At 30.3% G+C, this 72,089-nt stretch overlaps 3 protein-coding genes and 1 long non-coding RNA gene across 5 annotated transcripts; 2 read left to right on the top strand and 2 right to left on the bottom strand.

Moving 5' to 3' along the window:
- Positions 1-34,660: 34,660 nt before the first annotated feature.
- LOC126266385 (uncharacterized) lies at positions 34,661-35,119 on the bottom strand. The gene has a single exon (XM_049970287.1). The coding sequence runs from the start codon at positions 35,117-35,119 to the stop codon at positions 34,661-34,663; it is 459 nt and encodes a 152-aa protein (XP_049826244.1).
- A 7,078-nt stretch (positions 35,120-42,197) lies between these two features.
- LOC126266409 (uncharacterized) lies at positions 42,198-46,808 on the top strand. Its single transcript, XR_007548794.1, has 5 exons — positions 42,198-42,375; positions 42,518-42,668; positions 45,787-45,891; positions 46,564-46,639; positions 46,702-46,808. It is a non-coding gene; the product is annotated as an uncharacterized LOC126266409 (long non-coding RNA).
- An 11,920-nt stretch (positions 46,809-58,728) lies between these two features.
- On the top strand, positions 58,729-61,714 carry LOC126266384 (uncharacterized). The gene is made up of 5 exons (XM_049970286.1): positions 58,729-58,790; positions 58,888-59,204; positions 59,281-59,465; positions 60,175-60,793; positions 60,840-61,714. Exons 1-5 carry the CDS (start codon positions 58,729-58,731, stop codon positions 61,712-61,714), a joined length of 2,058 nt encoding a protein of 685 aa, XP_049826243.1.
- Positions 61,715-67,373: 5,659 nt separating this feature from the next.
- LOC126266402 (actin-5C-like) lies at positions 67,374-69,100 on the bottom strand. 2 transcript variants are annotated; one of them, XM_049970308.1, is made up of 2 exons: positions 69,055-69,100; positions 67,374-68,712 (listed from the first exon to the last, which is right to left on the bottom strand). In XM_049970308.1, the coding sequence occupies exon 2, from the start codon at positions 68,691-68,693 to the stop codon at positions 67,563-67,565; it is 1,131 nt and encodes a 376-aa protein (XP_049826265.1). In that variant the 5' UTR covers positions 68,694-68,712; positions 69,055-69,100; the 3' UTR covers positions 67,374-67,562. The 2 variants fall into 2 exon arrangements, with proteins under 2 accessions (XP_049826265.1, XP_049826266.1); XM_049970309.1 differs by lacking the exon at positions 69,055-69,100 and adding an exon at positions 68,943-69,032.
- Between the last annotated feature and the right edge of the window lie 2,989 nt (positions 69,101-72,089).

Genomic DNA, 72,089 nt, shown 5'->3' with positions numbered 1-72,089 from the left:
AATCTAAAGAATCTAAAGAATCTAAAGAATCTAAAGGATCTAAAGAATCTAAAGAATCTAAAGAATCTAAAGAATCTAAAGAATCTAAAGAATCTAAAGAATCTAAAGAATCTAAAGAATCTAAAGAATCTAAAGAATCTAAAGAATCTAAAGAATCTAAAGAATCTAAAGAATCTAAAGATTCTAAAGAATCTAAAGAATCTAAAGAATCTAAAGAATCTAAAGAATCTAAAGAAACTAAAGAATCTAAAGAATCTAAAGAATCTAAAGAATCTAAAGAATCTAAAGAATCTAAAAAATCTAAAGAATCTAAAGAATCTAAAGAATCTAAAGAATCTAAAGAATCTAAAGAATCTAAAAAATCTAAAGAATCTAAAGAATCTAAAGAATCTAAAGAATCTAAAGAATCTAGAGAATCTAAAGAATCTAAAGAATCTAAAGAATCTAAAGAATCTAAAGAATCTAAAGAATCTAAAGTATCTAAAGAATCTAAAGAATCTAAAGAAGCTAAAGAATTTAAAGAACCTAAAGAATCTAAAGAATCTAAAGAATCTATAGAATCTAAAGAATCTAAAGCATCTAAAGGATCTAAAGAATCTAAAGAATCTAAAGAATCTAAAGAATCCAAAAAATCTAAAGAATCTAAAGAATCTAAAGAATCTAAAGAATCTAAAGAATCTAAAGAATCTAAAGAATCTAAAGAATCTAAAGAATCTAAAGAATCTAAAGAATCTAAAGAATCTAAAGAATCTAAAGAATCTAAAGAATCTAAAGAATCTAAAGAATCTAAAGAATCTAAAGAATCTAAAGAATCTAAAGAATCTAAAGAATCTAAAGAATCTAAAGAATCTAAAGAATCTATAGAATCTAAAGAATCTAAAGAATCTAAAAAATCTAAAGAATCTAAAAAATCCAAAGAATCTAAAGAATCTAAATAATCTAAAGGATCTAAAGAATCTAAAGGATCTAAAGAATCTAAAGAATATAAAGTTTCCAAAGAATCCAAATAATCTAAAATATCTAAAGAATCTAAAGGATCTAAAGAATTTAAAAATCTAAAGAATCTAAAGAATCAAAAGAAACTAAAGAATCTAAAGAATCTAAAGAATCTAAAGAATCTAAAGAATCTAAAGAATCTAAAGAATCTAAAGAATCTAAAGAATCTAAAGAATCTAAAGAATCTAAAGAATCTAAAGAATCTAAAGAATCTAAAGAATCTAATGAATCTAAAGAATCTAAAGAATCTAAAGAATCTAAAGAAACTAAAGAATCTAAAGAATCTAAAGAATCTAAAGAATCTAAAGAATCTAAAGAATCTAAAGAATCTAAAGAATCTAAAGAATCTAAAGAATCTAAAGAATCTAAAGAATCTAAAGAATCTAAAGAATCCAAAGAATCTAAAGTATCTAAAGAATCTAAATAATCTAAAGAAGCTAAAGAATCTAAAGAACCTAAAGAATCTAAAGAATCTAAAAAATCTATAGAATCTAAAGAATCTAAAGAATCTAAAGGATCTAAAGAATCTAAAGAATCTAAAGTATCTAAAGATTCTATAGAATCTAAAGAATCTAAAGAATCTAAAGAATCTAAAGAATCTAAAGAATCTAAAGATTCTAAAGTATTTAAAAATTCTAAAGAACCTAAAGAATCCAAATAATCCAAAGAATCTAAAGGATCTAAAGAATCTAAAGAATCTAAAGAATCCAAAAAATCTAAAGAATCTAAAGAATCTAAAGAATCTAAAGAATCTAAAGAATCTAAAGAATCTAAAGAATCTAAAGAATCTAAAGAATCTAAAGAATCTAAAGAATCTAAAGAATCTAAAGAATCTAAAGAATCTAAAGAATCTAAAGAATCTAAAGAATCTAAAGAATCTAAAGAATCTAAAGAATCTAAAGAATCTAAAGAATCTAAAGAATCTAAAGAATCTAAAGAATCTAAAGAATCTAAAGAATCTAAAGAATCTAAAGAATCTAAAGAATCTAAAGAATCTAAAGAATCTAAAGAATCTAAAGAATCTAAAGAATCTAAAGAATCTAAAGAAACTAAAGAATCTAAAGAATCTAAAGAATCTAAAGAATCTAAAGAATCTAAAGAATCTAAAGAATCTAAAGAATCTAAAGAATCTAAAGAATCTAAAGAATCTAAAGAATCTAAAGAATCTAAAGAATCTAAAGAATATAAAGAATCTAAAGAATCTAAAGAATCTAAAGAATCTAAAGAATCTAAAAAATCTAAAGAATCTAAAGAATCTAAAGAATCTAAAGAATCTAAAGAATCTAAAGTATCTAAAGAATCTAAAGAATCTAAAGAAGCTAAAGAATCTAAAGAACCTAAAGAATCTAAAGGATCTAAAGAATCTAAAGAATATAAAGTTTCCAAAGAATCCAAATAATCTAAAATATCTAAAGAATCTAAAGGATCTAAAGAATTTAAAAATCTAAAGAATCTAAAGAATCTAAAGAATCTAAAGATTCTAAAGTATTTAAAAATTCTAAAGAACCTAAAGAATCCAAAGAATCCAAAGAATCTAAAGGATCTAAAGAATCTAAAGGATCTAAAGAATCTAAAGAATCTAAAGAATCCAGAAAATCTAAAGAATCTAAAGAATCTAAAGAATCTAAAGAATCTAAAGTATCTAAAGAATCTAAAGAATCTAAAGAAGCTAAAGAATCTAAAGAACCTAAAGAATCTAAAGAATCTAAAGAATCTATAGAATCTAAAGAATCTAAAGAATCTAAAGGATCTTAAGAATCTAAAGAATCTAAAGAATCTAAAGAATCCAAAAAATCTAAAGAATCTAAAGAATCTAAAGAATCTAAAGAATCTAAAGAATCTAAAGAATCTAAAGAATCTAAAGAATCTAAAGAATCTAAAGAATCTAAAGAATCTAAAGAATCTAAAGAATCTAAAGAATCTAAAGAATCTAAAGAATCTAAAGAATCTAAAGAATCTAAAGAATCTAAAGAATCTAAAGAATCTAAAGAATCTAAAGAATCTAAAGAATCTAAAGAATCTAAAGAATCTAAAGAATCTAAAGAATCTAAAGAATCTAAAGAATCTAAAGAATCTAAAGAATCTAAAGAATCTAAAGAATCTAAAGAATCTAAAGAATCTAAAGAATCTAAAGAATCTAAAGAATCTAAAGAATCTAAAGAATCTAAAGAATCTAAAGAATCTAAAGAATCTAAAGAATCTAAAGAATCTAAAGAATCTAAAGAATCTAAAAAATCTAAAGAATCTAAAGAATCTAAAGAATCTAAAGAATCTAAAGAATCTAAAGAATCTAAAGAATCTAAAGAATCTAAAGAATCTAAAGAATCTAAAGAATCTAAAGTATCTAAAGAATCTAAAGAATCTAAAGAAGCTAAAGAATCTAAAGAACCTAAAGAATCTAAAGAATCTAAAGAATCTATAGAATCTAAAGAATCTAAAGAATCTAAAGGATCTAAAGAATCTAAAGAATCTAAAGAATCTAAAGAATCTAAAGAATCTAAAGAATCTAAAGAATCTAAAGAATCTAAATAATCTAAAGAATCTAAAGAATCTAAAGAATCTAAAGAATCTAAAGAATCTAAAGAATCTAAAGAATCTAAATAATCTAAAGGATCTAAAGAATCTAAAGTATCTATAGAATCTAAAGAATCTAAAGAATCTAAAGAATCTAAAGAATCTAAAGAATCTAAAGAATCTAAAGAATCTAAAGAATCTAAAGAATCTAAAGAATCTAAAGAATCTAAAGAATCTAAAGAATCTAAAGAATCTAAAGAATCTAAAGAATCTAAAGAATCTAAAGAATCTAAAGAATCTAAAGAATCTAAATAATCTAAAGTATCTAAAGAATCTAAAGTATCTATAGAATCTAAAGAATCTAAAGAATCTAAAGAATCTAAAGAATCTAAAGAATCTAAAGAATCAAAAGAATCTAAAGAATCTAAAGAATCTAAAGAATCTAATGAATCTAAAGAATCTAAAGTATCTAAAGATTCTATAGAATCTAAAGAATCTAAAGAATCTAAAGAATCTAAAGAATCTAAAGAATCTAAAGATTCTAAAGTATTTAAAAATTCTAAAGAACCTAAAGAATCCAAAGAATCCAAAGAATCTAAAGGATCTAAAGAATCTAAAGAATCTAAAGAATCCAAAAAATCTAAAGAATCTAAAGAATCTAAAGAATCTAAAGAATCTAAAGAATCTAAAGAATCTAAAGAATCTAAAGAATCTAAAGAATCTAAAGAATCTAAAGAATCTAAAGAATCTAAAGAATCTAAAGAATCTAAAGAATCTAAAGAATCTAAAGAATCTAAAGAATCTAAAGAATCTAAAGAATCTAAAGAATCTAAAGAATCTAAAGAATCTAAAGAATCTAAAGAATCTAAAGAATCTAAAGAATCTAAAGAATCTAAAGAATCTAAAGAAACTAAAGAATCTAAAGAATCTAAAGAATCTAAAGAATCTAAAGAATCTAAAGAATCTAAAGAATCTAAAGAATCTAAAGAATCTAAAGAATCTAAAGAATCTAAAGAATCTAAAGAATCTAAAGAATCTAAAAAATCTAAAGAATCTAAAGAATCTAAAGAATCTAAAGAATCTAAAGAATCTAAAGAATCTAAAGAATCTAAAGAATCTAAAGAATCTAAAGAATCTAAAGAATCTAAAGTATCTAAAGAATCTAAAGAATCTAAAGAAGCTAAAGAATCTAAAGAACCTAAAGAATCTAAAGAATCTAAAGAATCTATAGAATCTAAAGAATCTAAAGAATCTAAAGGATCTAAAGAATCTAAAGAATCTAAAGAATCTAAAGAATCCAAAAAATCTAAAGAATCTAAAGAATCTAAAGAATCTAAAGAATCTAAAGAATCTAAAGAATCTAAAGAATCTAAAGAATCTAAAGAATCTAAAGAATCTAAAGAATCTAAAGAATCTAAAGAATCTAAAGAATCTAAAGAATCTAAAGAATCTAAAGAATCTAAAGAATCTAAAGAATCTAAAGAATCTAAAGAATCTAAAGAATCTAAAGAATCTAAAGAATCTAAAGAATCTAAAGAATCTAAAGAATCTAAAGAATCTAAAGAATCTAAAGAATCTAAAGAATCTAAAGAATTTAAAGAATCTAAAGAATCTAAAGAATCTAAAGAATCTAAAGAATCTAAAGAATCTAAAGAATCTAAAAAACACAAAAGATCTAAAGAAACTAAAGAATCTAAAAAATCAAAAGATTCTAAAAAATCTAAAGATTCTAAAAAATATAAAGGATCTAAAGATACTAAAGAACCTAAAAAATCTAAAGAATCTAAAGGATCTAAAAAATCTAAAGAACACAAAGGATCTAAAAAACTAAAGAATCTAAAAAACCTAAAGAATCTAAAGAATCCAAAGATTCTAAAGAATCTAAAGAATCTAAAGAATCTAAAGAACCTAAAGAATCTAAAGAAACTAAAGAATCTAAAGAATCTAAAAAATTTAAAGAATCTAAAGAATCTAAAGAATCTAAAGAATCTAAAGAATCTAAAGAATCTAAAGAATCTAAAGAATCTAAAGAATCTAAAGAATCTAAAGAATCTAAAGAATCTAAAGAATCTAAAGAAACTATAGAATCAAAAGAATCTAAATAATCTAAAGGATCTAAAGAATCTGAAGGATCTAAAGAATCTAAAGAATATAAAGTTTCCAAAGAATCCAAAGCATCTAAAATATCTAAAGAATCTAAAGGATCTAAAGAATTTAAAAATCTAAAGAATCTAAAGAATCTAAAGAATCTAAAGAATCTAAAGAATCTAAAGAATCTAAAGAAACTATAGAATCAAAAGAATCTAAATAATCTAAAGGATCTAAAGAATCTAAAGTATCTAAAGAATCTAAAGTATCTATAGAATCTAAAGAATCTAAAGAATCTAAAGAATCTAAAGAATCTAAAGAATCTAAAGAATCTAAAGAATCAAAAGAATCTAAAGAATCTAAAGAATCTAAAGAATCTAATGAATCTAAAGAATCTAAAGTATCTAAAGATTCTATAGAATCTAAAGAATCTAAAGAATCTAAAGAATCTAAAGAATCTAAATAATCTAAAGAATCTAAAGAATCTAAAGAATCTAAAGAATCTAAAGAATCTAAAGAATCTAAAGAATCTAAAGAATCTAAAGAATCTAAAGTATCTAAAGATTCTATAGAATCTAAAGAATCTAAAGAATCTAAAGAATCTAAAGAATCTAAAGAATCTAAAGATTCTAAAGTATTTAAAAATTCTAAAGAACCTAAAGAATCCAAAGAATCCAAAGAATCTAAAGGATCTAAAGAATCTAAAGAATCTAAAGAATCCAAAAAATCTAAAGAATCTAAAGAATCTAAAGAATCTAAAGAATCTAAAGAATCTAAAGAATCTAAAGAATCTAAAGAATCTAAAGAATCTAAAGAATCTAAAGAATCTAAAGAATCTAAAGAATCTAAAGAATCTAAAGAATCTAAAGAATCTAAAGATTCTAAAGAATCTAAAGAATCTAAAGAATCTAAAGAATCTAAAGAATCTAAAGAATCTAAAGAATCTAAAGAATCTAAAGAATCTAAAGAATCTAAAGAATCTAAAGAATCTAAAGAATCTAAAGAATCTAAAGAATCTAAAGAATCTAAAGAATCTAAAGAATCTAAAGAATCTAAAGAAACTAAAGAATCTAAAGAATCTAAAGAATCTAAAGAATCTAAAGAATCTAAAGAATCTAAAGAATCTAAAGAATCTAAAGAATCTAAAGAATCTAAAGAATCTAAAGAATCTAAAGAATCTAAAGAATCTAAAGAATCTAAAGAATCTAAAGAATCTAAAGAATCTAAAAAATCTAAAGAATCTAAAGAATCTAAAGAATCTAAAGAATCTAAAAAATCTAAAGAATCTAAAGAATCTAAAGAATCTAAAGAATCTAAAGAATCTAAAGTATCTAAAGAATCTAAAGAATCTAAAGAAGCTAAAGAATCTAAAGAACCTAAAGAATCTAAAGAATCCAAAGAATCTATAGAATCTAAAGAATCTAAAGAATCTAAAGGATCTAAAGAATCTAAAGAATCTAAAGAATCTAAAGAATCCAAAAAATCTAAAGAATCTAAAGAATCTAAAGAATCTAAAGAATCTAAAGAATCTAAAGAATCTAAAGAATCTAAAGAATCTAAAGAATCTAAAGAATCTAAAGAATCTAAAGAATCTAAAAAATCTAAAGAATCTAAAGAATCTAAAGAATCTAAAGAATCTAAAGAATCTAAAGAATCTAAAGAATCTAAAGAATCTAAAGAATCTAAAGAATCTAAAGAATCTAAAGAATCTAAAGAATCTAAAGAATCTAAAGAATCTAAAGAATCTAAAGAATCTAAAGAATCTAAAGAATCTAAAGAATCTATAGAATCTAAAGAATCTAAAGAATCTAAAAAATCTAAAGAATCTAAAAAATCTAAAGAATCTAAAGAATCTAAATAATCTAAAGGATCTAAAGAATCTAAAGGATCTAAAGAATCTAAAGAATATAAAGTTTCCAAAGAATCCAAATAATCTAAAATATCTAAAGAATCTAAAGGATCTAAAGAATTTAAAAATCTAAAGAATCTAAAGAATCTAAAGAATCTAAAGATTCTAAAGTATTTAAAAATTCTAAAGAACCTAAAGAATCCAAAGAATCCAAAGAATCTAAAGGATCTAAAGAATCTAAAGAATCTAAAGAATCCAAAAAATCTAAAGAATCTAAAGAATCTAAAGAATCTAAAGAATCTAAAGTATCTAAAGAATCTAAAGAATCTAAAGAAGCTAAAGAATCTAAAGAACCTAAAGAATCTAAAGAATCTAAAGAATCTATAGAATCTAAAGAATCTAAAGAATCTAAAGGATCTAAAGAATCTAAAGAATCTAAAGAATCTAAAGAATCCAAAATATCTAAAGAATCTAAAGAATCTAAAGAATCTAAAGAATCTAAAGAATCTAAAGAATCTAAAGAATCTAAAGAATCTAAAGAATCTAAAGAATCTAAAGAATCTAAAGAATCTAAAGAATCTAAAGAATCTAAAGAATCTAAAGAATTTAAAGAATCTAAAGAATCTAAAGAATCTAAAGAATCTAAAGAATCTAAAGAATCTAAAGAATCTAAAGAATCTAAAGAATCTAAAGAATCTAAAGAATCTAAAGAATCTAAAGAATCTAAAGAATCTAAAAAATCTAAAGAATCTAAAGAATCTAAAGAATCTAAAGAATCTAAAGAATCTAAAGAATCTAAAGAATCTAAAGAATCTAAAGAATCTAAAGAATCTAAAGAATCTAAAGAATCTAAAGAATCTAAAGAATCTAAAGAATCTAAAGAATCTAAAGAAACTATAGAATCAAAAGAATCTAAATAATCTAAAGGATCTAAAGAATCTAAAGTATCTAAAGAATCTAAAGTATCTATAGAATCTAAAGAATCTAAAGAATCTAAAGAATCTAAAGAATCTAAAGAATCTAAAGAATCTAAAGAATCAAAAGAATCTAAAGAATCTAAAGAATCTAAAGAATCTAAAGAATCTAATGAATCTAAAGAATCTAAAGTATCTAAAGATTCTATAGAATCTAAAGAATCTAAAGAATCTAAAGAATCTAAAGAATCTAAAGAATCTAAAGAATCTAAAGAATCTAAAGAATCTAAAGAATCTAAAGGATTTAAAGAATCTAAAGAATCTAAAGAATCTAAAGTATCTAAAGATTCTATAGAATCTATAGAATCTAAAGAATCTAAAGAATCTAAAGAATCTAAAGATTCTAAAGTATTTAAAAATTCTAAAGAACCTAAAGAATCCAAAGAATCCAAAGAATCTAAAGGATCTAAAGAATCTAAAGAATCTAAAGAATCCAAAAAATCTAAAGAATCTAAAGAATCTAAAGAATCTAAAGAATCTAAAGAATCTAAAGAATCTAAAGAATCTAAAGAATCTAAAGAATCTAAAGAATCTAAAGAATCTAAAGAATCTAAAGAATCTAAAGAATCTAAAGAATCTAAAGAATCTAAAGAATCTAAAGATTCTAAAGAATCTAAAGAATCTAAAGAATCTAAAGAATCTAAAGAATCTAAAGAATCTAAAGAATCTAAAGAATCTAAAGAATCTAAAGAATCTAAAGAATCTAAAGAATCTAAAGAATCTAAAGAATCTAAAGAATCTAAAGAATCTAAAGAATCTAAAGAATCTAAAGAATCTAAAGAATCTAAAGAATCTAAAGAATCTAAAGAAACTAAAGAATCTAAAGAATCTAAAGAATCTAAAGAATCTAAAGAATCTAAAGAATCTAAAGAATCTAAAGAATCTAAAGAATCTAAAGAATCTAAAGAATCTAAAGAATCTAAAGAATCTAAAGAATCTAAAGAATCTAAAGAATCTAAAAAATCTAAAGAATCTAAAGAATCTAAAGAATATAAAGAATCTAAAGAATCTAAAGAATCTAAAAAATCTAAAGAATCTAAAGAATCTAAAGAATCTAAAGAATCTAAAGAATCTAAAGAATCTAAAGAATCTAAAGAATCTAAAGAATCTAAAGAATCTAAAGAATCTAAAGTATCTAAAGAATCTAAAGAATCTAAAGAAGCTAAAGAATCTAAAGAACCTAAAGAATCTAAAGAATCTAAAGAATCTATAGAATCTAAAGAATCTAAAGAATCTAAAGGATCTGAAGAATCTAAAGAATCTAAAGAATCTAAAGAATCCAAAAAATCTAAAGAATCTAAAGAATCTAAAGAATCTAAAGAATCTAAAGAATCTAAAGAATCTAAAGAATCTAAAGAATCTAAAGAATCTAAAGAATCTAAAGAATCTAAAGAATCTAAAGAATCTAAAGAATCTAAAGAATCTAAAGAATCTAAAGAATCTAAAGAATCTAAAGAATCTAAAGAATCTAAAGAATCTAAAGAATCTAAAGAATCTAAAGAATCTATAGAATCTAAAGAATCTAAATAATCTAAAGGATCTAAAGAATCTAAAGGATCTAAAGAATCTAAAGAATATAAAGTTTCCAAAGAATCCAAAGCATCTAAAATATCTAAAGAATCTAAAGGATCTAAAGAATTTAAAAATCTAAAGAATCTAAAGAATCAAAAGAAACTAAAGAATCTAAAGAATCTAAAGAATCTAAAGAATCTAAAGAATCTAAAGAATCTAAAGAATCTAAAGAATCTAAAGAATCTAAAGAATCTAAAGAATCTAAAGAATCTATAGAATCTAAAGAATCTAAATAATCTAAAGGATCTAAAGAATCTAAAGGATCTAAAGAATCTAAAGAATATAAAGTTTCCAAAGAATCCAAAGCATCTAAAATATCTAAAGAATCTAAAGGATCTAAAGAATTTAAAATTCTAAAGAATCTAAAGAATCAAAAGAATCAAAAGAATCTAAAGAATCTAAAGAATCTAAAGAATCTAAAGAATCTAAAGAATCTAAAGAATCTAAAGAATCTAAAGAATCTAAAGAATCTAAAGAATCTAAACAATCTAAAGAATCTAAAGAATCTGAAGAATCTAAAGAATTTAAAAAATCTAAAGAATCTAAAGAATCTAAAGAATCTAATGAATCTAAAGAATATAAAGGATCTAGAGAATATAAGGAATCTAAAGAATCTAAAGAATCTAAAGAATATAAAGAATCTAAAGAATCTAAAGAATTTAAAGAATTTAAAGAATCTAAAGAATCTAAAGTATCTAAAGAATCTAAAGAATCTAAAGGATCTAAAGAATCTAAAGAATCTAAAGAATCTAAAGAATCTAAAGAATCTAAAGAATGTAAAGAATCTAAAGAATCTAAAGAATCTAAAGAATCTAAAGAATCTAAAGAATCTAAAGAATCTAAAGAATCTAAAGAATCTAAAGAATATAAATAATCTAAAGAATCCAAAGATTCTAAAGAATCTAAAGAATCTAAAGAATCTAAAGAATCGAAAGAATCTAAAGAATCTAAAGAATCTAAAGAATCTAAAGAATCTAGAGAATCTAAAGAATCCAAAGAATCTAAAGAATCAAAAGAGTCTAAAGAATCTAAAGAATCTAAAGAATCTAAATAATCTAAAGGATCTAAAGAATCTAAAGTTTCTAAAGATTCTAAAGAATCTAAAGAATCTAATGAATCTAAAGATTCTAAGGAATCAAAAATTCTAAAGAACCTAAAGAATCCAAAGAATCTAAAGGATCTAAAGTATCTAAAGGATCTAAAGAATCTAAAGAATCTAAGGAATCTAAAGAATCCAAAGAATCTAAAGAATCTAAAGAATCTAAAGAATCTAAAGAATCTAAAGAATCTAAAGAAGCTAAAGAATCTAAAGAATCTAAAGAATCTAAAGAATCTAAAGAATCTAAAGAATCTAAAGAATCTAAAGAATCTAAAGAATCTAAAGAATCTAAAGAATCTAAAGAATCTAAAGAATCTAAAGAATCTAAAGAATCTAAAGAATCTAAAGAATCTAAAGAATCTAAAGAAACTAAAGAATCTAAAGAATCTAAAGAATCTAAAGAATCTAAAGAATCTAAAGAATCTAAAGAATCTAAAGAATCTAAAGAATCTAAAGAATCTAAAGAATCTAAAGAATCTAAAGAATCTAAAGAATCTAAAGAATCTAAAGAAACTAAAGAATCTAAAGAATCTAAAGAATCAAAGGAATCAAAAGAATCTAAAGAATCAAAAGAGTCTAAAGAATCTAAAGAATCTAAAAAATCTAAATAATCTAAAGAATCTAAAGAATCTAAAGAATCTAAAGAATCTAAAGAATCTAAAGAATCTAAAGAAACTAAAGAATCTAAAGAATCTAAAGAATCAAAGGAATCAAAAGAATCTAAAGAATCTAAAGAATCTAAAGAATCTAAAGAATCTAAAGAATCTAAAGAATCTAAAGAATCTAAAGAATCTAAAGAATCTAAAGAATCTAAAGAATCTAAAGAATCTAAATAATCTAAAGGATCTAAAGAATCTAAAGTTTCTAAAGATTCTAAAGAATCTAAAGAATCTAATGAATCTAAAGATTCTAAGGAATCAAAAATTCTAAAGAACCTAAAGAATCCAAAGAATCTAAAGGATCTAAAGTATCTAAAGGATCTAAAGAATCTAAAGAATCTAAGGAATCTAAAGAATCCAAAGAATCTAAAGAATCTAAAGAATCTAAAGAATCTAAAGAATCTAAAGAATCTAAAGAATCTAAAGAATCTAAAGAACACAAAGGATCTAAAGAAACTAAAGAATCTAAAAAATCAAAAGAATCTAAAAAATCTAATGATTCTAAAGAATCTAAAGGATCTAAAAATTCTAAATAATCTAAAGAATCTAAAGAATCTAAAAAATCTAAAGAACACAAAGGATCTAAAAAACTCAAGAATCTAAAAAATCTAAAGAATCTAAAGAATCCAAAGGTTCTAAAGAATCTAAAGAATCTAAAGAATCTAAAGAATCTAAAGAATCTAAAGAATCTAAAGAATCTAAAGAATCTAAAGAATCTAAAGAATCTAAAGAATCTAAAGAATCTAAAGAATCTAAAGAATCTAAATATTCTAAAGAATCTAAAGAATCCAAAGAATCTAAAAGATCTAAAGAATCTAAAAAATCTAAAGAATCTAAAGAATCTAAAGAATCTAAAGAATCTAAAGAATCTAAAGAATCTAAAGAATCTAAAGAATCTAAAGGATCTAAAGAATCTTAAGAATCTAAAGAAACTAAAAAATCTAAAGAATCTATAGAATCTAAAGGATATAAAAAATCTAAAGAATCTAAGGAATCTAAAGAATCTAAAGAATATAAAGAATCTAAAGAATCTAAAGAATCTAAAGAATCTAAACAATCAAAATTATCTAAAGAATCTAAAGTATCTAAAGAATCTAAAGAATCTAAAGAATCTAAAGAATCTATAGAATCTAAAGAATCTAAAGAATCTAAAGAATCTAAAGGATCTAAAGAATCTAAAGAATCTAAAGAATCTAAAGAATCTAAAAACCTAAAGAATCTAAAGAATCTAAAGGATCTAAAGAATCTAAAGGATCTAAAGAATCTAAAGAATCTAAAGAATCTAAAGAATCTAAATAATCTAAAGAATCTAAAGAATCTAAAGAATCTAAAGAATCTAAAGAATCTAAAGAATCTAAAAAATCTAATGAATTTAAAGAATCTAAAGAATCTAAAGAATCTAAAGAATCTAAAGAATCTAAAGAATCTAAAGAATCTAAAGAATCTAAAGAATCTAAAGAATCTAAAGAATCTAAAGAATCTAAAGAATCTAAAGAATCTAAAAAACCTAAAGAATCTAAATAATCTAAAGTATCTAAAGAATCTAAAGAATCTAAAGAATCTAAAGAATCTAAAGAATCTAAAGAATCTAAAGAATCTAAAGAATCTAAAGAATCTAAAGAATCTAAAGAATCTAAAGAATCTAAATAATCTAAAGGATCTAAAGAATCTAAAGAATCTAAAGAATCTAAAGAATCTAAAGAATCTAAAGAATCTAAAGAATCTAAAGAATCTAAAGAATCTAAAGAATCTAAAGAATCTAAAGAATCTAAAGAATCTAAAGATTCTAAAGAATCTAAAGAATCTAAAGAATCTAAAGGATCTAAAGAATCTAAAGGATCTAAAAAATCTAAAGAATATAAAGAATCTAAAGAATCTAAAGAATCTAAAGAATCTAAAGAATCTAAAGAATCTAAAGAATCTAAAGAATCTAAAGAATCTAAAGAATCTAAAGAATCTAAAGAATCTAAAGAATCTAAAGAATCTAAAGAATCTAAAGAATCTAAAGAATCTAAAGAATCTAAAGAATCTAAAAACCTAAAGAATCTAAAGAATCTAAAGGATCCAAAGAATCTAAAGAATCTAAAGAATCTAAAGAATCTAAAGAATCTAAAGAATCTAAAGAATCTAAAGAATCTAAAGAATCTAAAGAATCTAAAGAATCTAAAGAATCTAAAGAATCTAAAGAATCTAAAGAATCTAAAGAATCTAAAGAATCTAAAGAATCTAAAGAATCTAAAGAATCTAAAGAATCTAAAGAATCTAAAGAATCTAAAGAATCTAAAGAATCTAAAGAATCTAAAGAATCTAAAAAATCTAAAGAATCTAAAGAATCTAAAGATTCTAAAGATTCAAATGAATCTAAAGAATCTAAAGAATCTAAAGAATCTAAAGAATCTAAAGAATCTAAAAAATCTAAAGAATCTAAAGAATCTAAAGAATCCAAAGAATCTAAAGAATCTAAAGAATCTAATGAATCTAAAGAATCTAAATAATCTAAAGAATCTAAAGATTCAAAAAATCTAAAGAATCTATAGAATCTAAAGAAGCTAAAGAATCTAAAGAATCTAAAAAATCTAATGAATTTAAAGAATCTAAAGAATCTAAAGAATCTAAAGAATCTAAAGAAACTAAAGAATCTAAAGAATCTAAAGAATCTAAGGAATCAAAAGAATCTAAAGAATCTAAAGAATCTAAAGGATCTAAAGAATCTAAAGAATCTAAAGAATCTAAAGAATCTAAAGAATCTAAAGAATGTAAAGAATCTAAAGAATCTAAAGAATCTAAAGAATCTAAAGAATCTAAAGAATCTAAAGAATCTAAAGAATCTAAAGAATCTAAAGAATATAAATAATCTAAAGAATCCAAAGATTCTAAAGAATCTAAAGAATCTAAAGAATCTAAAGAATCGAAAGAATCTAAAGAATCTAAAGAATCTAAAGAATCTAAAGAATCTAGAGAATCTAAAGAATCCAAAGAATCTAAAGAATCAAAAGAGTCTAAAGAATCTAAAGAATCTAAAGAATCTAAATAATCTAAAGGATCTAAAGAATCTAAAGTTTCTAAAGATTCTAAAGAATCTAAAGAATCTAATGAATCTAAAGATTCTAAGGAATCAAAAATTCTAAAGAACCTAAAGAATCCAAAGAATCTAAAGGATCTAAAGTATCTAAAGGATCTAAAGAATCTAAAGAATCTAAGGAATCTAAAGAATCCAAAGAATCTAAAGAATCTAAAGAATCTAAAGAATCTAAAGAATCTAAAGAATCTAAAGAAGCTAAAGAATCTAAAGAATCTAAAGAATCTAAAGAATCTAAAGAATCTAAAGAATCTAAAGAATCTAAAGAATCTAAAGAATCTAAAGAATCTAAAGAATCTAAAGAATCTAAAGAATCTAAAGAATCTAAAGAATCTAAAGAATCTAAAGAATCTAAAGAATCTAAAGAATCTAAAGAAACTAAAGAATCTAAAGAATCTAAAGAATCTAAAGAATCTAAAGAATCTAAAGAATCTAAAGAATCTAAAGAATCTAAAGAATCTAAAGAATCTAAAGAATCTAAAGAATCTAAAGAATCTAAAGAATCTAAAGAATCTAAAGAAACTAAAGAATCTAAAGAATCTAAAGAATCAAAGGAATCAAAAGAATCTAAAGAATCAAAAGAGTCTAAAGAATCTAAAGAATCTAAAAAATCTAAATAATCTAAAGAATCTAAAGAATCTAAAGAATCTAAAGAATCTAAAGAATCTAAAGAATCTAAAGAAACTAAAGAATCTAAAGAATCTAAAGAATCAAAGGAATCAAAAGAATCTAAAGAATCTAAAGAATCTAAAGAATCTAAAGAATCTAAAGAATCTAAAGAATCTAAAGAATCTAAAGAATCTAAAGAATCTAAAGAATCTAAAGAATCTAAAGAATCTAAATAATCTAAAGGATCTAAAGAATCTAAAGTTTCTAAAGATTCTAAAGAATCTAAAGAATCTAATGAATCTAAAGATTCTAAGGAATCAAAAATTCTAAAGAACCTAAAGAATCCAAAGAATCTAAAGGATCTAAAGTATCTAAAGGATCTAAAGAATCTAAAGAATCTAAGGAATCTAAAGAATCCAAAGAATCTAAAGAATCTAAAGAATCTAAAGAATCTAAAGAATCTAAAGAATCTAAAGAATCTAAAGAATCTAAAGAACACAAAGGATCTAAAGAAACTAAAGAATCTAAAAAATCAAAAGAATCTAAAAAATCTAATGATTCTAAAGAATCTAAAGGATCTAAAAATTCTAAATAATCTAAAGAATCTAAAGAATCTAAAAAATCTAAAGAACACAAAGGATCTAAAAAACTCAAGAATCTAAAAAATCTAAAGAATCTAAAGAATCCAAAGGTTCTAAAGTATCTAAAGAATCTAAAGAATCTAAAGAATCTAAAGAATCTAAAGAATCTAAAGAATCTAAAGAATCTAAAGAATCTAAAGAATCTAAAGAATCTAAAGAATCTAAAGAATCTAAAGAATCTAAATATTCTAAAGAATCTAAAGAATCCAAAGAATCTAAAAGATCTAAAGAATCTAAAAAATCTAAAGAATCTAAAGAATCTAAAGAATCTAAAGAATCTAAAGAATCTAAAGAATCTAAAGAATCTAAAGAATCTAAAGGATCTAAAGAATCTTAAGAATCTAAAGAAACTAAAAAATCTAAAGAATCTATAGAATCTAAAGGATATAAAAAATCTAAAGAATCTAAGGAATCTAAAGAATCTAAAGAATATAAAGAATCTAAAGAATCTAAAGAATCTAAAGAATCTAAACAATCAAAATTATCTAAAGAATCTAAAGTATCTAAAGAATCTAAAGAATCTAAAGAATCTAAAGAATCTATAGAATCTAAAGAATCTAAAGAATCTAAAGAATCTAAAGGATCTAAAGAATCTAAAGAATCTAAAGAATCTAAAGAATCTAAAAACCTAAAGAATCTAAAGAATCTAAAGGATCTAAAGAATCTAAAGGATCTAAAGAATCTAAAGAATCTAAAGAATCTAAAGAATCTAAATAATCTAAAGAATCTAAAGAATCTAAAGAATCTAAAGAATCTAAAGAATCTAAAGAATCTAAAAAATCTAATGAATTTAAAGAATCTAAAGAATCTAAAGAATCTAAAGAATCTAAAGAATCTAAAGAATCTAAAGAATCTAAAGAATCTAAAGAATCTAAAGAATCTAAAGAATCTAAAGAATCTAAAGAATCTAAAAAACCTAAAGAATCTAAATAATCTAAAGTATCTAAAGAATCTAAAGAATCTAAAGAATCTAAAGAATCTAAAGAATCTAAAGAATCTAAAGAATCTAAAGAATCTAAAGAATCTAAAGAATCTAAAGAATCTAAAGAATCTAAATAATCTAAAGGATCTAAAGAATCTAAAGAATCTAAAGAATCTAAAGAATCTAAAGAATCTAAAGAATCTAAAGAATCTAAAGAATCTAAAGAATCTAAAGAATCTAAAGAATCTAAAGAATCTAAAGAATCTAAAGATTCTAAAGAATCTAAAGAATCTAAAGAATCTAAAGGATCTAAAGAATCTAAAGGATCTAAAAAATCTAAAGAATCTAAAGAATCTAAAGAATCTAAAGAATCTAAAGAATCTAAAGAATCTAAAGAATCTAAAGAATCTAAAGAATCTAAAGAATCTAAAGAATCTAAAGAATCTAAAGAATCTAAAGAATCTAAAGAATCTAAAGAATCTAAAGAATCTAAAGAATCTAAAGAATCTAAAGAATCTAAAAACCTAAAGAATCTAAAGAATCTAAAGGATCCAAAGAATCTAAAGAATCTAAAGAATCTAAAGAATCTAAAGAATCTAAAGAATCTAAAGAATCTAAAGAATCTAAAGAATCTAAAGAATCTAAAGAATCTAAAGAATCTAAAGAATCTAAAGAATCTAAAGAATCTAAAGAATCTAAAGAATCTAAAGAATCTAAAGAATCTAAAGAATCTAAAGAATCTAAAGAATCTAAAGAATCTAAAGAATCTAAAGAATCTAAAAAATCTAAAGAATCTAAAGAATCTAAAGATTCTAAAGATTCAAATGAATCTAAAGAATCTAAAGAATCTAAAGAATCTAAAGAATCTAAAGAATCTAAAAAATCTAAAGAATCTAAAGAATCTAAAGAATCCAAAGAATCTAAAGAATCTAAAGAATCTAATGAATCTAAAGAATCTAAATAATCTAAAGAATCTAAAGATTCAAAAAATCTAAAGAATCTATAGAATCTAAAGAAGCTAAAGAATCTAAAGAATCTAAAAAATCTAATGAATTTAAAGAATCTAAAGAATCTAAAGAATCTAAAGAATCTAAAGAAACTAAAGAATCTAAAGAATCTAAAGAATCTAAGGAATCAAAAGAATCTAAAGAATCAAAAGAGTCTAAAGAATCTAAAGAATCTAAAGAATCTAAATAATCTAAAGAATCTAAAGAACCTAAAGTATCTAAAGATTCTAAAGAATCTAAAGAATCTAAAGAATCTAAAGATTCTAAAGGATCTAAAAATTCTAAAGAACCTAAAGAATCCAAAGAATCTAAAGGATCTAAAGAATCTAAAGAATCTAAAAAATCTAAAGAATCTAAAGACTCTAAAGAATCTAAGGAATCTAAAGAATCTAAAAAATCTAAAGAATCTAAAGAATCCAAAGAATATAAAGAATCTAAGGAATCTAAAGAATCTAAAGAATCTAAAGAATCTAAAAAATCTAAAGAACCTAAAGAATCTAAAGAATCTAAAGAATCTAAAAAATCTAAAGAATCTAAAGAATCTAAAGAATCTAAAGAATCTAAAGAATCTAAAGAATCTAAAGATTCAAAAAATCTAAAGAATCTATAGAATCTAAAGAAGCTAAAGAATCTAAAGGATCTAAAAAATCTAATGAATTTAAAGAATCTAAAGAATCTAAAGAATCTAAAGAATCTAAAGAATCCAAAGAATCTAAAGAATCTAAAGAATCTAAAGAATCTAAAGAATCTAAAGAATCTAAATAAACTAAAGAATCTAAAGAATCTAAAGAATCTAAAAAATCTAAGGAATCAAAAGAATCTAAAAAATCTAATGAATTTAAAGAATCTAAAGAATCTAAAGAATCTAAAGAATCTAAAGAATCTAAAGAATCTAAAGAATCTAAAGAATCTAAAGAATCTAAAGAATCTAAAGAATCTAAAGAATCTAAAAAATCTAAAGAATCTAAAGAATCTAAAGTATCTAAAGAATCTAAAGAATCTAAAGAATCTAAAGAATCTAAAGAATCTAAAGAATCTAAAGAATCTAAAGAATCTAAAGAATCTAAAGAATCTAAAGAATCTAAAGAATCTAAAGAATCTAAATAAACTAAAGAATCTAAAGAATCTAAAGAATCTAAAGAATCTAAAGAATCTAAAGAATCTAAAGAATCTAAAGAATCTAAAGAATCTAAAAACCTAAAGAATCTAAAGAATCTAAAGGATCTAAAGAATCTAAAGGATCTAAAGAATCTAAAGAATCTAAAGAATCTAAAGAATCTAAATAATCTAAAGAATCTAAAGAATCTAAAGAATCTAAAGAATCTAAAGAATCTAAAAAATCTAATGAATTTAAAGAATCTAAAGAATCTAAAGAATCTAAAGAATCTAAAGAATCTAAAGAATCTAAAGAATCTAAAGAATCTAAAGAATCTAAAGAATCTAAAGAATCTAAAGAATCTAAAGAATCTAAAGAATCTAAAAAATCTAAAGAATCTAAAGAATCTAAAGAATCTAAAGAATCTAAAGAATCTAAAGAATCTAAAGAATCTAAAGAATCTAAATAATCTAAAGGATCTAAAGAATCTAAAGAATCTAAAGAATCTAAAGAATCTAAAGAATCTAAAGAATCTAAAGAATCTAAAGAATCTAAAGAATCTAAAGAATCTAAAGAATCTAAAGAATCTAAAGAATCTAAAGAATCTAAAGAATCTAAAGAATCTAAAGGATCTAAAGAATCTAAAGAATCTAAAGAATCTAAAGAATCTAAAGAATCTAAAGAATCTAAAGAATCTAAAGAATCTAAAGAATCTAAAGAATCTAAAGAATCTAAAGAATCTAAAGAATCTAAAGAATCTAAAAACCTAAAGAATCTAAAGAATCTAAAGAATCCAAAGAATCTAAAGAATCTAAAGAATCTAAAGAATCTAAAGAATCTAAAGAATCTAAAGAATCTAAAGAATCTAAAGAATCTAAAGAATCTAAAGAATCTAAAGAATCTAAAGAATCTAAAGAATCTAAAGAATCTAAAGAATCTAAAAAATCTAAAGAATCTAAAGAATCTAAAGATTCTAAAGATTCAAATGAATCTAAAGAATCTAAAGAATCTAAAGAATCTAAAGAATCTAAAGAATCTAAAAAATCTAAAGAATCTAAAGATTCTAAAGATTCAAATGAATCTAAAGAATCTAAAGAATCTAAAGAATCTAAAGAATCTAAAGAATCTAAAGAATCTAAAGAATCTAAAGAATCTAAAGAATCTAAAGAATCTAAAAAATCTAAAGAATCTAAAGAATCTAAAGAATCCAAAGAATCTAAAGAATCTAAAGAATCTAATGAATCTAAAGAATCTAAATAATCTAAAGAATCTAAAGATTCAAAAAATCTAAAGAATCTATAGAATCTAAAGAAGCTAAAGAATCTAAAGAATCTAAAAAATCTAATGAATTTAAGGAATCTAAAGAATCTAAAGAATCTAAAGAATCTAAAGAAACTAAAGAATCTAAAGAATCTAAAGAATCTAAGGAATCAAAAGAATCTAAAGAATCAAAAGAGTCTAAAGAATCTAAAGAATCTAAAGAATCTAAATAATCTAAAGAATCTAAAGAACCTAAAGTATCTAAAGATTCTAAAGAATCTAAAGAATCTAAAGATTCTAAAGGATCTAAAAATTCTAAAGAACCTAAAGAATCCAAAGAATCTAAAGGATCTAAAGAATCTAAAGAATCTAAAAAGCTTAAAGAATCTAAAGACTCTAAAGAAGCTAAAGAATCTAAAGGATCTAAAAAATCTAATGAATTTAAAGAATCTAAAGAATCTAAAGAATCTAAAAAATCTAAAGAACCTAAAGAATCTAAAGAATCTAAAGAATCTAAAAAATCTAAAGAATCTAAAGAATCTAAAGAATCTAAAGAATCTAAAGAATCTAAAGAATCTAAAGATTCAAAAAATCTAAAGAATCTATAGAATCTAAAGAAGCTAAAGAATCTAAAGGATCTAAAAAATCTAATGAATTTAAAGAATCCAAAGAATCTAAAGAATCTAAAGAATCTAAAGAATCCAAAGAATCTAAATAATCTAAAGAATCTAAAGAACCTAAAGTATCTAAAGACTCTAAAGAATCTAAAGAATCTAAAGAATCTAAAGATTCTAAAGAATCTAAAAATTCTAAAGAACCTAAAAAATACAAAGAGTCTAATGGATCTAAAGAATCTAAAAAATCTAAAGAACCTAAAGAATCTAAAGAATCTAAAGAATCTAAAGAATCTAAAGAATCTAAAGAATCTAAAGTACCTAGAGAATCTAAAGAATCAAAAGAATCTAAAGAATCTAAAAATTCTAAAGAATCTAAAGAATCTAAAGAATCTAAAGAATCTAAAAAATCTAAAGAACACAAAGGATCTAAAAAACTCAAGAATCTAAAAAATCTAAAGAAACTAAAGAATCCAAAGGTTCTAAAGAATCTAAAGAATCTAAAGAAACTAAAGAATCTAAAAATTCTAAGAAATCTAAAGAACACAAAGGATCTAAAAAACTCAAGAATCTAAAGAATCTAAAGAATCTAAAGATTCTAAAGAATCTAAAGAATCTTAAAAATCTAAAGAAACTAAAAAATCTAAAGAATCTATAGAATCTAAAGAATCTAAAGGATATAAAGAATCTAAAGAATCTAAAGAATCTAAAGAATCTAAAAAATCTAAAGAACACAAAGGATCTAAAAAACTCAAGAATCTAAAGAATCTAAAGAATCTAAAGAATCTAAAGAATCTAAAGAATCTTAAAAATCTAAAGAAACTAAAAAATCTAAAGAATCTAAAGAATCTAAAGAATCTAAAGAATCTAAAGAATCTATAGAATCTAAAGAATCTAAAGAATCTAAAGAATCTAAAGAATCTAAAGAATCTAAATAATCTAAAGAATCTAAAGATTCTAAAAAATCTAAAGAATCTAAAGAATCTAAAGTAGCTAAAGAATCTAAAGAATCTAAAAAATCTAATGAATTTAAAGAATCTAAAGAATCTAAAGAATCTAAAGAATCTAAAGAATCCAAAGAATCTAAAGAATCTAAAGAATCCAAAGAATCTAAAGAATCTAAAGAATCTAAAGAATCTAAAGAATCTAAAGAATCTAAAGAATCTAAAGAAGCTAAAGAATCTAAAGAATCTAAAGAATCTGAAGAATCTAAAGAATCTAAAGAATCTAAAGAATCTAAAGAATCTAAAGAAGCTAAAGAAGCTAAAGAATATAAAGAATCTAAAGAATCTAAAGAATCTAAAGAATCCAAAGAATCTAATGAATCTAAAGAATCTAAAGAATCTAAAAATTCTAAAGAACCTAAAGAATCCAAAGAATCTAAAAGAACTAAAGAATCTAAAGAATCTAACGAATCTAAAGTATCTAAAGAATCTAAAGAAACTAAAGAATCTAAAGAATCTAAAGAATCTAAAGAATTTAAAGAATCTAAAGAATCTAAAGAATCTAAAGAATCTGAAGAATCTAAAGAATTTAAAGAATCTAAAAAATCTAAAGAATCTAAAGAATCTAAAGAATCTAAAGAATCCAAAGAATCTAAAGAATCTAAAGAATCTAAAGAATCTAAAGAAGCTAAAGAATATAAAGAATCTAAAGAATGTAAAGAATCTAAAGAATCTAAAGAATCTAAAGAATCTAAAGAATCTAAAGAATCTAAAGAATCTAAAGAATCTAAAGAATCTAAAGAATCTAAAGAATCTAAAGAATCTAAAGAATCTAAAGAATCTAAAGAATCTAAAGAATCTAAAGAATCTAAAGTATCTAAAGAATCTAAAAAATTTAAAGTATATAAAAAATCTAACGAATCTATAGAATCTAAAGAATATAAAGGATCTAAAGAATATAAGGAATCTAAAGAATCTAAAGAATCTAAAAAATATAAAGAATCTAAAGAATCTACAGAATCTAAAGAATCCAAAGAATCTAAAGAATCTAAAGAATTTAAAGTATATAAAAAATTTAAAGAATCTGTAGAATCTAAAGAATATAAAGGATCTAAAGAATATAAGGAATCTAAAGAATCTAAAGAATCTAAAGAATCTAAAGAATCTAAAGAATCTAAAGAATATAAAAATCTAAAGAATCTAAAAAATCTAAAGTATCTAAAGAATCTAAAGAATCTAAAAAATCTAATGAATTTAAAGAATCTAAAGGATCTAAAGTATCTAAAGAATCTAGAAAATCTAAAGAATCTAAAGAATCTAAAGAAACTAAAGAAACTAAAGAATCTAAAGAATCTAAAGGATCTATAGAATGTAAAAAATCTAAAGGATATAAAGAGTCTAAAGAATCTAAGGAATCTAAAGAATCTAAAAAATCTAAAGAATCTAAAGAAACTAAAGAATGTAAAGAATCTAAAGAATCTAAAGAATCTAAAGAATCTAAAGAATCTAAAGAATCTAAAGAATCTAAAGAATCTAAAGAATCTAAAGAATCTAAAGAATCTAAAGAATCTAAAGAATCTAAAGAATCTAAAGAATCTAAAGAATCTAAAGAATCTAAAGAATCTAAAGAATCTAAAGAATTTAAAGAATCTAAAGAATATAAAGAATCTAAAGAATCTGAAGAATCTAAAAAATCTAAAGGATCTAAAGAATCTAAAGAATCTAAAGATTCTAAAGAATCTAAAGAATCTAAAGAATCTAAAGAATCTAATGAATCTAAAGAATCTAAAGAATCTAAAGAATCTAAAGAATCTATAGAATCTAAAGAATCCAAAGAATCTAAAGAATCTAAAGAATCTAAAGAATCTAATGATTCTAAAGAATAAAAAGAATCTAAAGAATCTAAAGAATCTAAAGAATCTAAAGAATTTAAAAATTCTAAAGAATCTAAAAAATCCAAAGAATCTAAATTATCTAAAGAATCTAAAGTATCTAAAGAATCTAAAGAATCTAAAGAATCTAAAGAATCTAAAGAATCTAAAGAATCTAAAGAATCTAAAGAATCTAAAGAATCTAAAGAATCTAAAGAATCTAAAGAATCTAAAGAATCTAAAGAATCTAAAGAATCTAAAGAATCTAAAGAATCTAAAGAATCTAAAGAATCTAAAGAATCTAAAGAATCTAAAGAATCTAAAGAATCTAAAGAATCTAAAGAATCTAAAGAATCTAAAGAATCTAAAGAATCTAAAGAATCTAAAGAATCTAAAGAATCTAAAGAATCTAAAGAATCTAAAGAATCTAAAGAATCTAAAGAATCTAAAGAATCTAAAGAATCTAAAGAATCTAAAGAATCTAAAGAATCTAAAGAATCTAAAGAATCTAAAGAATCTAACGAATCTAAAGAATCTAACGAATCTAAAGAATCTAAAGAATCTAAATAATCTAAAGAATCTAAAGAATCTAAAGAATCTAAAGAATCTAAAGAATCTAAAGAATCTAAAGAATCTAAAGAATCTAAAGAATACAAAGAATCTAAAGAATCTAAAGAATCTAAAGAATCTAAAGAATCTAAAGAATCTAAAGAATCTAAAGAATCTAAAGAATCTAAAGAATCTAAAGAATCTAAAGAATCTAAAGAATCTATAGAATCTAAAGAATCTAAAGAATCTAAAGAATCTAAATAATCTAAAGAATCTAAAAATTCTAAAAAATCTAAAGAATCTATAGAATCTAAAGAAGCTAAAGAATCTAAAGAATCTAAAAAATCTAATGAATTTAAAGAATCTAAAGAATCTAAAGAATCTAAAGAATCTTAAGAATTTAAAAAATCTAAAGAATCTAAAGAATCTAAAAAATCTAAAGAATCTAAGGAATCTAAAAATTCTAAAGAATCTAAAGAATCTAAAGAATCTAAAGAATCTAAAGAATCTAAAGAATCTAAAGAATCTAAAGAATCTAAAGAATCTAAAGAATCTAAAGAATCTAAAGAATCTAAAGAATCTAAAGAATCTAAAGAATCTAAAGAATCTAAAGAATCTAAAGAATCTAAAGAATCTAAAGAATCTAAAGAATCTAAAGAATCTAAAGAATCTAAAGAATCTAAAGAATCTAAAGAATCTAAAGAATCTAAAGAATCTAAAGAATCTAAAGAATCTAAAGAATCTAAAGAATCTAAAGAATCTAAAAAATCTAAAGAATCTAAAGAATCTAAAGAATCTAAAATTTCTAAAGAATCCAAAGAATCTAAAAGATCTAAAGAATCTAAAGTATCTAAAGAATCTAAAATATCTAAAGAATCTAAAGAAACTATAGAATCTAAAGAATCTAAAGAATCTGAAGAATCTAAAGAATCAAAAGAATCTAAAGAATCTAGAGTATCTAAAGAATCTAAAGAAACTAAAGAATCTAAAGAATCTAAAGAATCTAAAGAATCTAAAGAATCTGAAGAATCTAAAGGATTTAAAGAATCTAAAGAATCTAAAGAATCCAAAGGAATCTAAAGAATCTAAAGAAACTAAAGAATTTAAAGTATATAAAGAATCTAACGAATCTATAGAAACTAAAGAATATAAAGGATCTAAAGAATATAAGGAATCTAAAGAATCTAAAGAATCTAAAGTATCTAAAAATCTAAAGAATCTAAAATATCTAAAGAATCTAAAAAATCTAAAGAATCTAAAGAATCTAAATAATCTAAAGAATCTAAAGAATCTAAAGAATCTAAAGAATCTAAAGAATCTAAAAAATCTAAAGAATCTAAAGAATCTAAAGGAATCTAAAGAATCTAAAGAAACTAAAGAATTTAAAGTATATAAAGAATCTAACGAATCTATAGAAACTAAAGAATATAAAGGATCTAAAGAATATAAGGAATCTAAAGAATCTAAAGAATCTAAAGAATCTAAAGAATCTAAAGAATCTAAAGAATCTAAAGAATCTAAAGAATCTAAAGAATCTAAAGAATCTAAAGAATCTAAAGAATCTAAAGAATCTAAAGAATCTAAAGAATCTAAAGAATCTAAAGAATCTAAAGAATCTAACGAATCTAAAGAATCTAAAGAATCTAAAGAATCTAAAGAATATAAAGAATCTAAAGAATCTAAAGAATCTAAAGAATCTAAAGAATCTAAAGAATCTAAAGAATCTAAAGAAACTAAAAAATCTAAAAAATCTAAAGAATCTAAAGAATCTAAAGAATCTAAAGAATCTAAAGAATCTAAAGAATCTAAAGAATCTAAAGAATCTAAAGAATCTAAAGAATCTAAAGAATCTAAAGAATCTAAAGAATCTAAAGAATCTAAAGAATCTAAAGGATTTAAAGAATCTAAAGAATCTAAAGATTCTAAAGAATCTAGAGAATCTAAAGAATATAAAGAATCTAAAGAATCTAAAGAATCTAAAAAATCTAAAGTATCTAAAGAATCTAAAGAATCTAAAAAAATCTAATGAATTTAAAGAATCTAAAGGATCTAAAGAATCTAAAGAATCTAAAAAATCTAAAGAATCTAAAGAATCTAAAGAATCTAAAAAATCTAAAGAATCTAAAGAATCTAAAGAATCTATAGAATCTAAAGAATCTAAAGGATATAAAGAATCTAAAGAATCTAAAGAATCTAAAGAATCTAAAGAATCTAAAGAATCTAAAGAATCTAAAGAATCTAAAGAATCTAAAGAATCTAAAGAATCTAAAGAATCTAAAGAATCTAAAGAATCTAAAGAATCTAAAGAATCTAAAGAATCTAAAGAATCTAAAGAATCTAAAGAATCTAAAGAATCTAAAGAATCTAAAGAATCTAAAGAATCTAAAGAATCTAAAGAATCTAAAGAAACTAAAGAATCTAAAAAATTTAAAGAATCTAAAGAATCTAAAGAATCTATAGAATCTAAAGAATCTAAAGAATCTAAAGAATCTAAAAAATCTAAAAAATCTAATGAATTTAAAGAATCCAAAGCATCTAAAGAATCTAAAGAATCTAAAGAATCTAAAGAATCTAAAGAATCTAAAGAATCTTAAGAATCTAAAAAATCTAAAGAATCTAATGATTCTAAAGAATCTGAAGAATCTAAAGAATCTAAAGAATCTAAAAAATCTAACGAATCCAAAGAATCTAAAGAATCTAAAGAATCTAAAGAATCTAAAGAATCTAAAGAATCTAAAGAATCTAAAGAATCTAAAGAATCTAAAGAATCTAAAGAATCTAAAGAATCTAAAGAATCTAAAGAATCTAAAGAATCTAAAGAATCTAAAGAATCTAAAGAATCTAAAGAATCTAAAGAATTTAAAAATTCTAAAGAATCTAAAAAATCCATGGAATCTAAAAGATCTAAAGAATCTAAAGAATCTAAAGAATCTAATGAATTTAAAGAATCTAAAGAATCTAAAGAATCTAAAGAATCTAAAGAATCTAAAGAATCTAAAGAATCTAAAGAATCTAAAAAATCTAAAGAATCTAAAGAATCTAAAGAATCTAAAGAATCTAAAGAATCTAAAGAATCTAAAGAATCTAAAGAATCTAAAGAATCTAAAGAATCTAAAGAATCTAAAGAATCTAAAGAATCTAAAGAATCTAAAGAATCTAAAGAAACTAAATAATCTAAAGAATCTAAAGAATCTAAAGTATCTAAAGTATCTAAAGAATCTAAAGAGTCTAGAGAATCTAAAGAATCTAAAGAATCTAAAAGATCTAAAGAATCTAAAGAACCTAAAGAATCAAAAGAAACTAAAGAATCTAAAGAATCTAAAGGATCTAAAGAATCTAAAGAATCTAAAGAATCTAAAGAATCTAAAGAATCTAAAGAATCTAAAGAATCTAAAGAATCTAAAGAATCTAAAGAATCTAAAGAATCTAAAGAATCTAAAGAATCTAAAGAATCTAAAGAATCTAAAGAATCTAAAGAATCTAAAGAATCTAAAGAATCTAAAGAATCTAAAGAATCTAAAGAATCTAAAGAATCTAAAGAATCTAAAGAATCTAAAGAATCTAAAGAATCTAAAGAATCTAAAGAATCTAAAGAATCTAAAGAATCTAAGGAATCTAAAGAATCTAAAGATTCTAAAGAATCTAAAGAATCTAAAGAATCTAAAGAATCTAAAGAATCTAAAAAATCTAAAGAATCTAAAGAATCTAAAGAATCTAAAGAATCTAAAGAATCTAAAGAATCTAAAGAATCTAAAGAATCTAAAGAATCTAAAGAATCTAAAGAATCTAAAGAATCTAAAGAATCTAAAGAATCTAAAGAATCTAAAGAATCTAAAGAATCTAAAGAATCTAAAGAATCTAAAGAATCTAAAGAATCTAAAGAATCTAAAGAATCTAAAGAATCTAAAGAATCTAAAGAATCTAAAGAATCTAAAGAATCTAAAGAATCTAAAGAATCTAAAGAATCTAAAGAATCTAAAGAATCTAAAGAATCTAAAGAATCTAAAGAATCTAAAGAATCTAAAGAATCTAAAGAATCTAAAGAATCTAAAGAATCTAAAGAATCTAAAGAATCTAAAGAATCTAAAGAATCTAAAGAATCTAAAGAATCTAAAGAATCTAAAGAATCTAAAGAATCTAAAGAATCTAAAGAATCTAAAGAATCTAAAGAATCTAAAGAATCTAAAGAATCTAAAGAATCTAAAGAATCTAAAGAATCTAAAGAATCTAAAGAATCTAAAGAATCTAAAGAATCTAAAGAATCTAAAGAATCTAAAGAATCCAAAGAATCGAAACAATCTAAAGAATCTAAAGAATCTAAAGAATCTTAAGAATCTAAAGAATCTAAAGAATTTAAAGAATCTAAAGAATCTAAAGAATCTAAAGAATCTAAAAAATCTAAAGAATCTAAAGAATCTAAAGAATCTAAAGAATCTAAAGAATCTAAAGTATCTAAAGAATCTAAAGAATCTAAAGAATCTAAAGAATCTAAAGAATCTAAAGAATCTAAAGAATCTAAAGAATCTAAAGAATCTAAAGAATCTAAAGAATCTAAAGAATCTAAAGAATCTAAAGAATCTAAAGAATCTAAAGAATCTAAAGAATCTAAAGAATCTAAAGAATCTAAAGAATCTAAAGAATCTAAATAATCTAAAGAATCTAAAGAATCTAATGAATCTAAAGAATCTAAAGAATCTAAAGAATCTAAAGTATCTAAAGAATCTAAAGAATCTGAAGAATCTAAAGAATCTAAAGAATCTAAAGAATCTAAAGAATCTAAAGAATCTAAAGAATCTAAAGAATCTAAAGAATCTAAAGAATCTAAAGAATCTAAAGGATCTAAAGAATCTAAAGAATCTAAAGAATCTAAAGAATCTAAAGAATCTAAAGAATCTAAAGAATCTAAAGAATCTAAAGAATCTAAAGAATCTAAAGAATCTAAAGAATCTAAAGTATCTAAAGAATCTAAAGAATCTAAAGAATCTAAAGAATCTAAAGAATCTAAAGAATCTAAAGAATCTAAAGAATCTAAATAATCTAAAGAATCTATAGAATCTAAAGAATCTAAAGAATCTAAAGAATCTAAAGAGTCTAAAGAATCTAAAGAATCTAAAGGATCTAAAGGATCTAAAGAATCTAAAGAATCTAAAGAATCTAAATAATCTAAAGAATCTAAAGAATATAAAGAACCTAAAGAAGCTAAAGAATCTAAAGAATCTAAAGAATCTAAAGAATCTAACGAATCTAAATAATCTAAAGAATCTAAAGAATCTAAAGAATCGAAAGAATCGAAAGAATCGAAAGAATCTAAAGGATGTAAAGAATCTAAAAAATCTAAAGAATCTAAAAAATCTAAAGAATCTAAAGAATCTAAAGAATCTAAAGGATCTAAGAAATCTAAAGAATCTAAAGAATCTAAAGAATCTAAAAAATCTAAAGAATCCAAAGAATCTAAAGAGTATAAAGAATCTAAAGAATCTAAAGAATCTAAAGAATCTAAAGAATTATATTTTTCAACAAACATTTTAAGTATATTAATTATCTTACGGTTTGAGGAATCTTGAAATTGTCGTAGTGAAAGAATTTTGTGTTGGAGGCGAGGAGGGACTAGAATATATATGCAAATTAGATTTGCAATTAGATTAACAAACATTTTAAACATATTAATTACCTTACAGTTTGTGGTACGTTTGAATTTGTCGCAGTGCCAGAATGGTATGTTGGAGAACAGGGGCTACAATATATATACAGATTAGATTTTTCAACGAACTTTATAAATATACTAATTACCTCATGGTTTGAGGTATTTTGAAGTTGTCGCAGAGCCAGAATTGTACGTTGGAGAAGAACAGGTGATAAAATATAAATTCAAATTAGGTTTTTCAACAAACTTTTTAAATATATTAATTACCTTACGGTTTGAGGTATTTTGAAATTGTCGCACACCCAGAACTGTACGTTGGACGAGAACAGGGGCTACAATATATATTCAGATTAGATTTTTCAACAAACATTTTAAATATATTAATTACCTTAAGGTTTGAGACCTTTCGAAGTTTTCGCAGAACCAGAATAGTACGTTGGAGGAGAACAGGGGCTGAAATATATATTCAAATTAGATTTTTCAACAAATTTTATAAATATATTAATTAGCTTAGGGTTTGAGGTATTTTGAAATTGTCGCACACCCAGAATTGTACGTTGGAGGAGCACTGGGGCTGAAATATTTATTCAGATTAGTCGTTTCAACAAACTTTTTAAATATATTAATTACCTTAGGGTTTGAGGTATTTTGAAATTGTCGCACACCCAGAAATGTACGTTGGAGGAGAACAGGGGCTACAATATATATTCAGATTAGATTTTTCAACAAACTTTTTAAATATATTAATTACCTCATGGTTTGAGGTATTTTGAAGTTGTAGCAGTACCAGAATTGTACGTTAGAGGAGAACAGGGACTAAAATATATATTCAAATTAGATTTTTCAACAAACTTTTTAAATATATTTATTACCTTATGGTTTGAGGTATTTTAAAATTGTCGCAGTGCCAGAATTGCACGTTAGAGGAGATCATTGGCTAAAATATATATTCAAATTAGATTTTTCAACAAACTTTTTAAATATATTAATTACCTTACGGTTTGAGGTATTTTGAAGTTGTCGCAGTGCCAGAATTGTACGTTGGAGGAGAACAGGGGCTAAAATATATATTCAAATTAGATTTTTCAACAAACTTTTTAAATATATTACGGTTTGAGGTATTTTGAAATTGTCGCAGTGCCCGAATTGTACCTTGAAGGAGAACAGGGGCTGAAATTTCAATTCAGATTAGATTTTTCAACAAACTTTTTAAATATATTAATTACCTTACGGTTTGAGGTCTCTTGAAATTGTCGCAGTGCCAGAATTGCACGTTAGAGGAGAACAGGGGCTAAAATATATATTCAAATTAGATTTTTCAACAAACTTTTTAAATATATTAATTACCTTACGGTTTGAGGTATTTTGAAATTGTTGCTGTGCCCGAATTGGACCTTGAAGGTGAACAGGGGCTGAAATTTCAATTCAGATTAGATTTTTCAACAAACTTTTTAAATATATTAATTACCTTCCGGTTTGAGGTAATTTGAAGTTGTCGCAGTGCCATTATTTTACGTTAGAGGAGAACAGGGGCTAAAATATATATTCAGATAAGATTTTTCAGTAAAATTTTTAAATATATTAATTACCTTACGGTTTGAGGTCTCTTGAAGTTGTCACAGTGCCAGAATTGTACGTTAGAGGAGAACAGGGTCTAAAATATATATTCAAATTAGATTTCTCAACAAACTTTTTAAATCTATTAATTACCTTACGGTTTGAGGTCTCTTGAAATTATCGCAGTGCTAGAATTTCAAGTTGGAGAACAGGGGCTGAAATATATATTCAGATAAAATTTTTCAACAAACTTTTTAAATATATTAATTAACTTACGGTTTGAAGTCTTTTGAAATTGTCGCAGTGCTATAATTGAATGTTGGAGGAGGACAGGGGCTGAAGTATATATTCAGATTAGAATTTTCCATGAATATTATAAATATATTAATTACCTTGCGGATTGATGTCTTTGGATGTTGTCGCAGTTACAGAATTGCACGTTTTAGGAAAGCAGGGGCTGAATTATGAATTAAAGATAGATTTTACAGCAAACTATTCAAAAATATTTATTACCTCACGTTGGATATTTTTTGAAGGTGTCGCATTCCCTGAATTCTATGAATTTCCATAATATTTTTAAATATGATAATTACCTTACTGTTTGAGGTCTTTTGAAATTGTGGCAGTGCCAGAATTTTACGTTGGAGGAGAACAGGGTCTAAAACATAAATTCAGATTAGATTTTTCAGCAAACTTTATAAATATATTAATTACCTTACGGTTTGAGGTATTTTAAAATTGCCGCAGTGCCAGAATTGTAGGTTAGAAGAGAACAGGGGCTAAAATATATGTTCAAATTAGATTTTTCAACAATCTTTTTAAAAATATTTATTACCTTACGGTTTGAGGTATTTTAAAATTGTCGCAGAGCCAGAATTGTACGTTGGAGGAGAACAGGGGCTACAACATATATTCAGATTAGATTTTTCAATAAATTTTTGAAATATACTAATTACCTCACGGTTTGAGGTCTTTTGAAGTCGTTGCAATGCCAGAATTGTACGCTGGAGGAGAACGGGTGCTGAAATATACATTCGGATTTGAATATTCAACAAACTTTTCAAATATATTAATTACCTTACGGTTTGAGGTATTCTGAAATTGTCGCAGAGCCAGAATTGTACGTTGGAAGAGAACAGGGGCTACAATATATATTCAGATTAGATTTTTCAACAAACTTTATAAATATACTAATTACCTTACGGTTTGAGGTATTTTGAAGTTGTCGCAGAGCCAGAATTGTACGTTGGAGAAGAACAGGTGCTAAAATATAAATTCAAATTAGATTTTTCAGCAAACTTTATAAATATATTAATTACCTTACGGTTTGAGGTATTTTGAAATTGTCGCAGTGCCCGAATTGTACCTTGAAGGAGAACGGGGGCTGAAATTTAAATTCAGATCAGATTTTTCAATAAACTTTTTAAATATATTAATTACCTTACGGTTTGAGGACTCTTGAAGTTGTCGCAGTGCCAGAATTGTACGTTAGAGGAGAACAGGGGCTAAAATATATATTCAAATTAGATTTTTCAACAAACTTTTTAAAAATATTTATTACCTTACGGTAAAGACCCCAAACCGTAAGGTAATTAATATATTTTAAAATTTGTTGAAAAATCTAATCTGAATATATATTTCAGCCACTGTTCTTCTCCAACATACAATTCAGGCACGGCGACAAATTCAAAAGACCTCAAACCGTAAGATAATTAATATATTTATAAAGTTTGTTGAAAAATCTAATCTGAATATATATTGTAGCCCCTGTTCTCCTCCAACGTACAATTCTGGCTCTGCGACAATTTCAAAATACTTCAAACCGTAAGGTAATTAATATATTTAAAAAGTGTGTTGAAAAATCTAATATGAATATACATCTCAGTCCTTCTCCTCGAACATACAATTCTGGCACTGCGACTACTTCAAGAGACCTCAAACCTTAAGGCAATTAATATATTTATAATATTCATTGAATGTTTTAATCTGAATATATATTTCAGCACCAGTTCTCCAACGTACCATTCTGGCTCTGCGTAAACTTCAAAAGATCTCAAAGCGTAAGGTAATTAATATATTTAAAAAAGTAATGAAAAACCTAATCAGAATATACATTTTAGCCCCTGTTCTCTTCCAACAGACGATTCCGGCACTACGACAATTTCAAAAGACACCCAATCTTAAGGTAATTAAAATATTTTTCTTACTACCTCGGTCGAAAATACGTATTTTGCTCCCCGGTTCCACGGCAGAAAATAGTACTTTCCTGTCGTGGAACCGGGGAGCAAAATACGTACTTTCGACCGAGGTAGTAAGAAAAATAGTATACACTACACGGGAAGAGAGTTTGAGAGCGCTGCCCTGCGTGCCATCTGGCCCGAGGCGTAGCCGAGGAATCTCAAACTTTCTTCCCATGTAGTGTAAAATACTATAAAATGTTTGTTGAAAAATCTAATCTGAATATAAATTTCAGAACCTGTTCTCCTCCAACATAAAATTCTGGCATTGCGACAAATTCAAAAGACCTCCAGTCGTAAGATAATTCATATATTTAATAGAAAAATTGAAAATTCTAATCTGAATGTATATTTTACTAGGGGTTCTCCTCCAACATACAACTCTGGCACTGCGACCATTTCAAAAGACCTCAAGCCGTAAGATAATCAATATATTTAAAAAGTTTGTGGAAAAATCTAGTCTGAATATATATTTCAGCCCCTGTTCTTCTCCAACATACAATTCTGGCACTGCACCTACTTCAAAAGACCTCTAACCGTATTGTAATTAATATATTTAAAAAGTTTGTTTGAAAAATCTAATCTGAATAAATATTTCTGCCCCTGTTCTCCGCCAACATAAATTTCCGGCACTGCGACAACTTCAAAAGACCTCAAACCGTAAGTTAATTAACATATTTAAATAGTTTTTTGAAAAATTTAATCTGAATATATATTTCAGCCCCTGTTCTCCTCCAATACAGAATTCTGGCACTGCAACATCTTCAAAAGACCTCCAACGGAAATGTTCGATATATCAGCAACAACTTCAACATCCACACTCAGGCAGTCTTCGGATGTGTCCCAATTCAATCCCAGCGGAGGGATGGGACGGTATTTCTACTGCCCGGAGTGCTCCCACCCTCGGAGATCAAATTTGGCTTTTAACATGACTGTGCTTGCCTCTTGCATAAACGAGTCCAATGCTAACTTGTTGCTCACGCTCGTCACGCAGTTGTCCACGTTGAAACTTGACAACAACCTCACGGTTTCCTTGGAATATGGTGTTCCCTCTTCGTCAGCGTTTAAAACCATTTTCAGGTGCCTCTCGATTGTGGCCCCCAACAGAAATTGACTGCAAGTGACTCCGGAAACGACGCGTCGATGTCGAAAAGTACACATATTTTCATTCTGATCCATCCACAGGAAACGCATGAAATCTCGATCCTTTTCATGCACACCGATTTGTAGAAAAGCCTGTTTTATTTCTGCAGTAACACTGATTCTGCTCTTACGAAACCTTAACAGAATCTCTGGTATGACTTCTATTAAGTTCGCACCTTTTTCTAGACTATTCATCTTTATAACCGGTCTATGGGAGCAAGTAAACAGCCGGGGTACTGGAAAACAGCGCACAAGATGGGCTTCCCACTGCTCAAAGATTGCGCCACAAGAAACAAGTATGTCACCCGCTACCAATTTCTTACGAGTAATACCAAGCCTCTTGTGAGCTAAACCAAAATTCGTTGGTATGGGGGATGTCCATCTATCCATGGCAGCCGGACTTCAACGCGACCCTCTTGATCGACCGTTGTTGTCTCATTGAAGAACTCCTGTACCGCTCGTGCCCGATCCATTTCCGATTTTTGCTCTGCTGGGTCTCTGATGCCTATTGTATCCAATTCTCACAAATTAGTAATAGAAGCGTATTTAACTAAGAGTAAAATGGCAGTTATGTTCCCAGTGTATAGATTTGCAGCAAAGTCTGAGCCAGTAAGCAATTCAATAGGACCAACTTCTTGAGTATCTGTCATGTGGATACTTAGACAATGTAGCTCCTCCAACCAAGGCCCTGGGGAAATTGGTGCCTCCTGATGGCAAATAACTTGTTGATATAAAGCCTCCAATTTCGTGTGTACCTGTTTACGCATAACCTCTATGAGATAACACTGATGTGTGTTCACCATCGTGTGCCCACCGGACAGACTATGGTTCAATTTGGTCTCTCTTATAGATGGATCCAATTCTCTGTCGTTTTACGACGTACGTGTGTTGCGAGCCGGTATCAATCAACGCTCGAAATGACCTACGACCATTCGGCCCGAGTATCTCTACTCGCAGCGTTTGCATAAAAACGTGTGTCCCAACTGTAACAGTACAAGTAACTGCCATACCTTGGTTGAATTCCGGGGCTTCAACTTTGTTTTGTTCTTCAGCGGCTTGCTGTCCTTTACTTGTACACATGATGGCCTCATGGTGTTTCCCACAAAGGATGCATTTCTGTTTAACTTTGCATCTTTTTGAGACATGTCCGAGCCTTAAACAATGAAAACATGCATTTCGTTTCCTTAGAGAGGTTCGCTTCTGCCTAATTGACCAATCACTTGCTTTAAAACATTTGGATCCATCGTGTTTCCCATCGCATCAAACACACTCCACGGGAATTCCCGTCTCTTGCTTGCTCACAAATGTACTGTTCCGTCTTGCTCGAGAGTCTGCTCTTTGTGTTGGCCTTTTAGTCGTGATTAGCCCAAAACCCTCAGTGGCCAAATTAATCCTTTGCTCCTTCCAATGTGCCTTTGCCGCTGTTCAGACCTTCTGTTGAACCACCTCCACTATCCATTTTGCTGTATGATGACCTCTTCCACACACGTATCAATTTCTCTGGCAGACATGACTCGATAAGCGGAAAAATCATGGCCGCACTTTTGTTGGACGTTATTCCCAACGACTCTAGAGTTCTGAGCTGTGTTTCGAGCCTATCATATAACAGAGACACATCCAACATTGTTGACCACTAACTTCAGTAACTCCCTTACAGAGACTTCGATTTGTCAATCTTCTCGACCAAATCCCGCGAACAGGGACTCCACAATTTTATTATAATTTTTCCAGACCGCAGAAAAACTAGCAACGAGCTGTCTGGCCCTGCTGCCAGGCACGGTACCCTGAACTGAGTATTCAATCTTATCGCTGGGATCAATACTGACATCATGGTGTCTTAAAAGTAATGGATGGGAGTTTGAACCGCCTCTATGCTTGACCCCTATCATTTGCTTGACTGACTGACACCACTAACTACGGAACACCTCTGGGAACTGGTCTCAACTGCCTCGTTGTTCGCGGCCTCGAACCGACATTGTATTTCCAGGAACATCCATGAATATTCTAATATTTCAGCATTAATTTGTGTCAACTGATCGCGTTTACCTTGGATCAGCTCCATGGCAACTTTAGCGCTTCGTTTTGCTGGTTCCTCCTGGTCACTGGCTATTAGTAATGTCTTATCTTTTGATCCACCGACATTTTGTTTCTGTATACCGGTACTCCCACCGAACGTAAATCTCTTCGCACACCACCAATCCTGTCACGGTCGTCACTATTTATGTCGCGTCGAAGAAAAGCCCCGTTTCTAACTTCTACGACGGGTTCGTTGATTAATAGTCACAAAAATTTTAAACTATTTTATTTTCAACGAAAAAAACACTGGTAAAATGCAATGTACACAGTATCGCTACACCTTTTTTACATAAAAACAAAATGAAAAAAGGGTCTGTTGACTCAACAGTGTTGAGTCGCAGACGCACGAAGTATATCTATACTTCCCAACCCAACAAACCAAAATTAACTATAATTATACATACATAGACAACCAAAACAACAAATTGAATAGTTTCCGACTTAACATGATACAACAATTTTTTTCTTAAAAGGTGATTGCCTCCTTATTTGACGAAAATCTCTGGCCGTTTTTCCGCAATTTCTGCCTTCAGCTTGTCGAGTAATGATGTGTAGTAAGCTCCTGTAATAGTTTCTCCTTTTTGAAGATACTCAACTAAGATAACTCCATGACTATCTCAGAAAACAGTCGCTATCACTTTCCCAGCCAAAAAAAAACAGTTTTTGCTTTTTTTGTACCCGGTTTGACTATATTTTTGTTTCAAGCGTATAACGTTTCATCTACAGTAATTAATCGGCGCCAAAACTCGGATTGCCTAAATTGCGCCAACAGAGCGCTGAGCGCTGGAAATGTTCATTCGAACACGTTTTTGGTTTAACGTGAGCAAACGCGGCACCCAACGCGCGGACCGCTTTCTCATATCTAAATCTTGATGTAGTATGTGACAGACATTTTTTTTGTATATTTTCATTACCTCTGCTATCTCTCTCAGTTTAATTCGTAGTAGTATGGTAATTCGTAGTAAAATGGCAATTTATAATTCTGAAACGGAGAATTACGAGTTTTCAACTTCGGTTATAAATTTGTTGCGACACTGCATACATCCATCTCGTCCAGATTGAAAATACAAATGAACAACGAAAAGACCTTAAAATATTAAAGAGACTTACAGAATCACAATGGTGTGATAAAGTTTCAGCATAAGCAGGTACTAATTTAATTGAAAACAAATGGAACAAAGAAGAATTGCTACGATGTACTAACGATTTGAAAAAGATTAATCTTTCTTTGAGATCAAGTGCAGATGAATCATATAACCAACTGAAAGCAAATGAGTCTGATGCCAAGACTTATTATTCTTGAAAAGATATGTTGTACACGTAAGTTATTCTATTGAATAATAGACGACCAGCAAGAGGGGTTCAGCTTAAAGTTAACAATTTAAATTCTTTAATTTAGAGAGAACACTGATAATGAGTTACAAAAATATTTAACTGAAACTGAAAAAATTTTACTAAACACTTATAGTCGTTTCGTTATAAGATTATATTTTAGTAATAACATATTATGTGCCCGTTGTAAAGCCTAAAGGTACATATGTCAATATCATTGCAATGCTGTGTAGTCCTCTCACATAAATTGGTATTTCCTCTGTAGAGAATACATTAACCGAAAAAAAATTCTGACTCACGGTAACTTTCTGAATATGATGCTGTGCAATTTAGCCCACACTTTGTGAAATTCAAGGTAAGTGATTTTAAGTTAATTTCGAATATTTAGGATTGTTTTCTAGTTATTTCGCTTGTTCAATAAAATTAAGACAAATTAAAACTAACGATTAAAAGTTTTTAAGATTATAACTTTTTTTTTAATTAAATTTAAAATTTTCTGAGTTACTAATGTTAACACGTTTCCTTGCATTATTTTTGGCGGAGAATCGATTTGAACAGAATCTGGAATCAAGGATTTGACCCATTTGAGTGAAAAAATAAAAAAACATGATTCTTCGTAAGTACACCTACAAAATGTAATGAGTTAGTTTGTGAAAAGGCACGGTCGACATTCGTAATCAGTCAGATTCTGTGTATAGAAGCAATATCCAAAAGTATAACGAACAAGTTGATAAAAACATGTATATTTCATCACTTCTTATCGATTGTCAACTTTTGTGTTGCATTTGAGTTAGCCTTGCGAGGTGACAATGATCCAATTGGGTCTATTAATGATGGGGTATTTCGTGGATTAATAGACCATGTATCGGAGTTGTAACAGTCTTCAAAGGTATATAAAAAACTCTTGAGAACGATATTAAAAAGAAAAAATGTGAATACGTGGCAGTTCATGCTGATAAAACCATCGATGTATCGACCACTATACAGATGGTATTGATTTTAAGTTATGAAGAAAACGGACATGTTCACGAACGGTTTTGGAAATATCTTACGCCGCATTCCCATACTGCTGAAGGACTTAATTCTGTTTGTACAACAGAATTACGGGTACTTCAAATAACTCTGTAACCATTAATAGTACAATATCACCTATGTGATTCGTTCATTGTTGTACCCACCATATAAATTTAATAATAGGAAAAAAGTAAGTCAAAAGAAAACCGAACAGAAATGTTTTGCTAACCTTCAAGTTTTTTCAAAGTTTTTTTCACAATCACCGAAGCGTACTGAGATTTTGAAACTTATTGTATCTAAGAATATTCCAGCTGCTCCGCAAACGAGATGGAACTTCGCGGACAGTTGTCTCAGCGCATAGCTACAAGGAACCTTTAAAAGAATGCATGACCACCAAAATGATACCAATTCTATAAATCAGACAGATATGCTCCAAAGATATTTGAACGACAGTACATTTTTAAATTGGCTTGATTTTTTTCAATTTATTCTAGCACACATTGAAATTTTATTCAAACAAATACAAAAAAGGATTATTAACTTGGTTCATATAAAAAACTATTAATCATTTTGAAATCAGTATACAAAATACACGTAACACCATAGATCAACTTGAAGAACCGCCTCAAAAAAGGCTTAAATCGTCTAGTTTCGTCGTAACAAAAGAAGTTAGCCACTGATACCAACACAACACCTACAAGAAACTTTTCTTTTGATGCAGATGCTGCTGGAATTCTTTTGGATATAGAAGAAAATGTTTCTTCAATTCAGGTTTTTGACCAAATAATGGAAATAAAATCTACGAATTATCACGGCATAAATCTTTTCAATAAAACACGGCCACATACAAGGCATAGTAGGAGGGCAAATTTCAAAAATACTATAACAGTTTTCCGGGGTTCGGGCAGTGTGAAAATAAAACTGATACTAAATTAAACTAAACTCTATTAAACAATTATTACACTATTTACAGTTACTACTATTTATTTTTCAGTCCTTGTGGTTATTTATGTCTAACCCTCATGACTCTCAGTCTGAGTAAGACTGTCTGACTGACTCTTGTGGTTAATTATGTCTAACGCTCTTGACTCTCAGTCTGAACCAGATTGTCTGACTGAGTGCGGGTGAGCTGAATTAGAAGACTAAAGCTGACGTAGATGCCACTGTCAACTGGTTCGGGAGGAGCAAGACCAATCTGAGGAAGATGCGAGATCTTCCTGGGGAGGATTGGTCTTGCTGGGTTGGACCCGTTTGCTACCCACTACCACTGGCTTGTGGAGCGGTACTGTGCCCCTGGATCACGGCAAGGTGGATCCACCCTGAGGTACTCTTCTTGTCTGTCAAGCGCACATTTATATTCTCAGCCGGAGAATATTCAATGCCAGTTGAGACTCAGTTTCGCACCCCGTACGCAGCGATCATCGGCAGATTATTTCATACCTTCCTCGAATTCTCTGGCGCGCCGGTTCATCACCTGAGGCTCGTTACAATACTGATGCGATTGAAATGAGAATGTTGTTATATTTGTGTTTGTTTCAGTTACAGATTAAATTCTCCAACATCATTAGAAAACTCTTCTTTTCCATTGATGCATTACATTACAAAAGTTTGCGAATGCATATGCAATAAATGAAGCATTATCATTACACAAATCTGTTATCATTTCGAGGAAGGCTTTATTTTCTCACGTACATGAATGGCAAAAAGGCAAAATACGAAATTAAATTCTACGAACTTTGTTCAGCCAAGGTTATGTGTTGAACATAGAAATATACAAAGGCCATCGAGAAAACGATGAAAACATGACAACTATTGAAAATCTTCTGATGCGACTGATGCAGTCATATTTAAACAAAGGCCATCATTTGTTCATTAATAAGTATTACAACAGTCTACCATTACCTAACAAATTAATTAGCAAAAAGACACATTGCATCAACTACCAATACAGATTTGACTTAAAACGCACGTCGTGGTTGCATCGTGACAAAAATTTCGTGTATGATTAATTAAAAAATCTGTTATTACGACGTAAGTGCAGAAGCTGTTCTCAAGACAGGCATCTAAATTAGACCAGTCTAATTTAGGCAACTACATACTTTTGTAAAAGAAAATTAAAATTGAAAAAAATATTTTAGTGTTACAATGTCGAAAAAATGGTGATTACGGTTTGAATGAATGAAGTCATGTATATTGAGTTTCCAAGGTTACCATAAAGAGACGCTGACGCAAAAAACACCGTTAGCAATGGAGTTAAGGCATTGGGCAGGCCGATGATATTTTCTTCGGATATGGAAAAAATTATTTTGGAGGACAATTTTAAATAATAAAAAACCATATAAACGTGCATAAAATTGTTGCTTGGAGTGTCAATAGATTTCTAAGTTTTCACTTCTATCGGCAGTCTCTATAACTTTAATTTTTTTTTGAAAGTATTCTATTTTTGAACTAAATATAAAATATTTAAAAAATATATAAAATGAATATTTGATTCTTTGATTTTAAATTTAATAAAAATTGTTAGATTTTCAAAAATTCATAAAAAATCAAAAATTATGTTACATATTATTATTTTGATAAGTGAAATTTTCTGAAAAAATAATGCTAATGCGCCTGCGGGTACTACCAACATATTTTCAGGCCGCTATAATGAAACTACCGAAAATGTTTATTAAATATGGCAACGTTGTATGTAATATTTTTCTAAATATTCAATGACGGGTAGACGACAGTCCGGTTCAATGTGTTATTTTTCTGAAGTTGGTAAAACAAAAAATAAAGAAGTTGGCAACAGTGCCAAATGAAATTCGCGCGTCAACTTTCCAATAACTATTTTCGTTCATTAGTTTTATTCATGTAAAAAAGGTGCCCAACAAACGATACACAAAACCAATGTTGCATTTATTTGGAGTAAATTGTCGCAATCCCACTACAACCGCAACAAATGTAACAAAAATCCTAAGTACTGAACTGAAAATGTAATAATTACGTGTCATTGTATAATTGATGAGCATCTCTCCATTATCCAGGTTGGTAAAATTTACAATTCATTTACTATATGATTTGCAATTTTGTAACAAGTTAATTTTTGTGAAATGATTTGTAGGTTAGTTTTTATTTTTACTGTCGAATAGATTTATACCTATTATATTCCTATCTTTTATATTTTAGATGGCAATAACTGACAAGCCTTAGAAGCAATCGATGCAATTGTGTTTTTCCATATTCAAATGGTCAGGAGTCAAAATATTACATCAGTGTAACTTCATTGTATGTGACATAACATAAGGCTTAGAAGATGCTTTTACCATAGATTATCGAAGTAAGTTATATGAAAATATATTGAAATAATTTTACCCCACAATATTTTACATTGGTGTTTTACGATAACATCTATACGTGTGTCTGATAAGTACTATCTACTACTATAAGTGGTTGAAATTGTTATAATAACTAAAATATTTAAAGCGATTATTTAAATAACAAATATTAAAATAATCTTAATTAATATTATTTTGACATGATTTTAAAAATGATTTAAATTAGTATTTGAGCTAAAAACTAAAATAAAAATATTTAAAATATTACATACAAGAAATAAAATTAACAATTTTCATAACAAGACCATGTACTTATGAATTATAAAATAGTGCATATTAAAACATTTTAAATGTTATAAACAAATATAATAAAAAGATCGAGTGATTAGAAATTATTCGTGCCTATGAGTTGAAATTTCATGATCAGTGTGTAATATTCTATTTAATAATAATGGCAAATTGTTAATTGAATTTACTCTTAGGATGTTAAATAAAAAGTTAACAGTCAAGATTCACAAACACCCAGTTACTTTTTTAAAACTTTGTTATGGATAATTTTGCTATTAATTTCTTTATGTAGATTAAAATTAAAACAATAAAATAACAATAGTTATTAACAATATAACATACATTTCGTTGTAAAAGGCGACGAAAACAATTTGGAATTTCAAAAAAGATCCTCACTCTTATTTTTCATTTATTATTTCTTTGAATATCATATGTTATTGTATCTTATAACTCATTCATCATTTGTAATCTGTTTCTATAAATGTTGTTACATACAGTTTAAATAGCCTCGAATGTCTGTTATATAATTTTGTAATTACTATTATTTAATTTTATTATTATTGATATTTATTTTAAACAAATAAATTAAATATAAATATTGTAAATTAAAATAAAAAAAATATAAGATTAAGATATAAGATATTTATTGAGTAAACATATAATATATTAGTTATAATAATGTTTATTCATTCTATCGTTTCCAGATTCTATCAGTTATACATATTTTATACTATTTTATTTATTTAAATTGTTTATAAGATTCTGTATGTAATATTATACAAATATTTAGAAATTCGAGAAAAAAAAATGAATAAATAGAATGATTAAATTATATGAGTTACCTGATTCTTAAAATTATTTTTTATACTTTCACTATTTTGACATATTTTTATCAGTAACGGATTTTTAAAAAATTATTTATACTACTCAATTTTATAATTATTTCTGTGAAAGTGTGTATTTTGTATTCGGAACGTTACTGCCGTTCATGTTAGCCCTGAGGTAAACTAGTGTTTCATTTTGCCTTTTTTGTTATTACAATTGAATATAAGAAATTGGCTCCGAATCTCCAACATTGTTGTTGATACGTAATTTGAAATTAATCTTATATATAAAATTCTCGTGCCACGGTTTTCGTTCCCATACTCCTCCGAAACGGCTTGACCGATTCTCATGAAATTTTGTGAGCGTATTGAGTAGGTCTGAGAATCGGCCAACATCTATTTTTCATCCCCCTAATTTTTTTTTTTATTTTTTAGACAAAATTTTCAGTTTCTATTTTTTTATGATACAACATACAAAAATACATACAATCCTAAATTTTCACCCTTCTACGATCAACCCTTATTTTTTAATAGCCATTTTAGTAATTTAATCATTTTTCATCTGCGGTCGAAAACTGATCAATCGTCATTTAATTAGTTATCCCCGCCAGATGTCTACAGGTGTATTATTATTATTATTCAGTTTCCGATTAGATTGGCATTTGCAATGACTATCAACAAATCCCAAGGTCAAACGATGTAGATTTGAGAACACCATGTTTTTCACACAGACAATTATACGTGGCATGTTCTCGAGTGGGTAAACCATCCAGTTTGTTTGTGTTAGCTGAAGATGGACTAACAAAAAATATTGTTCACGCTATAGCATTAAGAGATTGATATTGTTTGATAGTGTTATTGTCGTAATTGTTTAATTAATGATATATAATTTTAAGGAATAAATTATAATAACTTAAAAATAATGTTTGCCATTTGTTATTTTTATATTCTCTCATCGTTCACAGCGCTCCATGCTTATTTCACGCGTATACCACATTCTTACATACATACAATATACACATTCTAACATACATACATACTTACAATAAGTAAGCTATTTTTTGTCTACACTAGAAATTACTTGAAAGTTATTTATATGGCAAAACAACGTTTGCCGAGTCACCTGGTATATGACATATAATTCACAAAATTCACGTCGTGTTTCGATTCGATTCTTAAATTTAAGTCATATTGGACCTCAGAAAGTCTGTTTGCAAAATGGCTGTAGTGTTTCCCAATTCATTTTATAATCACAAAATTCTATTTATTTTATTATATGGAACATTAAATTGCAATGACAATTTTTAAAATTAAAATACCTAAAACATTAAACCATATGTTTTTCCCTTGTTCTTTAAGGAAAATTATTCGCATACGCCTTTCTTTGTTTAAATTCATATTTGTCGACTTCTATTCGCAATAACAATTCTCACTGAATCGACAACATATTCTTATAATCAGTAAAACAACATGATATAACAAATAAATAATTGTATTTGTTTATAGAAAATATTAAGCGTACTCTTTGCAGTTATCAGTTATTCTTCTGTTTTCGTTTCTAGTTGAAAAAAGACAATGTTTGAAGTGATTAGGTACATTAAATCTTGTAAAACCAGATTTGTGAAAACGTTATTAGCTTAAGATTTTTACATGCAAATAATTGAAATTTTAAGTAAATTAACTTTTTTATAAACTCATAGTAGAAGTGAAGATACTGCAACATTTATTGAAATGCAAAAATTTTGCAAGGATTTGTTACCATGTTTTCAAAAAAAAGATGATTTTGAAAAGAAACTTGTTTTACTAATCTAAATTAGTTAATTAGTCAATATTATTTGTGTTTTAGGCTAAAAAGAAAATAACTCTGTTTAATAAAAAATCTTCTAATTATATTTAAGAAATAAGAAATTAAATATAACCAAAAATTACTGTGAAATGATTAATAGGATAATTGTTCGATTTGATATACTATGTTTTGTGTAGTATTTTATCCTTTTTTATATTTTAGGTAGCAATAACTGACAAAATATGCAGCTTACACTTAGGATTCCATCATGTAACCTCTCCTGTTGTGTTTATTCATATTCAAATGAGGCCAACATCAAAATATTAGGTCAGTATCACATGTGTGAGTTATGGATTGAAATGTAGCTTAGAGTAGAATATATAATATATAATATATAAAATAGGCTATAAGAAATAAAATTGAAATATAGTATTCATTCAATAATTCACATTAATCTGCTATTATGGTACAATATATTAAACTCTTGTTTAGTGCCAAAATTATATTGGATACAGAATATTAAATTGAATTTCTATGAGTCCTACGAGTGGTTATCTTCTTTTAATTTTATGCAATGTGTAACCACATAAATAACAATTTACAAAAATCTATTGCTGTGAGCTGGGTGGTATCATTTATTTCATATTTAATTTTGACATGACATTACATTATGACTAAAATATGTGATTATTATAATTATGTGTAGCAATGGTAACTTCTATAAATATTAAAGCACGATTTTTGTCCCTAGTTTCTTATGTAAAATTATGAAAATGAAATTTAAAAAGTGTACTTTTCAAGAATGATTTGATTTTTCTCTTTTCTTTATTATTAGAAATGTTTAATTCTTTATTGAAATATTTGTCTTTTACGTTACTTTAAGTATGCTTCCATGAAAATTTGATATTTTTATTAAGAAGTAAATTTTTGATTCTGATTTCTTTACACCTATATTATTATGTGACAAGCAGATATTTTATTTAATTTTTAATTTTTTAGATATCAGCAGCAAGCAAATTGAGGTCAACATTGAATATTTGTCACAAGCAACACCTACAAAACTCTGCAAACAAAGGTTAGCATAAAATTGAAATATTATCTTCTGTTTTATTTTAGTTTCTTTGTTTTTGGTAATAGTTTAGCAGAATTTATTATAACTCAAATGTGAAACAGTGATCAGAACAAGACCAAATTATATGTAAAAATTAATTTTGTAATATATGTTTATATATGTTTTAATAATTTTTTACAGTCAAAATTTTAAATAAAGAATCCAATTAATGGAATTTTAAAAGTTTCAAATAAATTGTAATACTTCTCTAACCATGTTGAAAAAATGTTATAAATTTTAAATAAACTAATATATTCATATATTTTTCAAAACTAATAACTTGATTTCTATAACTAGCTTCCTTTAATTGCTATATCACCTGATTATTTTAGTTTAATATACAAAAGAGTCAAACATTTCTGTTTTCCTCATCAAATAGTCTTTTGTCCGGTAATAATTTTCCATAGAAATTTAAAGATTGTCTATTTTCCACATTTTATTTAGTTTAACTTTTCTTATTTGTTTTCTTTTGTTTTTAAGCATATACGAAGATTAAAAAGTCTCCTATTGCTATTTTAGAAGTATTATCATATCTCATAGTACAAAATATTTCTTGTGTTAATTTAAAATATGAGTAAGTCATTGTTTGAACGATAAATGATTTTGTCTTCCCTCTTTACTTACTTGTGTACATAGGTGACATGTGTCATTCTTTCTTTTTTGTCCACAAAATCATCAATATAAAAGGTCAATATGAACCAAGAACTATATTTTATCCATCAATTAAAAACCCTTCATATTGAATAAATTTTAAGTGGTAAAAGAGAGTAAAATTTAAATTTTATTTGAATATAGAAGTAAAATTCTTAATGTAAAAGAATCAAAAAACTAATGAAAAATTTCTGAGTAGTTCAATTTTTAATAAAATAATACATATTTTTTTTGTGCCTTCAACTAGAGAAACATATCTACTAATTATTTAAATATTTACCTCAGAAGAAAAGACAATCATATCTAATGACAAATAATTCATAATATATATTAATGTATTTTAATATTAATCCATTCTAATTTCGATTCTAATACTTTAGTCATGAAAATTTAAAAGCAGCAGATTGCTAATAGTAAAAATATCTGAAAATTAATGTTTCTCTTATCAAATAATTGAATAATTAGCAAAATTTAATCAAAAATATTTTAATTAATGTTAATTTTAAGAAATTCTTAAATGAGAAAAATGTCTCCCACAAAAAACAACTATGAAATATTGAATTGTGGTTTTTACTCTTGTTATAATGTCTTGATTTTTCAAATTAATTACTATTTAATTTTGTTTCAGGTATTATGGCAAGTGGTTAGACATGAAAAGTATTGGGTTGGCAACTAAGTAATTGCGGATTTTTTTTAGAAAATCAAAGACAATTTTTTCAAAGAACTAAATAACTTTACTCTGTAATGTATTGCCCATTTTGATCAGTGACCTTTTGCCATCTTTCAGGCAGCATCATAATCCCAAGTTCATAAAACTTCTGGTTTTTATTAGCAAAAAACTGAATCAGGTACGATTTGACATCATTATCATTATTGAAATTTTTATCATTCAAGGAGTTTTGTAAAGATCGAAATAAAAAGTAATCAGATGATGCAAGGTCAGGACTATATGGTGTATGTGGCAAAACATCCCAACCAAGCTCCAATAATTTTTGCCGAGTGACCAAAGATGTGTGTGGCCTTGCATTGTCATGATGGAATACAACACCTTTTCGATTTGTCAATTCGGGCCGCTTTTTTTCAACTGCATTGTTTAATTTCATTAGTTGTTCAATGTAGACAACCGAATTGATCGTTCGGTTGGGTGGTAAGAGTTCAAAGTAGACAATTCCTTTATAATCCCACTAAACTGATAACAAAATCTTCTTTTGATGAATACCTGACGAGCTGGCTCATGCACATGGCCTGCTCCAGTTATCAGTTGTTTTAAAAATGGATCATTTTTATTACGTTTATTAAGCAAATTGCGGCGGTTAATGCGTTGCGTTAAATGCGTTTCCTTCAGTTCGTGAAGAACTCATGTATCGAGGTTTTGAACAAGCCAAGTTGTTTTAAGTGATTTTCAATGCATGTATGTGATACCTGAAGCTTCTCTGCAATCTCACGTGTTGTACTGTGACGATCTGAATCGATTATTGCTTTGATTAGGTCGTCATCAACTTCAACTGGACGACCAGAGCATTTTTCATCTTTGAGTGAAAAATCACCAAAACAAAATTTGGCAAACCAATTTTGAAACTGCCGTTCTTTTAAGGCTTCCACGTCATAAACAGCACATAACTTTTTGTGAGCTTGCGATACGTTTTTCCCTTTGCGGAAATAAAAAAGCAAAATATGGCGAAAATGATCCTTTTGATCTTCCATTCTTCAACTAACGCCAAACGAAAACTACGCAACCGATCAAAAAACTTTTTTTACTGATTGATAGCTGAATTTTCAACTATCAAATAACAAAATGTGTTTTACATTTGGTCTACGCCAGCAAACCTAAAAATTCAACTGAAGCCATCAATGAGTGAAATCCGCAATGACTTACTTGCCAACCCAATATACCGTATCAAAAATGATGAACGTGTCTACTCGCATATTGAGACGGAACATCAATACCCCTTTGTAAACAAAAAGGAAAGATATACATGCAATTATGTGGGCGGGCCGAACTGACTGGAGGGGATCATTTGGTTTTGCTGCGTTTAGCATGCGGTTCGTCTCCGCAGACGTTGTTTTTAGTATATTTTATTTAATTTTTGGGATACATTTTTATTTTGAAAAAAGTAGTTTATTTTTAGAATACTTATTTTTGTTTTTGATATACCCTCAAAAAATATTTCATTTTACAGATTGAAAATTATACAAAGTTACGGAATTTAAATGGAGCATCCGAAGAACTCGAACTACATCCCTACGCATACGGAGAGTTACTAAATGCATTCGCAAAGATTAATTTACATTGTGCGCCGGCGCGCACCAGCACGGCGGCATTGTCTCTGAGAGTAGGGATTCTTACTACCGGGCAAAACTTTACTCTCTTTGTCGTGCATCCATCTCTTACAACATCCAGACACGAAGAGCATTTTTCGTACTGTATATTGATACGATATGGATACGTTCCATATGGATTAGCATTCAAGTGGATATGACACAAGAATGTTTAGGCGGCAATTGAGATTCATAAACAAAGAAATAATTTCAACAGAAAAGGAGAAACCCAAAAACAAGATAAAATTTGGACACTAGTTCTTAAAAACATACAAAGTTGCTAAGCAGATTAGAACTGCCACTGGGCCGAATAAAATTTCGTCTGTCCCATAGTGGGAGACATACTGTCTCTATTGTATATGATATCTCTTTCAGGATTCAGATGAATCAAACTCTTTTTGTACTGTATGCGTAAGTTATAGTTCTAATTTTTTGAGGCAGACAGTAACTTAACAAAACAAAATTGTATGTTTTGGAATTGTATAATAATTTCTGCTAGGATGGTTATAATTTCAATGTGTGTATATGGAAGTTTTGTTTTTTAAACCATAAATCAAAAAATATGCACCTATCAATTTAAGGTTTATAACCTGCTGCTCCACAAACATTGGTGTATGTTATCACTGGGTACATTGATTTATGAGCAATGGTTTTTGATTTCAGTTTATTTAAACAGTTGCCAAATGAATTGATCTTCCGGAACTGAGGGTGTTCTGTCACTTCCTAAATGGCATTCATGTCGCAGTCGTTACCCTTCGATATTCAATTATATTTTGAATTTTTTCTCGTCATATAACTTATGTAATTCATGGAAACAAATACTATTGCCAACATGTACCTGATGATTTTTACGATAAACACTTGTTTCGTACTCGTTCTGGTCTGGTTGGATTTCTTCAGATTTGAAATTCATAGAATATGCAGAAAGTGCAGTAATTTATTCAACCAATTAATTGGAACACAACAGATGAATCAACAAAAAGACAGCTACTACTGAGTTCTTGAGCTGTTTTTCTGAAACTAAACTCTCACTGATTTGATCACCAAGGTAACCTCGGTCGCCTTCATTTGTCAGTTGTTGTTTTAACATACTTAATTCTATTTTATTGTTGCCTCTCAGTAGATTAGAATTAAGACAACCCGAATCATAAAAACATTTCAATTATCTAAAACAAATTTAAATTATTTCGATGCTTAGTAAATAGGTTTTTATCAAGTCCTTTGGTCATTATGTCAGCTGTTCGATCTTCTGTTGAAATTTGAACGATGTCATACTCCTTTTCAACTTTTTCTCGAACTAACATATATTTAACGTCGATATGTTTCATCCGCTTATATTCACGTGGTTCGACCGCAATTCGAATACATGATGTGTTGTCTTCATGAATTGTGATTGGCTCCTCACACCTGACATTCATGCCTGTGAGCAATTTTTTAATCCAATCACATTAACTCATCGCATCCGATAAGGCTACATATCCTGCTTCTGTCTATGATTTCGCCACCGTTAGTTGTTTACGCGATGCCCAACTGACCGTATTGCCAAATAACTTAAATACGTATCCTGACGTGGTTTAGAGTCGTTCCTGTCACCCGCCCAATCTGAATCACTATATCCGATCAGCGTTTCAGCATTTCAAATCAACGGTCGCCTTGATATACTTTAACACCCGCTTTGCATGATTGAAATGATTTTCATTGAAGCAACTTTGAAAACGACTGTCTAGTCGTGCAATGAGCGCAAGTCAGACAACCAATTAATTCACGATACGGATGATCTGAACATTTGTTTGCATCACCTTTTTCTAAATGCAAAACCCTTCTCAATCGGTGTCCATTTTGGTTTACATTCCTGCATTCCAAATTTTTGCGAGACTTTCTTCAAATATTGTGTTTGATTCACAACGATCGTGCCTTTTTCGATGTTCTGCTTAATCTGCATACCAAGAAATGAATTTGCTTTACCCATGTCCGTCTTCGTCAATTTTATTTGACAACAACCGTTTTACCATATTGATGACTTTCATGTCGTGACAAAATATGAGTAAGTCATCGACATATAGCAAAACGTAGCATATCATTCCATCTTGCTTATTGACGTACATACAACGATCAGCAACTTGTGAACCCAATGCGAATCATGAAGTTGTTAAACTTTTGATTTCACGCACGCGATGCCTGTTTTAGTCCATAAAATGCTTTGTTTAACTTACACACTTTATTCTTCTGTTTGAAACCTTCAGGCAGCTGCACATAAATCTCTTCCATCAATTCACCATTTAAAAAAGCACATTTAAAATACATTTGATGAATATGCATTTGCTGATGATTTGCAACCGCTAATAATATTCTCAATGTGACCAACTTTGCAACTGGTGAATATGTTTCTTTGTAGTCCAAACCCGGTTTTTGCGCGAAACCACGTGCAACCAAATGCGCTTTATATTTATCGATGCTTCTGTCAGCTTTGTATTTTAACTTGAACACCCATTTACTTGTGATTGCTTTTCTTCCTCTAGGTAAGTCGCAAATAGTCCAAGTATTGTTCTTTGCTAACGACTGCATCTCACAATTGATTGCTTTTTCCCACTCAGACCAGTCACTACGACTTTTTTTTTATTATTGGAACAAAGAGAGGGAAATCTACAAAACGTAGTGCCGGACTTTACAGACTAAAAACCCCTCTCCGGGCACCGATCCGAAGATCATGGCCTAAGAGTAGTTAACCATAAAGGTTTAGGAAAATAGAGAGAAGAGAAAATAAAGAGGTACGTAGTAATCGCTACATAGTAAAGAAAAGATGTCCCAAAGAGACACAGAGGTCTAGACAGCCAAGAGACAAGGTCTCTTGTATCTGTCGGATTCACAGGGTTGGATATCATGCAAGCATACAATCTCCGGATTAGAGTGTTGAAAGATAGACCTTCGGAGATTGAGGGCATGCTTGTGCCGCAGCTTCGAAAGAGAGAAAATGTTGTATTCGAAACAGACTTGCCTGTTACGAACATGGTATGGGACACCAAGGGCCGACCTCACTAGCCTCATGTAGGTCCCTTGCAGGGAACTAATGAGCCAAGGAGCGGCGGTGCCCCATATAGGAAGTGCATAGGTGAAGACTGTCGCGTTAAAAACGCGCAGCTTAAGAGAAGAGGAAAGGCGTTTAGAAAGGAAGAAAGATTTCAAAGCAACAAAGGCTGCTAGAGCTTTCCCCCTTACCAAAGCGACTTGGGGAGAGAAACTGAGTTTCTTGTCAAGTATGACACCCAGGTACTTGGCGCAGGGACTAAACTCATGATGAAGGATTTATCTCCAATCTCCATCGAGGGTACCAACAAAGCAGTTTAGGCATAAATTACATCTGTGAGGGCTAACTAAGGCAACGTCATCGGCATATGTTGCCATAGTAACTCTAGGACAAGATGGTATGTCACTACAATAGAGATTGAAGAGAGTAGGAGATAGTTTGGAGCCTTACGGGACACCAGCGGTAATAGTCTTCCAACCCTGGAACGAAAGGGGCGGTTGGAAAGCAAAGAGTGGATAATGCCGATCAGATAAGAAGGAAAGTTTAGCAAAGTCAGTTTGTGTATTAGACCAGCGTGCCAGACCCTGTCAAACGCCTGCCTGACATCAAGGAGCAACATGGTACCATGTTGCCCCTTGTTACGCCTTCTAGCCATATCCTCAATTACCCGCAAAAGCTGATGACCGGTACCACAGCCTCGACGAAATTCAAATTGAGCGTTCGGCAGGATGTGCTGGTCAGCCATAAATTCCTCAAGCCGAGTCCGAATAACCTGCTCCGCCACCTTGCTTAGCGAAGAAAGGAGGCTAATGGGACGATAACTGCTAGCAAGGTGGGCAGGTTTGTTGGGTTTTAAAATGGACACTACCGTCGCCACCTTCCATGCCGACGGGAAGTAGTGGAGACGGAGCATCGCATTTATAATGTTAGTAAGCATTGCCACCTGAATGGTAGCAAGCTTCCTAAGGGCCATGTTGGGAATGGTGTCTGGGCCCAGACTTTTTCGGTCATTGAGGGCTTTAAGGATACCACTGACTTCGCTGGGACAAGTAGGAAGAATGTCACTATCAGGTTTTGGGAAAGTCATAGAGTCCACCTGACGGTTGATGGTGTTGTGCTCTGCAACAAACCCAGGAAGACTGGCGTTTGGAGAGCATTGCCGCTCAAGGAAGTCCGCAAACACCTCCGCTTTATCCTTGTCCAGGACGACTTGGCGGGCCCGGACCTCACGGCTCATGGCGTTGTACCGGGCCTTGGTGAAGGGGTCCCGAGTACGCTGCTAAAGTTTTCTGCTGTGGTTTTTCTTCCTGATGAGGGTGACAACCTCGCCATGAAGACTATGCTGCTTGCAGATGTTAGGGCAAGCATGCGTCGACCGTTCTAAGGCTGTCAGGATGTCATTTGACAGCCTATCCACTTCACCGTCTATATCCTTTTCAGAGTTCAAAAACCTGCACCGCAAATCGGTGGTTTCTATTAAATAACGAAATTGCAACCAGTTGGTTTTCCTCTTACGAGGCTCCGACTGGCAACAATTCTCGTTAAGGGCCAGGGAGAGGAACATGGAAAGAATGTCAGGTCGGCATAAGGGACTATCAGGGAAGTGGTTTGGCGTCTCAGTGGTTTCCACCGAGAACCGATAGTCCAGTGACGCCCGCAGCTGGTAACCGCCGTTGGTGTTTGATCTTGCACAACCCCACGCTGTGTGCTTACTGTTGAAGTCCTCAGCAATGACTGTACGACAGTTGGGATGCAGGATGGACGGGAGATTGAGTCTGGAAACTCTCTCAGCGGGTCGAACATAAGCCGAGACAATCCTAAGCGGACCACCTTCTAGAGCGAGTTCGATACCAATGGACTCGCCCAGAAAGAGGGACGTATCGATCCTCCAGTGCCTGATGGAGTTCCGAACCAGAATGCCAACCCCCCGACCTGCCCCAAGAAAACGATCAGCCCGGAGGACAGAGTATCCTGGGATAAAGAATCCCATGTCCGGTTTTAGGAATGTCTCCTGCACACAAACGACATCGGCTTCAGAGTCTCTCAAAAACTCAGTGATCTCCAGGGAGTGATGTCTCACTCCCCTAGCATTCTAGCTGACAACTTTACTAGTCATCGCTTTATTAGGACACAGCAGAAGCGGCCAGCAGAGGAAGTGCCCTTGCTAGCTAGGAGATGTTGCTAGCAAATTGCTCCTGCAATGCTAGCAAGGATAGCCATCACCTGATCCAGGGGAGATGTTGATTGGGGTTGCGCCTGGATTAGAGGTTGGCTTACGATGGGGGCGGCCGTGGGGCAGGGCCTTGCAACACTGGCAGCCACTGCCGCAAACGATCTACCTGGCTCAACGGAGCATGGCTTCACAGCTTGAGAGGGGAGAGAAGATGGTGCAGGAGGAGAAGGACCGTTACTATGAGTTTTGGCCTAAGGGCCTTAGGGCAACCCCTATATTTGCCGCTGTGATCCCCACCACAATTGTCACATCTGGGCTTTGCTTTCCCATCGCTCTTCCTCTTGCATTCAGCAGATAGGTGGGGTCCTGCACAGAACACAGAAAATATATGTGTGACCATATTTCAGGCAGCGCCCAGATTGGGGCGTAGCCCGAGCCTTTTTTTTCTGCTCAACAGAGACCCGCAACCCTGCAAGCGAGCTAATTTTAAAGATTTCATTGAATGTGCCCACCCTGCTAAGGTGGACGGTCACAAGCGGCTAGAAGTTTTCTCCCCTTCTCATCCGGTATACGGCGGTAATCGGGAATCCCAGCTCCACCAACTCCGTGAACACCGTGGCTCTGTGACCGCCTGGTTCTCACCACGGATGACTACCACCAGCTGCCTATCCACGGGCAGCTGATGGGTGTGGTAGGTGACGTTTTCCTTCTCTAATAATCCGGTGCCCCAGCGATGGTCCGTGACCCCTTCCGGGTACACGCGGACCCCCGACGACGTGTTTTTTTCAAGTTTTAGCCTCACGCCCTCGGCCTCGAACTTGCTCCGCAGTTCCGACCACACCGAGTTATCCCAGATGTGGATCGGAACTGCTTTTGGGTTTTGAGCCGCAGACTCAATGTCAGGGAGAGAACGGGACTGGATGGGGCCTGGCAACCCATCTTCGCTGCTAGAGGATGATAGGCAGTGCGCCTTGCGCTTTACTGTAGGCACCACCGGGGGAACCACCGCACTAGCAACGACACATAATTCCACTCCCACTTTCCATCATTGCAAAAACACCTCCTGACCTTCCTGCCCGAGCCAAGGACGGCGCCTTTTCCCAGGCCCAAGACTTCCAGCTCCACAAAAGATTCTCATCCTCCAGCCTCTGCCTTCTCCACTATTCATTTTACCCGCCGCTACTCAGTTCACGGTGGGCATACCCGAAGAACTACTTTTGTAGCATCTAATGCACCTTAGCCTCGCTACTCATTTCACAAGGCTTTCATTTTAACCCACTGTCCTACTCCACCTTCAGAACAGTTTGTTCCACAGTAACGGGCATCTCATCCGCATCCTATTATCCTGCCATTTCCAGTTTGTTTGTCACTCCCTGCCCCCGACTCGGGCTTCAGTAACCGCCCGCTGCACGCGCCACGTCCACTTCAAGCCCTTGTCGGGTTCATTTTGCAACCAAAACTCCGCCATCGCTCCCACGATTGGCATTTTCCACTATCCTCTATTCTATTTCACATTCCCGACTTGGGCTTCAGTGGCTGCCCGCTCCACGCGTCACGACCACTTCAGGCCCTCCTCGGGTTCTTTTAAATCTTCCAGTTCTACTGTCACTCTCACGAGTGACAGTTTTGAGCCACCTTTAGTTTTCCCCACCGCGAGGCTTCAGCAACCGCCCAAGGGGGGAGACGGCCACTTCAAGTCCACGATGGATACTTAAGCCCTCACACCACGCCAAGGTAGCGACTCATGGTGAGGGGGGCGAAACGGGGGACAGCCCAGACCCTAGGGGGGAGGGCACTGATAATGAAACAGAAGAACTTACCGGGGTTCCACCGGGGGCCACAGAGTCTAAACGAAGCTGGAGACTCTCAACCAGCGCCGCCTGCACCCTCAGTGGATCCTCCAACTCACAGATGCGACCCTTGAGTTGGGATTTCTTGGTGGGCCGGGCAAGCACTTCCGGCGAGGAGCGTCGTGGGCAGGTGGAGAACACCCTCCCAACTTTCGCGATCGATTATTACCGCTAGACTTCATAGCGGTACTGCACAAACACTGAACACAACACTACAACTTAAAAAAGTTTGTAGAACTTGCTTAATTAGAAAGTAACCCAGGTTACAACCTAAATTAAGCAAGTATTTCGCTAGTTGCTACTGGCGAAACTAAGCAACCCACAGGTTGCCCCCCAAACACGACACGAATGTTGGAGTTAATTATTGAGGTTATGTCAATTTTGCCACGATGTCTAGTTGCAATAAAAATACTATTTACTATTTGCGTTTTAATAAAGGCGAGTATGTGCTGATCGCACAAGTCCTTCCATTATGTCTCGGTATTATCGCTGCCGAAACTTAACACAATTACGTTTGTTTGCCCGTCACACACACACACACCCTTCTGACGGTAATGACACTGCTATGTTCTCGTTTGATTTGGTATTATATTAAATTTGTTGGGAAGTAAAAAATTAATTTATTTATATATTATATTATTAAACTTATTTCAACTATTTCAGATTGTGCTACAGTTTTAGTTTAGTATTTTTGGGTATTCATATTTTTATTTTAATTATAATAGCAGCTATGACTAATAATAATTTTGAAACGAAATTGTTTAGTTTTTTAAGGATTTAAATAAAAATGGTGCCAGCAGAAATTGTTGACAAAGTCCCCACTATTGAAGAAATTAAAATTGAAGATCATACATTAAGAAATTTCCTCGAATCTAAAAAGGAAATGATGGAGTAGGTGGCAAGAAGAGCGATTTATGTGATATTACTATGTCTTAATAAATATTCAAGTGGAATAGACGGTTGAAAGGTGAAACTGAATCTTATTGTAAATAATTACTAATTTTTATTTAGGCATGGGTCTTTTTTGCTAACAGCAAACTTAGTTTGCTGCAATCGATGATTGTCATTTATTGTCGGAGCAGAGAAATACCATAGGAAGATATTAAGAAGGAGACTCATCTTGGATCAATCATGTTCTTTTTGTCAGAAAATTTGTTAGCAGCACCTCATTAACAATGTTATTGGGGGTTTTGATGAGGAAACACTCGAGTCCAAAACGGTGAACATTAATGAATTCAAATTTTTTCACCGCAAATAGAGGTCAGCGGACTGAGGCAAAATAGGTATTTGGAGGAATCGAAAGAGGGACAGGGAAATGCTTTCTTGTTGAAGTTCCAGATAGGACAACTGCAACCCTCCATGAAATGATCCAGAGATTTGAATGTATTTCTGATTATTGCTTTGTAAAATATTTGATAGTTTAAAATTGATGAATGTATGCTCATTTCCAAATACTTGTTGTCAACCACCCACAAGTAACCATCCACTCCCTCCAAATAGATAAAAAGAAACCACCACCACCACCTAATGAAGTGTAAAAATCACCACCCTAGAAGAAACGCCCCCACATTCGAAATGTAATGGTAGGGATGGTGGTGGTACAGGGTTTTATATTTAGACTCTTCTGCTCTCATTTTCATATTCTTACATCAACCATCAGTTTACTAACACTGTTGACTGTTATTTGAAAGAATAGCTCTGTTTATCAACCTCACGAATATTTTTGTTCGTATTTATTATTTTATTTTTAGACTTCTACTTCACCTTTTTATTCTGCTATCATGGTTAAGTTGTTTTTATTTATTTTTTATTTATTTATTTGCGTTTATTACAGAAAACAACGCATTCCACTTTGCGAATGATAATGATGATAATAATCTTGAATCTTCAGACATCATTTTCTACGTTATAGATGAACTTGGCTTGACACCAAACAATGGTAGATTGATTAATTTATTTATATTTTTGCCAAAAGATGAATCCTACGTTGTAGATAATGATGATGAGTCCTAGAACTTGAGTTTACACATAATAGATGAGATTGAATCGCAAGAACAACAACAACAACAACCACAACAACAACAACAAGCATTTCAAGTTATAGACGATGTTGAACAATCGACTGGCCGTTTTAACATAATCCAGCGAGCTGTTTCCTTTAAAATTAACCACGTTCCGGAGAACATTCATCCAGCGAATTGGATACGCAATGCAATAACTTCATTGTTCAACATTCTTTGGAGGGACTCAATCCTGAGGATCGCGTCGGGTTTTCGTTTTTTGGTAGTGAACTTGGTCGCGGTGAAGCCTGGGCACGCTTCAAACCACGGCATTCAGTGTCCGCTGATGAGGTGCTCGATTTGGTGCAATCAGTATACCAATCTAATTCAGCTGGCGTGAACACTGAAACCTATCAGATAAAAGTGACGATTATTAAGATGCCGGTGGGTATGGGGCGTGCCCAGAAAACAAAATATAATAGTTTCGAAGAAGAATGTGCTGCAAGAAGAGGTATTATTGTTATAAAAAATTCTGATAACCTTTACTTGCCAAGGGCACTTGTAGTGTTAATCGCGAAACTGACTAGTGATCCACAATTCGTATAGGTTCGCCGGGACATTGGACAACTACAAGGAATACGAGCTATGGAACTGTGCCAGAAAGCGGGTGTTGATATTCCCGCGGAGGGTGCCGGGATTTAGGAGTTGCAAGCATTCCACAGGGTACGAATACAGAATTACAGTGTTCAAGTACGGTGCCAGTGGACGAGAGGTGATTTTTAAAGGACAAAGTGAAGGACCAACCCTTAATTTTCTACTCCACAAAGAACATTACAACGCGATTGTATCGTTAACCTCTGCGTTTTCCTGCAATTACTTCTGCGAAGAATGTAATCTCCCATTCAATACACGCGTCAACCATCGTTGCAGTGGGATTTGTCCGTACTGTCGTGAATCACCACGGTGCGAGGATGAGGAGAAAATAGAGTGTGTGGATTGTCATCGTCACTTCAGGAGCCGGAAATGTTTGGAAAATCATCTACGTATTAAGAAGACATCCAACGTGTGTGCCGACTTGCGATTGTGTCAAAGGTGCTTTAAAACTGTCGATGGAAAACGTAGGCATGAATGTGGTGAAATTTTTTGTAAGATCTGTAAAAAACACCATCAGATAAATCAACAGTGTTATATTCAGCCAAACACAAAGGAACCCTGTCTTACTGATTTATTATTCATATTTTACGATTTGGAAACTCGACAGGACACCATTCAGACCGACGGCAGTGCAGTGCATGAAACCACATTGTGTGTGTTTAAATTGTGTTGTTCCAACTGTTTAGATACAGAAGTGGAATTTTGTGAAAAATGCGGCGTAAGGACCCACGTAATTATCAACAACCCTATTGAAAATTTTATGAACTTTGTGCTGAATCAAAGGAAAATTTTCAAAAGAGTGACTGTGATTGCGCATAACGGTCAAGCATTCGACCATCCTGAACTATATTCTCACCAAAACAGACATCAAGCCAAACTTAATTATGCGGGGGACAAAAATTATTTTGGCTGAGGTGGGAAATGTGCGAATTTTGGACTCGCTGAATTATTTTCCAATGGCTCTGGCAAAGCTACCTAAAGCTTTCGGTCTTGCTGGAAACTTTAAGAAGGGTTATTTTCCACACTTGGAAAATCAGCAATACGTGGATCCTTTACCATCTGCTGAATTTTACGGTCCGAATCAAATGAAGCCCGAGGACCGACATACGTTTTTAAACTGGCATCAAGAGCATCAGAATGATGTTTTTAATTTCCAGGAGGAAATCGTCGCATATTGCAAGTCGGACGTAGAAATACTAATGAGAGCCTGTCTTTCATTTAGATCGATGCTTCTTAACGAGTGTAAGGTTTGTCCATTCACCGAAGCAACAACAATAGCATCAGCGTGTAATAAGGTGTTTGCTCGAAACTATCTGGAAGCCGATACAATCGCCGTTATTCCCCGTGGTGGTTACCGAATGGCTGATAATCAATCGGTTATCGCTTTACAATGGTTGTTGTGGGAAGAGAACGTACGAGGAATCACCATACACCACGCCGGTACAGGTCGATAACACATGGTAGGAGGAGGACTCAAAGTTGACGGCTTTAGTGAGGAGCAGCGTCAGGCATTCGAGTTTCATGGTTGTTACTTCCATGGATGCACCAGCTGTTTCAAATTTCACCGAGACACATCGATTGGAGGAGGTAAATGGATACCATGCGAAATCGTTACGACTTCACAACTTAGGATTTGAAGTCATTGAAATGTGGGAATGTAACTTCCGCACATTATTAAAACAGAGTTGTGAAGTGCGTGATTTTGTCGAAAACCATCCTGTGTTGGCAACATCATCATTGAATCCTCGTGACAGAAACACTGTTACATACTACAAATGTAACGAGGGTGAGCGCATCAAATACATCGATGTATGCTCGTTGTACCCTTTTGTGTGCAAGTACCGCCGATTTCCTCTAGGACACCCCACAATTCATGTAGGATCTGCAGCCCAAGACATTGATTTATCCACCGTAGATGGCATGGTGAAATGTAAAATTTTACCACCCACGCAGTTGTACCACCTCGTTCTCCCTGTCAGGATGAAGGGAAAGTTAATGTTCGCCCTTTGCAACAGCTGTGGTGAAAGTTCACAACAACGTGAGTGTAGCCATATGGAGGAAGAACGGTTGTTCACTGGGACATGGGTAATTGCAGAAGTTCTTAAAGCATTGGAAAAAGGCTACAGGATTCTGGAAGTGTTTGAAGTGAGGACATACGAAACGCGTCAATACAACCATGCGGCGGGTCAGCTGGGTTTATTCACAGAAAGGATGAATAAATTCATCAAAATTAAACAGGAAGCCTCCGGCTGGCCCGCGGATTGCGTAAACGATGTAGTGAAACAGCAACAATATCTGGTGGATTTAGAAGAAGCTGAAAAAGTGAAACTAACACCGGAACGCATCGAAAATAACCCTGGTCTTTGATCCCCCGCCAAATTAATGCTGAATTCGTTCTGGAGAAAGTTTGGACAACGTGAAAACCAACCCCAAACAACCATCGTCAACGATCCTCAAGAATGCTTTAATCTCCTTGCGCATCCGTCGAAGAATGTCAACAGTATAACCCCAGTTAATGAACAAACTGTTGTAATCAACTGGGAGTACGCCGATGAGGCTGTGGAATCTCTGCCCACTGTGAATGTGATAATTGCAGCTTTTGTTACAGCACAGGCCCGTTTGAAGTTGTACGAATATCTAGAGATGTTGGATAAACGTGTTTTATACTACGACACCGATTCCGTTATCTATGTGTCAAACAACAATTTTCCAGATCCCCCGACTGGAAAATTCAATGGAGATATGACCGATGAGCTGGAGGTATACGATTGAGAAAATTGAACAAATGGTCTGGAAAAAACAGATCCCATTCGCTTGACGTCGACGAACTTTGTGCGGACAAAAGATCATCGCGTAATAACCAAAGAGAAGACAAAGACATACAGAACGAATTCAACAAAGAGACTCTTCACGGATGACAACAGTTCTTGACCATTCGGATACAAGGTCCCTAGGAAGTGATTAGTGGAAGTGATTAAGTGGAAATTAAAAATTAATATAATAATATAAAAAAAGGTAACTTTGAATTATTAATATTATATAGATACTAGATATAGTTATTATTATTATTGTTACAACAAACATGATTCATGGTCCATGTGGTACTCTTAACAGTTCATCGCCTTGCATGGCAAATGGAAAATGTACTAAAAATTTCCCTAAAGATTTTACCAATGATACGGTCACAAATGTCGACGGATACCCAATATATCGTCGAAGAAATCCTGATAATGGTTGATCGTAGAAGAGTGAAAATTTAGGATTTTATGTATTTTTGTATGTTGTATCATAAAAAAATAGAAACTAAAAATTTTGTCTAAAAAATAAAAAAAAAAATTAAGGGTGGACTACCCCTAACATTTAGGGGGATGAAAAATAGATGTTGGCCGATTCTCAGACCTACTCAATACGCTCACAAAATTTCATGAGAATCGGTCAAGCCGCTTCGGAGGAGTATGGGAACGAAAACTGTGACACGAGAATTTTATATATAGGATATATGGTACATACAATTTGTCTATTTTGTTTTTGATATATTCAACGCGTACAACTGGGTGAGAAACGGACTTGTACACTCAGCCTACATCACAGCCACCACAACTACACTTATGAGCCTCAGTCAAATAATCAGTCACAAAAAAGATGTATCACTACAAAAATTACAATTGAATAATTAATATTGTGTATGTATGTTTCTGTTTACTTTAGAAACACGGTTTTTGCACCAATCAACGACTGGGATTCGAAAGCAACAAGGAAAGACAAAACTTTTTCACCTCTTTTTCATGTATCGAAATAATGTAATGTAATATGTGTATGTAATATGTAATAAATCATAATTATAAATTAATTGCATTTTCATTCACTCTTTCGTCTTCCTACACTTTTGGTCTGAGGTGGCCCACGACTCATACACTCGTGACGTCACTCCTTCGCTTTTGGACTCAAGTGGCCCATGAGGAAAAGTAAACAAAGGTGCATATCATACACTCGTGGCGTCACTCCTACGCTTTTGGTCAGAGGTGGCCCACGACTAGGGTGGCGTTTGCCCACATGCCGACAAAGGCTATAAACCATCACAAACAGATGAGTGGCGCGTACCCACATACCGACAAAGGCTACAAACCGCCCCAAACAGAGGGGTGGCGCGTGCTCACTTGCCTACAAAGGCCAGCACCATCCAAACAGATGGGCGGCACGTGCCGACAGGGTCGTGACGTCACTCCTACGCTATTCGTCTCAAGTGGCCCACTGGTGCCGGAAGGGAGGGGGGAGTCGTGACGTCACACCTACGCTGTCTGTCTCAAGTGGCCCATATTCTACTCGCGTCAATACAGCAAGGTATATTAAGCTCCCTATTAGATTTTGATAGGGTAAATTCTTATTACATTTTTCACTACTATCTTCAAGGTATACATTAGTGTCCATAGGTGTATTTACACCTTTACAATTTGACATGTTAAATTTAATTAATAACTGATCTATATATTGTTCTTGATACATACTACATCGAGATTTTTAGAGTAGAATGACACCACAGGTGAGTATAATAATAATAATAATCAACCCCTTCCACAAGTGTGAAATCTTTAGCAACCAACCTAGCCTTATACTTAATACCATCACTATTTGTTTTTAACTTGAATACCCACTTGCAATCAACCACTGTTCCCTTTGTTGATACCTTCACAAGTTGCCAGGTGCTGTTTTCTTTAAATGATCATCTCGTCCTCCATGGCATCCTTCCACTTTTGTGCATCAGGTCTGGATAACTGTAGTTAATGGTGCAGTCTCGAGACTTAAAGACAGAAATAGACATAAAAAAGTCACATAATCATCCATCTGCTTAGGCTTTCTAACTCGTTCTAACCGCCTAACAACTTCTGGTTCGGTAAAGGAAGCAGTAAACTCTTCACTTGAAGTACTTTCAAGACCTAAATTATCCTCCAGACTATCACTTGATGAAGATTCATCAAGGTTATACCCCACTGAATCTTGCATGTCTAAATTAGATGATGATGATTGATGATTTGATCTGACTGGTAAATATTTTGTTTTCAACTGGATCATAAAAACGATAACCTTTGATATGCTCACTGTATCCAACTAGAAAAGCTTTCTGAGCTTTCTTATCCCATTTGACTCGCTTTTCCTTAGGTAAATGAACCATGGCTTCACTGCCAAAAACTCTTAGGTGACCAACATCAGGCTTCTTATTATACCACATTTCATATGTTTTTTAAATAGACAGCAGTGTTGACTGCTTCTGTCCATAATTCATTTTTAAATTCTGCTTCAAAAATCTAGCCTTTTCCACAATGGTTCGATTCATGCGTTCAATTCGACCATTTTCTTGTGGGGTATATGGGTTTGTTTGTTGATGTAAAATACCAGAATCTTTAAAAAACTTATTAAAATTAAAATTTTAATTTCAAGATCTTTCTGATTTTCTACAAAATTTTTAAATAAAATAAATTTTCGTAAGCCTGATCTTTGCTTTTGGGAAAGTATACAAAGAGCATTCCTGTAAAATCATCCCGTAGGAGCATGAAATACCTTGCACCTCCCAGTGAGTTAACTTCCATTGGTCCACACAGATCGGCGTGGATAACGTCCAACGCTGAAGTTGCTCTACTTCCTTTTCCAAAAGGCAATCTGGTCTGCCTACCTTCACAACATACCTTATAAAAACCGTCCTGGACAATTACATCTTTGCAGTCAAGACCATCGACCAGTCCATTCTTCATTTTATTTAAGTCTTTCAAATTTAAGTGTGCAAATCTTCGGTGCCAAGTTCCTCCAGAAACAGCGGCCAACCCTTTAGCCAAATTTGATACTAACTTAACAAAGTTGAGTTTGTACACACTGTCTATCAAACTTGCTGTTGCAATGATCCGATCATTTGAATAAAAAATGTCACAACCAGAATGATGAAAATGCACTTTGTTATTGTTTTTATTAATTGACAACAAATTAGTTATTAAGCCTGGAACATACAATACATTAATAATCGTTACCGAATAGTTTACATTATCAGCCTGGGTAACAATGTCAATATCACCTGCACACTCTACAATCAGTTTTTCATTATTTGCAACTGTAATGTCTTTAACTGTAAAATCACTACGAATGTGAAATGAAAAATGCACCCAGAATCTACATACCAATCTAAGTTGCCGAATTGACCATTCAAATAAACAGCATTTAGGGCAATGCTGTTCTTGGTTTTGTTGTTTTTTCTCAGTTCTGGACATTGGCTTCTATTGTTGTGTTCTGGCTTCTAAAGTGGACTGTATTTTCTTTTTGGTTGGGTCGTTGATACTGAGACACACAGATTTGCTTACACTTAACGGATTTATTTGCTTAACAAAAGATTACATGTAAAACACGTGCACCTCGCACACATGTCTACAAGCCGACTCTCTATTTGCACACTGCCAGAGTCACCTCTTGCGCCTCTTCCGTGCGCATAAACATAAAATGGGTTGCCTAACACCAAACTAAATACAATTCTTGTATACCTAAGGCATTTTGGCCTTAACATCTATAATGACCCTTTTTTGACATTTGAAACAGGTGACATCGCTTAAATCTTTGTTTTGGTTTTGAACAATTGTTTTGACCTTGTTGCTAGTCTTACGCTTGCTGCTTGTCACTCCAAAAGCACCCGCTGTTTGACATTCTACGTCCCCTATATGTATATATCAAGTAACCTTGATTTAATGGAGTCTGCTGTAATGTCAACACCTACGTGTTCAATAGCGCTCACCATCGGTTCAAACTTAGTCCCAGTTAAACCTGCTAACATTAAACTTCCGACGAATTCTTGGCTTAATTTGAAACCACTTCGTTCCAATTTTTGCAAAATATCTACAATTTGATTAATGTAGATTTCCATTGATTCACAATTGTCTAATCGCAAAGAAATCAGTTTGCGTAAAAGACTGATCTTACGGGCAACGCCAGTATCTTCATATAATTTCTTCAACGTGGTCCACACCTCTTCAACCGATTTACACTCCTTCACATGTATGAATAGGGATGAATCCAATGTTAATATAATTTCTCTTTGGCTTTGCTGATTACAACGGTATCATCTTCTTTCCGTCGAGGCACTTCGACAAACCCTCCAGAACAAACACGTTCTCAATGGCAAAAGCCCAATCTGCGTAATTTTCCCGTCCTAATAATTTGGGAACACTGGTTAAATAGGTCACAGCCGTTTTGCACTTGAAACAACTCTCGCATTCACGACATAACTGGGGCCATAACCTGTTGAATTTTACGAGAAAAGAAACACGTGTTGCAAGGTCTGCATAAAGACTTTTATTTGACGAAAAAAATAAAACTACAACTATACAAGTCCAAGTTACACTAGCCAAAAATACATGTTTTCTGATCTGTATAACAGTTGGCGCAATATAAAAATAAGTATAATTTAGATAATAATAATCAGTGATTAGACAGTTTTCAATAACGTCCAACAAAGCTATCTTATCTACTATTTACATAGCGATCATAAATCTATGCTCATATGTTGTTCATTTTACGTACAAAATCGTAACTAAGATTTACTTACGTACATTTATTGTATTAATTGTATATTGGTATATATTAGTAACACTGATTAAGGTTAAGTTAAAGTTGGCACGTCTGACCAAGTTTATATCTTTTTGACATCTGAATGACAACTAAAGTTTGAGAAATTTAACGTTTTATATTTTCTGTTAAAATTGTGTCTGTTTATGGATCTAAATTGCTTCTCTATCCATTCAGTGTCATATTCACTTGTTGGGGCAAGCAATTGTTTTTCTACGAATTTTATGTTTGTGTTCCTTAATCCTAGTCTCTATTGAATTTTTTGTGGTACCAATGTATTCTTTTCCTTAAGAATATTTTTGGAATATATTTTAATGTAATGGTTTGTAAATTTAGATACATTTACAATTGATCTATTCATTTTAGCAGCTTTTATTAAAATTTAAAGAATATTTTTAATACAAAAGTTGAAATAAATACAATTAACTGTTTTACAATTTTTTATTATCCCATATTTAGCCAAAAGAAATAAAAAATGTTTATGTCGCACATATAATAATTACAACCAACGAAACGGTAACTAATACGTTGGTCTAAAGCATGTATGACAAAATAAAATAATTTTGTTTACGTGGGTAGTATATAAGAATATAAATGCTTACGTTGTAGAATGAAATTAGAAGCATTTCCGGTGGACAATAGACGGACCAGATTCGTCATATTCCTGTTTGGAAATCCACATCTGTTGGAATGTGGAAAGAGAACCCAAGATAGAACCACCAATCCAGACAGAGTATTTTCTCTCTGGTGGAGCGATGATTTTGATTTTCATTGTAGATGGGGCAAGTGCCGTGATTTCCTTCTGCATACGGTCAGCGATTCCTGGGTACATGGTGGTACCTCCAGATAATACTGAATTGGCGTATAAATCCTTACGGATGTCGACGTCGCATTTCATAATGGAGTTATAGGTAGTTTCATGGATGCCGCAGGATTCCATACCCAAGAATGATGGTTGGAATAGGGCTTCTGGACAACGGAAACGCTCATTACCGATGGTGATAATCTGACCATCTGGAAGTTCGTAACTTTTTTCCAAGGAGCTAGAACTGGCAGCTGTAGCCATTTCCTGTTCAAAATCAAGGGCCACATAACATAATTTCTCCTTGATATCCCTGACTATTTCTCTTTCGGCGGTAGTAGTAAAGGAATAACCACGTTCAGTTAGGATTTTCATAAGGTAATCAGTCAAGTCACGTCCAGCCAAATCGAGGCGTAAGATAGCATGAGGCAGAGCATATCCTTCATAGATGGGAACTGTGTGGGAAACACCATCGCCTGAATCTAAGACGATACCAGTGGTACGACCAGAAGCGTACAAGGAGAGTACGGCCTGAATAGCGACGTACATGGCGGGTGTGTTGAAGGTCTCGAACATAATTTGTGTCATCTTTTCGCGATTGGCCTTTGGGTTCAAAGGAGCCTCGGTCAGGAGCACTGGATGCTCTTCTGGTGCCACCCGTAATTCGTTGTAGAAAGTGTGATGCCATATCTTTTCCATATCGTCCCAGTTTGTTACGATACCATGTTCAATTGGGTATTTCAAGGTAAGGATACCCCGTTTGCTCTGGGCCTCATCCCCGACGTACGAATCCTTTTGTCCCATACCGACCATAACACCCTGGTGTCTGGGACGTCCGACAATGGATGGGAAAACAGCACGTGGTGCATCGTCTCCTGCAAAACCGGCCTTGCACATACCAGATCCGTTATCTACGACCAATGCGGCTACTTCTTCTTCACCCATTTTTTCGGATTATTTAGTACTGCAAATAAAATTGTTAATACATATCAATGATGTTTTACAAATGTCAAACTAAATATTTCATGTTACGTGGTAACAGTTTTAAATTAACTGTTTAATAACAAAATTTACTAAGGCATTACGATTTTTTTATTTAATAAATTTCAATTTAATATTAAATATAATTTACACACACATTGATATGATCTTTTATGATCTAATTATGATTATTTGATTGATTGAATTACTAACGTTATTTTTGGAATACGCATGCGGTTTCAAAAAAGTCATGTTTAAATTGATATATGGAATAATAGTAATAATTTTCTAAATACAAAAATCGTGAGACAATAGAGTTACTTACACGTGACGTAAATACGTTCTTTCTAACAAAAATTTCTATGGAAACAGCAGCAAAAACAGACAGTTTAATAAAATAACTCACGACTTTGTAAATCGGGTAAACAATTAAACTGTTTATACTGGTCGCCTAACTACAGAAACATCAAATAAACAAATATCTCGACTGTTATACATTATATGATACTCAGGGAGTATCATTTAGTTTTATCGGGTTTAACATGAGAGTTATCTCCACAAAATGAACTCTGTGGAGATTGTATTATATTTAAAGTAGTTTAATTACAAACATGTTATATTGGCAATAATAATTTTGAAAGACTTGTGAGGTCTGTCTTTCTGTAAACTATGAGGTACAACTTACAAAATCAAATCAAATTTTAATAAATCTTTGGTTTAGTACAGCACTAATTGCTTAAACAAACAAAAACCATTAAATATATTTCATGATAGCTTTTTTTCGTAAAAAAATATTTTAGGTCCGTTTTTTAATCTATTTACTTCTAGTGCTTTTAATTTTATCATTTTGGAACTAAATTGTCCATCCAAGAACCAGGAAAACACTTCAACACATTTTATTGTCTTTATTCACTTAATCTTACTCTGATTCACATACGTTTTGGATTCCCATTCTTCTAATTTTTTTTTTTATTTTCTTTTACTTCACTTATTATAAATTTAGCAACTTTATATTCGTTACAAATGTCCTTTGTCCTTTAAAATGAATAGTTTACCTTTTAACGAAATTGAACGTCTTCTTTTCTTCTGATTCATATTTTATGGTTGAATTTAAATCACAAAAATATTAATTAATTAATTAATTAACAGAAACTGACAGAATTCAAGTAACTATTCTATTTAACAGAAATTTACTTCAATATTGGCAGCACAAAACACAAACATCTTTAAGAGAATTTTTTACAATTTGAGGTTATGTTGTTGTGAACAACTGATTTTACTTCTGAATTGGCCTAAATTTAACTCAAATATTTTACTTTAATAAAATAAGTTGCTTATGCAGAACAGTTGAACTAAAAAAAGTTGCTTGAATAGACGTTGCTTATAAAGAATGTTGCTTATAGAGAGGTTACTTATATAGGGCGTTCACTGCAAATGCAAATACAAATATAACAATATTTTACCCATTGTTATTATTAGAAGAATTTAAACTACTTTAGAAAGAAAGATCATAATGTAAATTATCTGAATGACTGTAATAGTGATTAACTGAACAATGTGAGAGTAATTACTTAATATTATTCAATTCAAACTTTTCAACAAAATATTTGTGTGAATTATAATAATCTGATTAGAAATAAAAGCACACGAGTTAGAGATAGGGAAAAGACTACAAAATTTAATCTACTAACATAATCTTCAACAGTGTTGAATGAAAATAACTTAATATTTATTAAGGTAACTAAATTTCTTTGTTATGACACAAAACAATAAATAAGACACCATTCGTACAATTGTGATATTATGCTGTTTTTTACTAATAATAACTAAAATTAAGTGATAGTCAGAGACCTCTGTCAGGTAACATTGTACACTAAATTAGATGCGGGCCATGCAAAATAATATGCATACACGACATAGATTATAATGGTTTAACATACTATAGTATGTATTGAAACATGAAGGATAACTACAAATTTTGACACAATAACCTGATAGAGGCTGAGAACTCTAGGTTGAATTTTATAAAATTATAAAATAAAATCACAGGGAAAATATTATTAATATTACAGAAAAAAAATTTTATTCTACCACCTTACTCTCATTGATCAAATGTTTTGGGTTGTAGCTAGTTGAAATCTCAAATGTCTACTTTTAATAATATATATGTAATAAGATTAACATACCTAAAAAGTACGAATTTATTATGGTTAAATAAATAGTCCGGGAGCCTGTTTAACATACAAAATAACTAATTTACTCAACAGTTAAGATAAAGCCTACCAATATATAAACAATCTTACAAAGCATAAAACACATCTACGATTTTAGTTAATAAAAGATTATAAGCAATAACTAAAATCTAAAACTAAAAATTCAGACCATTTTAATTCGTTGACTCTCTTCCATACTCCTGACATCATCGGACACAAAACAAACGGGCGTTATTTAAAATACACTGCGTTTGGTCAAATCTAGTCAAATAACTGTTACTACCAGTGTGGCCATTTCGGAAATCGACTTTCTGGGGTCCATTTTGGAGTACACGTTTTCGTTTATTACGTTCGGTTTCCGAATTGAAACACGACTGCTGATGAACCGCTTGCAGTTATTTACGACCATTTTTTTCGAAGTCTTGTGTATTTAGCCACAAAAAATGCAATCAATAATAGAACTACATTTATAAAATAAACAATGATAATAATATAATAAATAATAAATATTTATTTATGGTTAATTATTAAAATAATCTTATACAATAAGTTTATTCCGAGAGAAATACTAATTTTATTGAATTATTTAAATATATATAATATATTTAGCTTAATTATTAGAAATAATTATACAATTATAGAATAAGCTTGTTAAAAAATTGAGAAATCAATATATTTGTTGGAACATTATTGCAGATATCATATTACGCATTTTATTTGGGCAATAAAATAAGAGTATAGATTTATTTTATATTTAGAAATGTAGAAAAAAATATTCAATGATAAAATTTCTTGTAAATGTTAAACGTTAGTACTTTAAATAATGACGTCTAATTTTAAAAACAATTTGTTATAGAGACTCGAATTCGACGCAACACGATTTTTGTAGCAGATCGCATCTGTTTGCCAACAAGATTAATATTCGATTAACTATCGTGGCAAAAGAATTACAGAAGTTTTTCGCATTATACAAATTGTCGAAAAATACATATAAATATTTAAATGAAACTGTAGCACCCGAGATCCAGTATGCAAATACAAAAATGAATAAGATTTTCTTTTCATATTAAATAATAATTGTCAGGAAATAATTCCAACAAACGTCGACCTATAAAACTTAACCGTTACATTAAACTCTTTGATGACA

This window comes from Aethina tumida, chromosome 8 (assembly GCF_024364675.1).
Source record: "Aethina tumida isolate Nest 87 chromosome 8, icAetTumi1.1, whole genome shotgun sequence".
NCBI classification, from domain to species: domain Eukaryota; kingdom Metazoa; phylum Arthropoda; class Insecta; order Coleoptera; family Nitidulidae; genus Aethina; species Aethina tumida.
This window is presented reverse-complemented; position numbering and strand designations above follow the sequence as displayed.

Coding starts and splice junctions, on each gene's coding strand:
- LOC126266385 (XM_049970287.1), bottom strand. CDS start 35,119: ATGAATAGTCTAGAAAAAGGTGCGAACTTAATAGAAGTCATACCAGAG.
- LOC126266384 (XM_049970286.1), top strand. CDS start 58,729: ATGAGATTGAATCGCAAGAACAACAACAACAACAACCACAACAACAAC. Junction 59,466..60,174: donor ACGGTGCCAGTGGACGAGAG/GTGATTTTTAAA, acceptor ATAACGGTCAAG/CATTCGACCATCCTGAACTA. Junction 60,794..60,839: donor CATACACCACGCCGGTACAG/GTCGATAACACA, acceptor TGACGGCTTTAG/TGAGGAGCAGCGTCAGGCAT.
- LOC126266402 (XM_049970308.1), bottom strand. CDS start 68,693: ATGGGTGAAGAAGAAGTAGCCGCATTGGTCGTAGATAACGGATCTGGT.